This window comes from Hyperoodon ampullatus, assembly GCF_949752795.1.
Source record: "Hyperoodon ampullatus genome assembly, chromosome: 4".
Lineage (NCBI taxonomy): Eukaryota > Metazoa > Chordata > Mammalia > Artiodactyla > Ziphiidae > Hyperoodon > Hyperoodon ampullatus.
This window is the reverse complement of record NC_136917.1, coordinates 25,339,561-25,405,682: the sequence shown is the minus strand read 5'-3', so window position 1 is coordinate 25,405,682 and position 66,122 is coordinate 25,339,561. Positions and strand designations below refer to the sequence as shown.

General features: G+C 64.9%; 6 protein-coding genes across 16 annotated transcripts; 1 reads left to right on the top strand and 5 right to left on the bottom strand.

Annotated features, from left to right (window-relative positions):
* Positions 1-979: 979 nt before the first annotated feature.
* Positions 980-3,630, bottom strand: FAM174C (family with sequence similarity 174 member C; the record flags this gene model as incomplete). Of its 2 annotated transcripts, XM_079702838.1 has the most annotated exons (3): positions 980-1,353; positions 2,128-2,244; positions 3,347-3,630. In XM_079702838.1, coding segments are annotated over 3 exons (402 nt in total). The 2 variants fall into 2 exon arrangements, with proteins under 2 accessions (XP_079558964.1, XP_079558963.1); XM_079702837.1 differs by lacking the exon at positions 980-1,353 and having other exon boundaries at positions 2,124-2,244.
* Positions 3,631-4,558: 928 nt separating this feature from the next.
* CIRBP (cold inducible RNA binding protein) lies at positions 4,559-11,402 on the bottom strand. 6 transcript variants are annotated; one of them, XR_013810880.1, is made up of 9 exons: positions 11,332-11,402; positions 8,092-8,200; positions 7,901-8,007; positions 7,669-7,807; positions 7,507-7,588; positions 7,320-7,390; positions 5,591-5,706; positions 4,863-4,996; positions 4,559-4,702 (listed from the first exon to the last, which is right to left on the bottom strand). XR_013810880.1 is itself a non-coding variant. In XM_079704054.1 (8 exons), the coding sequence occupies exons 1-7, from the start codon at positions 11,389-11,391 to the stop codon at positions 5,597-5,599; spliced, it is 678 nt and encodes a 225-aa protein (XP_079560180.1). In that variant the 5' UTR covers positions 11,392-11,402; the 3' UTR covers positions 4,709-4,996; positions 5,591-5,596. The 6 variants fall into 6 exon arrangements, 2 of the variants coding, with proteins under 2 accessions (XP_079560180.1, XP_079560181.1); XR_013810881.1 differs by having other exon boundaries at positions 4,559-4,699; XR_013810883.1 differs by lacking the exon at positions 11,332-11,402 and adding an exon at positions 9,257-9,309 and having other exon boundaries at positions 4,559-4,699.
* Positions 11,403-20,305: 8,903 nt separating this feature from the next.
* On the bottom strand, positions 20,306-26,303 carry MIDN (midnolin; the record flags this gene model as incomplete). 4 transcript variants are annotated; one of them, XM_079702814.1, is made up of 8 exons in its annotated part: positions 20,306-20,683; positions 21,418-21,663; positions 21,886-22,033; positions 22,187-22,492; positions 22,576-22,704; positions 24,687-24,749; positions 24,934-25,021; positions 26,071-26,303. In XM_079702814.1, 8 exons carry the CDS (start codon positions 26,301-26,303, stop codon positions 20,406-20,408), a joined length of 1,491 nt encoding a protein of 496 aa, XP_079558940.1. In that variant the 3' UTR covers positions 20,306-20,405. The 4 variants fall into 4 exon arrangements, with proteins under 4 accessions (XP_079558940.1, XP_079558939.1, XP_079558942.1 ...); XM_079702813.1 differs by having other exon boundaries at positions 21,886-22,030; XM_079702816.1 differs by lacking the exon at positions 22,576-22,704.
* Positions 26,304-31,182: 4,879 nt separating this feature from the next.
* On the bottom strand, positions 31,183-33,526 carry ATP5F1D (ATP synthase F1 subunit delta). The gene is made up of 4 exons (XM_079703836.1): positions 33,120-33,526; positions 32,466-32,619; positions 31,885-31,973; positions 31,183-31,765 (listed from the first exon to the last, which is right to left on the bottom strand). The coding sequence occupies exons 1-4, from the start codon at positions 33,258-33,260 to the stop codon at positions 31,643-31,645; spliced, it is 507 nt and encodes a 168-aa protein (XP_079559962.1). The 5' UTR covers positions 33,261-33,526; the 3' UTR covers positions 31,183-31,642.
* A 4,350-nt stretch (positions 33,527-37,876) lies between these two features.
* On the top strand, positions 37,877-43,960 carry CBARP (CACN subunit beta associated regulatory protein; the record flags this gene model as incomplete). Its single annotated transcript, XM_079702266.1, has 9 exons — positions 37,877-37,969; positions 38,064-38,203; positions 38,489-38,553; positions 38,929-39,073; positions 39,270-39,441; positions 39,658-39,795; positions 40,212-40,422; positions 41,718-41,910; positions 42,910-43,960. 9 exons carry the CDS (start codon positions 37,877-37,879, stop codon positions 43,958-43,960), a joined length of 2,208 nt encoding a protein of 735 aa, XP_079558392.1.
* A 1,712-nt stretch (positions 43,961-45,672) lies between these two features.
* Positions 45,673-62,760, bottom strand: STK11 (serine/threonine kinase 11; the record flags this gene model as incomplete). Of its 2 annotated transcripts, XM_079703459.1 has the most annotated exons (10): positions 45,673-45,811; positions 46,633-46,851; positions 48,816-49,009; positions 49,232-49,289; positions 51,448-51,575; positions 52,328-52,464; positions 52,552-52,684; positions 53,350-53,441; positions 54,246-54,327; positions 62,471-62,760. In XM_079703459.1, 9 exons carry the CDS (start codon positions 62,758-62,760, stop codon positions 46,649-46,651), a joined length of 1,317 nt encoding a protein of 438 aa, XP_079559585.1. In that variant the 3' UTR covers positions 45,673-45,811; positions 46,633-46,648. The 2 variants fall into 2 exon arrangements, with proteins under 2 accessions (XP_079559585.1, XP_079559586.1); XM_079703460.1 differs by lacking the exons at positions 45,673-45,811; positions 46,633-46,851 and adding an exon at positions 48,525-48,705.
* Positions 62,761-66,122: the final 3,362 nt, after the last annotated feature.

Sequence of the window (66,122 nt, the reverse complement as noted above, 5' to 3'; positions counted from 1 at the left end):
CCACGGGCCAGCCCCACCTCTCCCACTCTCCAGGACCACAATGACAGGGTGCGGGCGGGGGGCGGGGGGAACAGGCCAGAGCTGGACTCCGCCTAGAAACAAGGCCCACAGAGGAACTCATCAAGCCCCTCACCAGGGATGGGGACTGAGGTACCCCGATGGGACTCAGGTGCCCAGTATGGAACTCAGATGGCCAGTATGAGGACTGAGGCACCCCAATGGGGTGCAGGTGCCCAGGATGGGACTCAGGTGGGAAAGGGGTTAGGTGCCCAGGGTGGGGGTCGATTGCCCCAAGGGGATTATGGTGCCTGAAAGGGGTTCACATTCCGGGGATAGGGCTGAGGTGATCAGGATGGGGGCTGAGGTAACCCCCATGGGACTGGGGTGCCTGGGATGAGGGTCAGGTGCCCCAGTGGGACTCAGGTACCCACGATGGATCTCAGGTGGCCAGAACGGAGGCCTGAGTGCCAGAATAGGTTTCCTGGGATGGGGGATCAGGTTCATCAGTGATTCCACAAGAGGCTGATGGGGGAGAGGCAGGGTGAGCACAGCGAGCCTCAGGCTGCAGAAAGCTCCAGACCCATACACTACAGCCTGGGGTTCCTTAGGAAACACCCCCGAAATAGTGGTGTGAGTGTGGTGAGGCAGAGAGCATGAACTTTAGGGGCCCCAGGCTGAAGGCATTATGGACAGGGGAGCCCTGAGCAGGAGCTTTGCTGGATGAATAGGAGTTCTCCCAGGGCTCAACAACAATGACTGGCAGGGTCTTTTTCCAGGCAAGTGGGAGTAGTTCTCCCCCATCTCTTTGTCTCCTTTGTGGGATTCCTCACGGGACCCTCTGGACACCTGAGGATGGGACCAAATGGTCACAGGTGTGAGAACTAAGGCCCACATGGAGCCCAGGTCTGCTGCCCACCCCCCACCTGTGAGCCAGAGCGCTGGGTCTGGCCCACTGTGGAGCTGGGTACCAGCTACAGAACCACTGATTGCCTTTATTGTCCTCAGCCCAGGGATACGGTGCTCCCAGACAGGCCCCCTAGCCCACCCGCCTACCAGGCCTCAGCTTGGGGCTGCCGCATCCCCACCAGGAAGGGTGATCGGCACAAGTCACAACGTGGCCAGGGGACCTCAGAGTTCTGCGTGCTGCTGCCGGGGACCCTCTGGCTTCCAGCCGGTATCCTGGGCGGTCTTGTCCGGGGGCAGGGCTGGGGCGGCTTCTGGCAGGCCGGGCAGGCTCCACACAAGCTCTTTGGTGGCAGGAAAATCAGCAGGGCATTCCAAGCACTGGGAGGGGCCCTGTCTCTTGTCTTTCCCACAGGGCCGCTGGAAATGCTGCCTTCCCGACCTGTACATCTGGAAACGAGGGGTAGGAGGTGAAAAGTGTTGGGTGGGGAGCCCACCCTGCCCCCGCCCCACCCCCGCCCCACTGTGCCTGTGCCTCTAACCTGCCCAGCCCCCACCCCCAGCCTGCAGGCCCTGCCAACTCCCTACCTGGGGGAAAGGGGTGCCCCAGCCAGAAGACACCTGAGACCAGAGGGATTCCCAGGCCATACCCACACCTCCCTCGGGGGCTTGGAAAGTCAGAATCGTCCTGTGGTCTCTCAGCTACTGTGCCTGAGCCCCAGACAAGCTGGGGTTAAACAGGCCATCCCTCCCCGCTCAGGCCCTGTCGCTGGCCCTGCGCCCAGTGGCCACTGGGTCACTGCCGTTGTCATCCCTCTTTCTTTGTCTCTACCATTGCCTCTGCCTGGGATGCTCTACCCCTGGCTGGGGCTGTGGAGAGACCGTCTCTGACCCACCCCCCCCACAGCTTTGCTAGCACCTCGCAGTTCATTCTCCATCTCTGACACTGAGATCTTGGCCTTCAGAGTCAGGCCCAGAGCAAGTGCCCACTGACTCAAGCACTGCAGCCCGTTCCCATCTTAAAGAAATGAGAAACTGAGGCTGGGAGATGGACGTACCTGGGACGAGGCCACACAGCCTGCGACGGCAAAGCCAGGCCCAGCCACTGTTGCGTGCTGACTGCACTGAGGACCTTACTGGCCAACAGTCTTCCTAACTCTCTGGCCTGCTGACCCCACCCCCCAACCCAAGGAGCCCCTGAAGGTGTGTGGAGGGCTGCCCTACCATCTCAGGTTCCTTGTTTCAAAGACCGTCTCCTCGTCGCTGTCCAGCGATGCCATCTCGGTGGGGTCCTCGGTGTTGGCCAGGAGCCCGTACCTCCTCCGCTGCGGCTTTTTCAATCTGGAAGCAGACCCAGGCTTGCTCAGAGGCCCTCTCATAGCCCTTCGGTGGAGCTGCTGACACCCTGCCCTGCTTCCCACCTTCTCCGATAATGCTCGTCTGCTCGACTCCCAGAGTCTTGCTGTGAACTTTCCGGTTCCAACTGCGTTTCTTCTCATAATGGTCACAATCATCATCAGTTGCTGTGGACATCTCCCTTGGCAGGCCCCCAGGGCGTAAGCCCTTGGGCGAGGACCCCTGGGAGGGGGGCGCTGTAATTCCATTTTACTAATGAGACGACTGAGCCTTAGAGAAAGTTTGCCAAAGACATCAAGTAGAAGGCTGTCACGGGCAGAAGCCCCGGCTCCTGACCACCACCAGGGAAAGCACGGGACCCTCTGTGGTGGATGTGACACGTATTCAGATGGGAGACGAACATTGTGTACCCACAGCAGTGTCAATGCAAGACAGAAAAGGCCCCTTCAGAACATCTTGATATGATCAGCTCTGCGTGACAAAAGCCCTCTGGAGATCAGCCCCAGAGAGGAGGCCAAACGGGGAGGACAGGAGCCTGAGGAGGGGGTCACGGGCCTGCAGGAGGCAGGGCATATGCCGCGGGGAAGACAAGGGGGTCCTCAACTCTTGGGGAGAGCGTGTGCAGAACCTAAACACTGATGATCACGGCCAACTCTGGGCTGAAGCAACAGGAGGAGCAAGGTGCGGGGGCAGGCTCCCGCCAGGCCCTGGTCACGCTGTGGGCGTTAACTACAGGGAAGGTTGCGGCCAGGCCTGCGAGGCAGATGCAAGTTGGGTTACTGAGCGCTGCGCTCGTCGTCACCGGGCTGGGGGAGCCGCAGAGGGTCCCGGGAATTCCCGGTGCCCTCATCACCCCGCAACCTCTAGTCTCGGTGGCTGCGTCTAGAAAACCGACCCCAACATCCCGAAGGAGCGGCGCGTCACGTGATTGCCTGACCCCACCCACTCATCCCCACGTCCCCACCCACGTGACGATGGCGCACCGCGCCGGAGAGGCGGGGCTCTCGCGCCGCAACACTTGGGGCGCAAGGCGCGCGCCGATTGGCCGCGCCAGGGCGGCGGCGGCGGCGGCGTGCGCCTGACGCACCTGAATGCCCGGATAAGGAAGTATAGCACGGCCAGGACGATGAGGCCCGTGACCACGTAGAGGGAACGCAGAAGCGGCGAGTCCGGCGAGCCCAGCGGCCAACGGTGTGTACTGTTGTGCGGAGCGCCCGGCTGGCTCCCGTTCGTCACGGCGGGCTGCGGCAAGAGCGTGGCCTGCGTGCGGCGCAGCGACGGGGGCGCGGCGTCCTCGGCACCGCACAGCCGCGCCGGCAGCAGCAGCGCCGACAGCAGCAGGAGCCGCGGCGGCAGCACACTCAGCCCCATAGCCCAGCGGAAGCGGTAGCCGCGCCCCGCCCCCGCGAGGAGCAGTCACTCACTGGCGCGGGGGCGGGGCCAGCCAATGGCCCGCGGGGGCGGGGCCTGGCTCTCGGAAACGCCCGGCGCGCCACCACCCCCGGCCGCTCACCTCGCTTCACCCGAAGTGGGGAGGAACCCCGCGCCCCGCCGGCTCCGCGCGCACCCCGCCCCCGAAGGCTCGGAGCCGCAGTTCTGTATCCCCTGCCCAGAGCGTGAGCACCGCGGCCGCCCCGCAGGGGGGCTACGATGAGGGGACAGGCGCGACCGTGCCCTGCGGGCCTCCCTCCCACCTGGGCCCTGTAACTCTCGCGTCCCCGCCCCCAGTCGCCCTGGGCTTCGGTGACACCAGCAAGGTGGCCCCCGGTGTCCCTGGCCCTCCCGTCTGTGGCGGGGGCCAGGAGGGACCAGACACACCCCGTGGGAAAAGGGGGGTACCGGTGACCTGGACCTCACCCGGCCGCACCCTGCTGAGACTTGAGGTAATCCGCCTAGAGCCCAAGGCAGCTGGAACCGGGGCTCAGCCCCAACGTTCTGCACCCCCAGACCAGGCCTGGAGACAAACTGCCTGGCAAGGCAGGCCGGCTCGGGGGGCGGACAAGCTGAAGGTGCCCGGGGTTACTCTGACAAGGCCTCTGCCTGGCGCTGGGGGACGCGCCGCCAAGGGACCACCTCCTCCTTGGCTCCCTCGGCCTGAGAGAACTGCCCCAGGGGGAGCGCAATGAACTGCCGCCTGGCCTTCCGGGTCCGGATCCAGCTCGTGGCCAGAACGAAGGCCCCAAGAGAAGGCTATCTCTAGTGGACTCCCCGCCACAGCCCCTCTGGCCAGGCCTCAGGCTGAAGCTCAGTGTCCGCCCTCCACGACGCACCCCACACCAGACTCAGATTTGTGGGTGGACACACCATCCCTTTATTCAAATGCACCTTCCACATTTGTCTTGTCACATCACGAGTGAGGACTGGCCGCCGTGCCAGCGCCACACGCCCATCCTCCTGGAGCACCTTGAAGCCCCGCACCCCAACCTCGCCAGTGAAGCACCTGCTGGGAAGACGGGAGAGGTGAGAGGGGGGACACGAGGGCTGCTCGAGCAGGAGATGAAGACGCTGCCCCCGACAGGGGTCACACAGCCAGGACGGGGAAGAACCCACCGCGAGGGCCAGGGCCACAGGGCTACATGTCTCCCCCGCCGAGAAGCACTTACAGGTGACGGGCTGCAAGGGCAGGCAGCTGTGCCGCTGGCTCTTGCTCCCAGGTGAAGTTCCTCCTGGGGCAGTGACCCCCAGGTCATTGTTGCTCTCGGGTCACCCTTCCGGGTCGCACTGGCTTCCATTCAACCTGCCAAAGCAAAGGAGTGTTAACCCTGACACCCTGGCTGAGCTCACAGCCGCCCCTCCCCGACTCCCCCGAAACCATCCACAGCTCCTAGGAGGGTCTCAAGCTAGTCATCGGGGCCAACCCAAGAGGCCCCGCCACGGGCCAGCATGCCCAGGGCGGGCCTGCGCCTTTCAGATGGGCCAGGCCACTTTGTACTCTTAAGCAGAGCCAGCTACCCACTTGGGATGGAGCTGCTTAGAAATCGGCGCGGGCTCTGAGAAAAAACTCATGGCAGCAACAGACATCAGAGAGAGCTAGTTAGGACTGTGACTCAAAGAGGTCTGGAAAAGACAGTCAATTGATGAACAAAAAATTCCAAAAGGCGGGGCGTTTGGTTGTCTCCAATCCTGCTCAACTGCCCGGGCCGCTCGCCTGGCTGCAGGCGGGGAAGGGCAAACGGCCGGGGTCTGCCTTTAGTTCTAGCTTGATTTTTTTTTTTAAAAAAAAGAAAAATCGAAAAGCGAAAAAGTCAAAGGAACATTCCCCGGGTACACGACTTTACTTTCAAATGAGCTCTCAACAAGAGGAGGGATGCGGACGAGCAAAAGGAGTTACCTCGAATTACAGGACTATCTCCACATATGAGCTAGCCCAGGGAGCAGCTTGCGTCTCAGAGGTTTCTGTTGGGCGCACAACACTTCTGTCCTCCGAGGGGCTGCAGCTTCCATAGGCTAGCAGAGAACGCTCAGAACTTGTAAAGCAACAGCAGAGCTAGCTAATGAGCCGGTCAGTCTGTGGTCACCCGGGGACCCTGCCTGTGTCTGCTCTCTGGCCTGCTACTAGACTAAGGGGTTCAAGGTCAGCGTCGGGCGCCCGCGTGTCCACCGTCCCTGCTAGGCTGCCCGCCCCATCGAGCCTTCCAGCTGCAACGGCCAGAAGCGCTCCGGGGCTGCCCTGCGGTCCGAGAGCCCGCTCCCGTCACCCACCTGCTTGCCTAACTGGGGCCGGTGGCTGTCGGCTGTCACAGGGGCCCAGCCAGCGTCACTGACCCTGCCTTTCTCCTCTAGCTGTGGCAGCCTCGGGAGGGACTGCAAACCTAGTCCTCTAGCTGCCCTCTCTGCTCAAGTCTGCCTGCCTCGAGCCCCTGCAGGGCGCGTGTGGTGCAATCAAAGGGAGATGGTCAGAGCGAGGTTCATTCAGATGGTCTTTTAATCGGCTTCGTGAAGCCAAAGAAAACTGCGTACAAGAACTCCTTCACCACTTCAGATACAACATTGACGGGATATGCGTACGTCTTCCGGCAAAAAAGGACAATATAAATACACATTTTCAAGAACCTCTCGGGGATGTCTGCAAGTCTACTGTGGGTCCCACAGGACAGGTGGGGGCCCGGGCCGGGCCAGGGCAGCCCGGGTGCTCTGCTGCCGCCCGCACGGTTCTACCACGCTACACTCAGAAACGTGACACCGAGTTGGAAAAAAGCTACAACTTGCTCAGCTTCCGACAAAGAGCAGATTCAGAGTCTGTTCAATCTCAAAGAGAAGTGACTCGGGGCACCCAACTTCATGGGGCCGACCCCACTGAAATGAAAAAGAAAAAAAGCAACACAACCGAAAACAAAAAAACAAAACTCTCACAACCCCTGGTGATTTTCTAAAAAAAAAAAACTCTTGGCTCACGGTAAAAAGGTAAAAGTAAAACTGGAAGTGCTCTTCAAAACGTTTTTAAGAGTCTTAAAAACTGACAGCGCTTCCTTAAAAAGCAAAGTGTAATAACGAGGCCATCTGGGGGCCAGAAGCAGTCAGGCTGTGTTTGACAAGATCAGAACCAATAAGACTACAAAAAAGTGGGTACAAGGAGGTGTGATCACTACACATTAACGATTCAGCGGAGCTCCCAAAATCTTTAAATATACGGCCATTGGAAGGACGATCTCGAGCAGGAAGGATTTTTACTCGTTGTGTGTAGCTGAGAACAAGAAGCAGGCACAGTGTAAAGGCGCTGAAGCACGCGACGAGAGGCAGCATTCCACTCCCGGCCCAAACCTGGGGGCTCAGCCCTGGGGGCTCGGGAGCGACCAACCCCCCCCATGGCCGAGGGTGGCGGGCACGGCCCACATGCACGGATGCGGCCTGCTCTGGTCGGTGGGCCCTCGCTCTCCCTTTCCTCCTTGGTCAGCCTGGTTTTGCCTTTACGTTCTGTGGCAGAAGTGGCTGCTGGCACCGAAACCCAAGAGGACAGTCTCGTCCCTTACGGGGCAAACATAGTGACCGGGTCTGAGCACTGCCCAGAGGGCACCGAGGCTCATTGAGCTCCCACCACAGGCCCTTGGAGCGCCGCTTACCGTAACTGTCATAGCTGTCTCTGTAGGACCCGCCTGAGCTCCGGTCACCGCAGCTGCCACTCTGACTCCGGCTGCAGGAAGGACACAGTTGAGCGCCGGGGGCCACCTCGGGGGACTCTCACCAGTCCCCGTGCCAGCGTCCCCACAGAGCCTCCCAGGCCCCCCTGCGCAGGACCGCCGCCCGTACCTGCTGTAGTAGTCTCTGGAGCCTCCATAGCCCCCACTCCTGGAATCGAACCGGCTCCCCCCGTAGCCGCGGTCCCCTCCTCCTACAGACGGGACGGAAAGGAGAAGTGAGTGTCAGCTCCTGCAGCAGTGCCCCCACCTTGTCCCTGCAAGTGGCACTCACCTCTGGAGAACCCACGGCCCCGGCCTCGGCCCCCGCGGAAGAAGCCCCGGCCCCCGGCAGAGCCACCTCGGTACCCGCGGGATCGGTTATCAGACGATTTGCCAGCCTGGTCGACCCGGATCTGCCGCCCATCCACAGACTGGAGAACAGAAGTGGACACGGTTAGCCTCTGCACTTCCCGCCCTCGGTTTGCAGCCCGGACCCACTGAACCCCAGAGCAGCCGGCCCTCACCTTCCCGTTCATGGCCATCATGGCGTCCTTGGCATCGTCGATGTTCTCAAAGGTGACAAACCCAAAGCCCCTCGATCGCTGGGTCTCCCTGTCCTTCACGACCACCACTGTGCAGGGGAGAGGTCCGTGGTCAGCACCCAGCCCTCCCCGTGAGCAACCTCACTCAGCCAGCAGTCTGGCACCAGCCTCACCTTCTGAGATCTGTCCATATTTTGAGAAGACCTGCTCCAGTGACTGCTCGTTGGTGTCAAAACTCAGCCCTCCGACGAAAAGCTTGCCTTCATCTGATGCCATGGCGGCCTGTGACAAACATCAGCAAAAGCCTCAGAGGTCCTGCAGGGGCTTTGAGACTCAACGCCCCCCCCCCACTTTACTTTATACAAATAACACGTTTCGGGGGGAAACGTTAGGAAACTATTTTTCTGCCCTTTAACCATCCCAAGCCCACACCCAGGACTTAATTCAAACAAATCCTTAATTCCTGTATCACTTTGGGTCCCTGGCCGCTTTTCTGTGTTTGGGCCAACTCCGCTCCCCAGACTGGGGGGGGTCCCTGAAAGTTGGGGCCACACCGCGGTTCTGCAGTACTCCTCAGTGCTGCCTGGCTGTGGGGCCCCAAAACTCCAGCCACGGGACGCCCTCGTGGGACGTTTAGGGCTGCACCCTGAAGGCAGGTATCGACCACCATCGTCACGGGCTGAGTGCACCTTGGTTTCTGCCCGTTGCAAACAGCGGGGGGCTAACTCCTAACCCGACCGTCGCGGGGCGGGCGGAGTGGCAACGTGCTTGGTCCACTGCTGGGCGCTGTGCAAGCGGGGCGGGGACTCTGCGCCGGGATATCAAAGCGAGGCGGTGCTTATACCGACCCTTTACAGGCTGGTAGCCTCCGCTGAATGGCCCCGAAACACAGGCCAGAAGGCGCCCTGCAGCCACGCAACTGGGACGCAAACTTAGGGCGTTGGGGGTGGCACCGGGGTTGTGTCGCCCTCGCACTACTCCAACGGGAAATCGGGGAGGAGCCCCAGCCTGGCCCCACCCACGCGCGCATGCGCCCCGCGCCACTCCATCCGGGCACTAGGCGCTCCCGCCATTTCGCAGGGCGCAGCTTCGCGCTCGCGGCCGCCATTTTGCGGCGGTGTCCCGCTCGCGAATACCCTGACCCACGGGGGATGCCCTCCGACCGCGGTTCGGCCCGGTCTCCGCTGCCCCTCGCCGCCGGCGGGGCGGACTACACCCCGGGCCCGCCCCGGCACCGCCCCCGCCCAGGGGCGTGCCGCCGCCGCCCCGCCTCCTCCGGCCGGCCGCAGGCCGCCCGCCGCCCCGGGCCCGTGGAGCCGGTGCCGCCAGGGCCCTCACCACTGAGTCGGGCAGGTCCCTGGCGCAGGCGGGAACACGGCACAGCACAACGACCCGAGCTTCCTAACGCACGAAGTGACGGGGGGGCCGCCCTGCGCCCGCCTTATGTACTTCTTCGCTAGGCCCCGCCCCCGAGCCCGCCCCTCCGCCCCGCGCCGGCCAATTCGAAGCCCTGGAGGCCGTGGCTGTGCCTCATATTCATGAGCTGGGGGCCGGGTCTGTACAGGCCCCGCCCCCTCCCGCGAGCGGGCGCGGGGCACAGTGTACGGCGGGGGCGCGCATGGTCCGCAGTCCCCCGCCCGCGCGCGGGAGGCGGGGCCAGTGCTCAGCGGGGCGGAGCTGACCCACTTCCGCGCGCCCGCCCCCCCCCCCCCCCCGGCCTGTGGCGGAGAACAAAGGGGTTCGGGCGGCTTCTGCCAGTGGCCCAAGCCTCCTGGGAACCTTCTGGGAGTCGCTGGAACCCAGACCTTTGCGGTGCTCCCGCAGTCGGCGACTTACCGACCTCACCCAGGTCCCCACACCCACCCGAGATCCAGTTCTCGGACACTCCAACTTCATGTGAACCCCGATATCAGTCATTATGTACTTGCCAACATAACCGACACCCCAGAACTCTCAGAACCCCAACGCTCCACTTCGTGTGATCCGCCCCAAGGCCCGCCCAAACCCTAACACTGAGGCAACTCCATTTATGTGGACCCCAATATTCTCCACGATCCCAATTCTTCCTGCTTCCCAACCTTGGGTCACCGCAACTTCACCCAACCCAGTTTGCCTACGAATCCCAACCCGCAACCACACCTAACTCCCACCCCAGTCCAGACTTCACCCAGTTTGGTGCAGCACCCACACCCCACAGTCACCTGGCCAGACACTTTTTGCATCCCAGCTCTAAACCTCAGGCTGACCTCGACTTGGACTCTCAAACCCATCATTGTGCCCAACTCTCGAGTCTCCACTGCACCCCAAAATTCAGCTCAGCCCCCCATCTCCCTTTCACTGCTGTGCTCCAGCCGCCCACCAGCACACCCAGAACCCACTTGGTTCCTCCCCCTGCACCTTTTTTCTGTCTGGGGGTCCTTGAGACCTCTGCTATCGGAAGAACCAGCTTTGCAGAGATCTTCACCCCCAAGGCTGTTCCTGGGAGCCCCTCTTGTGGTCACCCCTTTCCCCCTGCCCAGGCTTGGCTTACGTTACCTTCTGTGGCCCTGGACCCTTCCATGGGTGGAAGAAGCTAGTGCAGACCCCTGCCTGCCCAGACCAGAGGCCCAAGCTATACCCCTGCCCCAGAAAGTCTTCAAAGGGCATACCTTCTGCATAAAAGTTAGGGGGAATTTGAGGGACTTCCCTGTCTATACAGTGGTTAAGACTCCGAGCTTCCAATACAGGGGGCGTGGGTTCCATCCCTGGTTGGGGAACTAGGCCACCGCATGCCGCACGGCGCGGCCAAAAAAGTTAGGACGATTTGAGAACAGAGACCCCTGTTTTGCTGCCTACCCCAGGAAAGTTCCAGCCCCACTCCAGGCCCCAGACTCGGTGGGTCTAGCTGACGCAGTAGGAAAGAGAGCATGGACACTGTCTCCTGTGAAAAGGCCGCTGGGACCCCTCCTCGGGCTCAGGACCCCTTCCCCCAGGCAGCAGCTCATGACTCATGGCAGCCGTGTCCGCACCTCGTCCCCCCACGCCACAGCCCCCCCATACAACTCCCCATCAGCCGCAGCCCGCTGCTGCGTCAGCCACTCACGCTGGGCGGTTACTAAAAGGAGCAGAGAGAATCAGCATTCAGCTCTCGCCCTCCCGCCGGGGCCCATGCAGGGGGCCTGGGGCCAGGCATGCCCAGCCCTGGAGTAATCCCCTCCCTTCTGATCTGCTCCCCCAGCAAAGTCAGGTCGGCGGCTCCTGTCCCCAGACCAGGCGAAGGGGTCCTTGCAGTCACCGGGGCCCCTCATCACTCTTTGTCCGCCCCCCGTCCCCGCCCTCACTGTTCTGTGGTTCCTAGTCTGCCTTCTCCTGGTTTTGTGAAGTTCTCTGGTTCATTCATTCATTCCACCAGCAGTTATCAAGCGTGTACTTACTACGAGCCTGTTGCTGGGTACGGGGCTCCATGCGTACCCACGACTGTCCTGGGTTCCCATCACGGTGTGGACCTTTACCTATGGATACGTATGGATACCATACCTTTACCTATGGATATCTGTCTCCAGGTGCGCCTGCACCGGACATTGTGTGGGAACTGTGTGCTTGCGTCTCAGATGTGTTACCTGTCTGCGCACCTGTGTTTCTGCGGCTACCGACGTCGGCGTGTCCCTGTGACTCGGTGTGTACCTAGGACCTTGTGAACCCGTGAGGGGCGAGATGGGTGGCTGGTCTCAGGGGGCTGGCACCACCTTCCTCCCTAGAAGGTGGTGCCAGCTCCCTCGGCCGCGACTCCACGCTCTTCCCGCGGACACAAGGGGGAGCTACGGCCTCGCTGTCAGCCTGGCCGGGGGCTCCCGGTCCCGCCCCGCCATCCAGCCGACGGCCGCGAGCACCAGCGTGGGAGGGGGTTCCCGTCCCGCCCTCAGGCCCGCCCTCGCGTCTCCGCCCGGGCGCTGGGGGTGGTCGGCGAGGAGGGGACTTAAAATAGCCGCGGGCGGGGGCGAGGCTGCTATTCACGGCCGGGACACGCGGGCTCACCGCCTGCCCGGCGGGACGGGGCTTAGGCCGGAGATCCCTGTCTGCACACTCACAAGACTCCCCTCCCCGGGCGCCCGCCGAAGACCACCCCCGGGGCTGCGCCGGCGTTGCCACGGAGACGGGGGCGGGGCTTCCTTGCTCCCGCACCGCCCCCTCTGTCCTTCCCGCGGGGTCGGGCCCGCCGGACGCCGGGTCCTCCCCAGACCCCGGCTAATGACCGGGCGGGAGGCGGTAATGAGCGTCTGGGCTCGGGTCGGGCGTGGACGGGATGAAAGGCGCGTGGTGGGGGGGAACCCCGGGGCTGCGTAATTACCGGCCCCTCCCGGCCGGCCAGGAGGGGGCAGGGACAGTGCACCTGGAGGCCGCCCGGCGCGGGCGCGGAAGGGGACCGCCCTGGCAGAGACTCCAGCCCGCCCGCCTGGCCCAGATCCCCGGGGCTCAGAGCTAGGGAGGGGGGAAGCGGGGACTGGATGTGTGTGTACGTTGCCAGGTGTGGTGCACATGTGTGCCCGTGGGCAGGGGACTCGTGGGTACAGAGATGGAGAAACAAGGTTTCTGGGGACCATGCCTGTGTGAACATGAAAATGGGGCCGTGTGCCTGTGCACATGGCTGTGGAAGTGTGTGCATAGAGCTCACACGTGTGTGTGTGTGTGCAAACTGGCATGGAGGTGTGTGTGTGCGTGTGCACACATGGAAACATGTTTGCATGGTCATGCCTTATGTGCAAGAACACAAGGGGTTGTGCGTGGACCCCAAATTATGTGCATAACCAGGATGTGGGATCAGCCGGGGACAGCGCTGCTGCGTGTGCATGACGCGGGGGAACCGGGACTCACAGATCATATGTGCCCATGGCTGGTGGCGTGACTCATGCCCCTGGGGTGGGAACATGCCCCGCGCTGTCAGCAGCCGCCGGGGTCTCTAGGGCAGAGGAGAGCTACAGGAGGCCAGAAGCCAGGAGGAGGAGTTTAACTTTAACTACCCCCCCCACCCCGTTTCCCACCTGCATGAGTAGGTGGGGACATCTGAGATCCCTAGGTGGCTGCCAACTGTGAATCGGCAGGAGATTCAGCTGCCTGCGCCCTGGCCTCAGTTTACCTCCTGTTACTAGGAGGGGTCTTCCTGGTGGAGGGGGACGTGGGAGGGGGCACCTGGGTGGAGCTCCCTGTGACTCATGGCCCAGGAATGTGGAAGCTGCCACTCTTCTGCTCCTGCCCCAGCCCCCATCCCAGAAGTGCAAAGGCCAGGCAGCGCGTGGGCCGTGCTGGTGACTGCAGTCCCCACCAACGGCAGGCACACGGGCTGTGGAATGGGACCCGGGGGACATCCGGAGGCCCACACCAATAACATGCATTCATGCAGAGGACATACGTCAGGTGTGTGTGAAACGCCAGGGCCTGTGCATGCGCAGGGACCCCTGTGTGCTTGTGGAAACCCCAAGGCTTGCCTCGGTGGGGGCTGGGGATGCAACCCCCTGGGTTTCCGAGACAGGGGGAGGGCTGAGGTCCACAGCCCCGCCCCAGGGGCGGGAGGAGCTGACCCCCACTGATGCCCTGTCCTCTCCCTTGACCTTGGCCCCATGTACAGGCTCCCTGCAGGCACACAGAGGGGCCGAAGCACCCCTGACTGGGGCTGTGGCATCTCCATGGCAACACTGGAGTGGCAGTCATGGAGAGCACACCCCCCTGGGGCAGCTGCCAGGGGCTCAGGGAAGACACCTGTGTGTGTCCAGGTGGCCGCACACAGCAGTCCCACGTCCTGGCCTCCACACCCAAGCAGGCGGACACAGGTGCCCATGGACCTCGTCCAGCCTTCGATCACCATCCCACCCTGGAGGGTCAGCGACGGCCCGGTGTGCAGGGAGGCGGTGTCCGGGCTCCTGTCTGAGCCTAGGGTGCATCATCTGAGAAGTGGGCACAGCAGCAGCATCTCCTGGGGTCAGCGGGGGTGATGGAAGGGCAGCCGGTGACAGAAACACACCACGGAGGGGCTCCCAGTTCTCTGCTGTTCTCTTCTTTCCCCGTGTCTCAGGACACTCAGGGAATCGCTGGCCATGCCGGAGGAAGCCCCACTTCTTCTGAGGGCGCACACAGGCCCCTGCACCTGCCCCAGCCCAGTGGCCGGCTCTGCTCGGCTGGGCCTGCAGGCGCGCACGGTGCGTGGGTAGTGTTTGTGGCTGGAGCGTCCGCGAGTTTGGGTGCCGCCTCGGCTGAGCTGCGTCTCTGAGGGTCTGAGTTTGGGCTGCCTGGTGTGACCTTCAATTTTGCGGGTTTTGTCAGGGAGGTCTTGGCCCAGGGTGAGAGTGGGTTTTGAGGGTCACACAGTTGATTGAGGTTGTGGCCCTCAAAGTGTAGCTTGGGGCGGGTTTGGGGGTGTGGGGGCGGTGTGCATTGGGGTCCCTGTGCTGCAGAGCCGGAGCCTGTCACTCAGGTGGGATCGGTATGTACCCGTTGACTGCGGAGGGTGTGCAGCGCGTGTGTGGGACGGGGAGACGGGTTGGTCTGGGTCTGGTGGCGGTAAGAGGCCCTGCGTGGGCGTCTGGGCTTGTGTTGATTTTCCGCGAGGCCTATGGATAGCGTCTGGGGTGTGGGCCGTGTGCAGGGCAGATGTAGCCAGCTGTCTCGGGCCACCGGCTCCGCCTGCCGGCGGGCGACCTCCTCCCCCAGACCCCGTGGGGCCGGCCCCGCCCACATTCCAGAAGAGTTAGGGGGTGCCCTCCCCAGCCCCCGCCCGCTCCAGACCTCTGACCCCGGCTCAAGCCCACTCCCAGCATCCCGGGCACCGAACGCCGCAGCAGCTGGCCCCAGGGAGGGGCGGCGAGGCGGGGGTGGAGGCTGGAATGTGTGCGGGGGGTGAGGGAGGGTGCCCCCGAGAGGGGGCGGAAGCAGGGGAGCGGCCGGGAGGAGGAGCCGGTGAGACCGAGAAGGGAGGAAGGTAGAGAAGAGACCTCCAGGGAGAGATGGAGACCCGGACAGAAATACAGACAGGCCCAGAGATCGAGGAAGGCGGAAAGAGGAAAACAGAAAGACACAGGAAAAGAGAACTCAGAGGGAGCAGGGGGAGGGGCACACGTGGGTGGGGGGAACAGAGGCAGCAGGCCTAGGACAGAGTCCCCTCCGAAGGGCAGTCTCCAGTCGTGGAAGGGCCCCAGGTGACAGCGGCCCCGCCCGCGCCTGCGGGCTGGACGATCGCCCATCCCGAGTGACACCGGCGGCTGCCTGTCCTCTGCCCTCCCAGGTCTGGGCGGCCGTGGGTGGGGCCCCAGCACCCTCGGCCGTAGCTCGGCGACTCCCGTTCCCAAGGTGCCTGGAGAGGAGGGCGTTCCCGCCAGGCGCGGTAGGGGTGGCTGTGCTGGGGCAGCCGCCGGGTGCTGGGGGTGCCGGAGCTGGCCCCAGCGGGGCACCACTCCCTCTCATCTTCCTAGAGGCCTGGCTCCTCCCTGCCTTCTTCCCAAGCCACCCCTCACCGCGTCCTTTGGCACTTCAAAACCGTGCAGCTTGCCCGAATTACCCATTTGGCCGCCCCCAGGGGACTCTGGCCTCCAGCAGAAAGCCGTGACCCCAGTGACCTTCTGTTGCCCGCCCACAGCTGCCTCATCACCCCAGAAGCCAGCACCTGGATCCAGGCCTCCGTCCGGACTCCACACTTTGGTAGCCACACCTGTCCACACCGCCAGCCCCAACCTCCATCAGTCTCAGGGCTCTCTGCCCGCCCGGCTAGCCCCAGGGGCTAACCTCGGACCAAAGGTTTGCTCACATCCTCGCCACCCGGCAAAGGCGACCCTGTTTACGACGACCGCAGCCTGCTGCCTTTTCAGAGTGGACTCCTGGCCACAGCAAAACTGCGCCTCAGCCAGGCAGTGACGAGGACTTCCTGCCGCCATAAGCCCCCACGGGCCCCCAACTGTCCCGGCTCCTGGCTTGTAAGCTTCCAGGTGCACAGGGGCGTCTCCAACTGCTCCCCTTCCTCCAATCTCCGAGCTCCCTGCAGCCCCCTTGCCAACCACCACACTGTGACCCAGAGGCCACGTTCAGACAATGCCCCATCGGTCCCTTCCCAGGCTTCTTTAAAGCCCAAGCAGAGCGTCCAGAAGGCTCCTGGGATGTTCTGGCCTTTGCCCTCTCCACCCGCCCCTGCTCCTTGGGGTTCCCATCTCATCACCCCCAAGCCAGACTTGAGGAATCACCCCTTTCGAGTCCTTGCCTTCGCCTTTCGGTTTAGGCCCCCCCAAATTGACTTCCCAGTTGTTCCCCAAATGCACCCGCTTTCACGTCTTCAGACATTTGCACACGCCATGCCCCCCACCTGGGGCACCAGTTCCCTCTTCCTATCCTTGGCAAAGTCCTATTCCTTTGGCAGGGCCTCAATCCAAGTGCCCTCCTCCCGCTCCTCGCCCTGCGCTCCCCCCAGCCCGGGGCTCGCGCACGCGGGATCGTGGGGAGGGGGCAACAGGCAATGGCCCGGCTTAGAAGGGGGGGAGCACGTGCAGCGCCCCGGGTACGCCCCCTCTTCCGTCCCGGAGCTGTCGCAGGCGTCAGACCCCTTGGCGCGCATCCCGCCTCCAAACTGAGGACGTGCGGCCGCCGGGGCCGCACGCCTCCGCGCCGCGCCGCGCCTGCGCACTCAGATGGGCCACGCCGCAGTCCCACCTCCGGGCGGCAACCCCGCGCAGCTATTGGTGAGTGCGGAAGAGGGAACGACGTGGCCACCAATGAGGCGTCCCAGGGGTGGGCGGGGCCTCGGCCGCCCGACGCGAGGGTGGGGGCGGGCGTGGCGCCCTCCCCACGGTGACGTCAGGCCCGGTTCGCGGCGCGTTGCCATGGAAGCCGCGTTTCCATCCCTGCGGGCTTCCGGGGGCCGCCCCCTCCCATTCAACTTTTTCCTCAATGGGGGGAGGGGGGATGCAGGGCCGTCCCCGCCCCCTGTGATTCCGCGGCCCCTGCCTACTCCGGGCCTCGGTTTACCTTTCCGTGCTGCCCACGCCCACGTGGCCTGGCCTGCTGCCTCTCCGGTCGCTGCACCCCCTTGGCTGGGCACCTCTCCCCTCTCAGCCCCCGCCTCAGGTGTGTGCGTTTGAGGCCTGCGCAGTGGGAAGGGGCCAATGGCCGCAGCACCCAACCGGGGTGGGGTTCTTCTAGGACTCCCGGGCAGGGCTGTGACCCTCGGACCCCAGGGCTGGGCTCCAGGCAGCGCCCTGAGGAGTGAGTTCTCCGGCAGTAGACCAAGTGTCCCCTGCTCTGCAGCGTGCAGACACAGCCCCCGTGATTCAGCGGGTGCCACCATCTACTCCCTCCTTCCGCATCTCCCACCCAGCCCTGTAGCGGCCACCTGGGTCACAGCCCTGACCTCCGGGGACCCGGTGCGTGGGCAGGGGGTTCGACCTGAGCTGTCCCACCCACACTTCGACCCTGCGGTCCTCCGGGCCCGCGGGGACGTTTGCGCCTTTGACCTGAAGGTCTGAAGGGATCAGTCTGACCTGGGCATCCTACCTTCCTGGCGTGGGCGTGCGATGACTTGGGGGTGACTGGGTGGCAAGAGGGACAGAAAGGCCTTAGCAAGCTGCTCCCAGGACACTCCTGGGACTGCACCTGTTTCCCTTACCCATGGGCGGGACTCCTAGAACTGAGGCTTGGGAGGGCAGGGTCTTGGGGTATAAGAAATCAGCCGGGGGATGGTGGTCACTAATGTAACAATCACCCCAGTGCTCTGGAGCAAACGGTATTTCTCTTCGGGCCTCGGTTTTCTCATCTACCAAATGGGAGGGTAATTAGTTCTCTTAGGTGGCTGCGTTAAGTGAGGAAATACATGTGAAATGACCTTCAGTGTTGTTATGATTGTGTGTCTTTGCCCAGCCCCAAAGTGGATGAAGGTGGGACTCGCCACCTGGCCCGGCCCTCAGAGAGCTCCAGGTGGGCAGGGGTGGGAGATTCAGACCGGGGACGTTCCAAGGCAAAGCAGGGGCGCTGGCTAGGGGTGTTCCTGGGTAGGGCACGGCCCGCAGGCTCAATCACGATGGTCAGGGATGGGGAGCGCTGGAATGCAAGGCCGGGCAGGCCGAAGGGAGTCCACGCAGGGCTGGGTGGAGCCAAACCAGGAGGCCTCGAGCGCCAGCCCCAGGCCCTGGCTTGACTCTGGGAGGGAGAGGGGGTGCTCTGGAGGCCTGGCGCCATACCCCAGGGGTGGGGCTCGGGTCAGGGGTCCTCAGGCTGGGCCCCCACGCGTGGGCGGACGGATGGAGCTGCTTCCCCCTTTCTGGGGCTGGGGAAACCGTGGCGCAGAGCCTGCGGCCAAGTCTCCCTGGAGACTGAGTCCCTGGGCTCGCCTGCAGCCCACTTTAGAGCCTAGAACCGAGAGGCCCCACCCAGGGCACACAGGCGGGCAGCCCCGTGCCCACACCCTGCAGGACTTCCGGCCTTGGGTACCGGGAAGTAGCCGGCCCCTCCCTTCCCCGCCAGGCAGCTTCCTGCCCACCCTCACCCCAAGACGGGGAGGGGGCGTGGGAACTGTTCCGGGACGCGCCCCTACCCCCGCTGGGCGCCCTGGGAGCACGTTCCGCCTCCCACTCCCTGGGGTGGCGGGCTACCCCAGCATCTAACCCGACCCTCCTGAGACAGATCACCCCCTACCGTACTCAGCCCACTCTGTGACAACCAAGACCACCCCACCCCCCGAGATGAGCAGGCCGGAGGTTCACTTGTGTTTCATTTTCTGTTTATTCCTTGAAATCACGGTGTTTGTGTAGGCTTTTTTCTTGTCCAATTTCACGTTTTCATACAGGAAACTCCCGCAAGGTGCTGGGACACCCCACAGCCCGACCCCCCGAGGGTGGGTAATGCTTTCTTGGGGGGGGCCCTGGCGAGGGCAGAGAGGGGTGGGCGGTTCCTGCCTGGGGCCTCCACCCTCAGACCAGCGGAGGCACAGACGTTATTTAAAAATCGTTAAAAAAAAAAACCCATCAGAACACACATTAAATAGATATCCAAGACAGCGCTTCAAAAACAAACCCGCCCCTTTTTTTTCTTTTTTCTTTTTTTGGAAAAACGAAAACAAAAACAAAGATCCTTGACCCCTACCCTCTGACCCCTCCCTGCCCACCCCCCCCCCCACAAAAAATTTACAGAGCTACAGTTAACACAAGATGTTCACATCTGAAACCATTAACTTTAAACACATAATCGGGGGCAGGGTGAGGACCTGGGGTTCATCTAGGAGGGAGGGGCGGGCAGAGGGCGAGGGGTGTTGCGCAGCACAGAGGGGCGGGGCCAGGACGAGACTGACAGGTGGGGGGCAGGGCCCAAACATCTCCATTATCAGTAAAAAATAAAAGTGAATGAAAAAAACCCTCCACCCCCACTGAAATGGCCCCAGTAAGGGGGGGAGGTCTGCCCTGGGGGATGCCCCTGGGGCATGGGCATGAGTGGGGAGGGTCCAAATTAGACCAGCAGCGAACCCCCCCCAAGGGGGTTAATGCTACACAGCGTTGCCCCTCCTGGGGTTTCACAGCTCAGCACCCCCTCCCCTCCCCTCCCAGCTGCCGGAGGGCCCCCAGACACAGTCCACAGGCCCAGATCCCTCAGGTTGGGTGGGGAAGGAGGGCTGGGGGCGTCAAGCCCGCCCCCCCAGCCACTGCTCTCCGTATTTTTCAAGAGATTCCCAACCACTATTGGCTCAGTCAGAAAATTAATAGTCTATAAATACCCCAAGCTCAGAAAAACGGGGTGGGGCGGTGGGGTAGCACTGAAGGAAGTCGCACAGTGCGTGGACGGGGTGCAGGCTGGCGGCGGGCACCTCCCCTCCCTCCCTCTCCTTTCCTGGCAGGAAAAGGTCCCCCACCCCCCACGCACCCCAGCGCACACCGCAAGGCAGGCTCTGGCCAGCCTCTCCCCTGAAACGGCTTTTCTTTCCCAGGAAAAAGGAAGATGGAAAAGGAGAGACCAGGAAGAGAAGAGTATGGATGTGGAAGAGAAACAGTTCCTGGCGGTCAAGGTCGCACCTGCCGAGTTGTTTTAGGGCCAGCGTTTGTGGTGGGGGCCTCTCCTCTCCGCGGCCCCCTTCCCTGTCTGTAAAGTGCATAATGAGGCATCTACATTTTTGACTTCAACCTGAAAAGGGTGGGGAGGGCGGCAGAACGGAAGGGGGGGGCGGCTTCCTTGTCTCCGCTCTCAACCATCTGGAAAGACTGCTACATATTTGGAGCTTGGGAAGGTGGGCGGGAGGGACCCGGCCAGGTCGGGGATGAGGATGGGAGATGGAGGGAGGGGCGGGGAGTGTGAGCCAAACCGAGGAGGCAGGAACCCAAGTCCATGGAGAGTTCGGAAAACCACGGTAGGAAGTGAAATTTCAAAAAAAAAAAAAAAAAAAAGGCCGCGTAACCGGGAGGAGGAAGCACCCCACTGCACCGGCCAGCCGCTGGCCCTCCTGCGTGGGGCCACGCTCACAGGCCACCTTGGGCTGGGGCGATGGACAGGGTTCCTAGGCCACCACGAACTCTGACTTGATGTCGGGGTTCACTTCTGGCTTCCAGACGGCATCCTCGAAGTCGAGGCCCAAGCCAGCTGCCTCACTGGGGCCGCCGCCTCCCCCGCCGCCAGTGCTGTCGCTGCGGCCGGCCTTGCGGCTGGGCGGCCAGTGGTAGGGGCCCCGGGCGTCACGCCGGGCCTTTCTGCGGAGCCGTTTCTGCTGGAGCAGCAGCTGCAGGCGCTCCACCTTACAGCGGGTGGCTCGGTTTTCCGTCTGCCGCAGCCGGTCCCCTGCAGAGGAAGCAGTGACCATGACCCTGAGGGCCCCTTGGAGGCCAGACCCCCAACCAAACGCGAGGACCCGCAGCAGATGGGCATCAGGCCCGGTCCAGCCCTCGTGGACGCTCCCTCCAGCGAGTGAGGAGGTCAAGAGGGTCTGCTGAACTTTTAGGTCGTTAATTCCACATCTGCTGACCAGCGGGCTGTGAGCTCCATGAGGGCAGGGGCTGGCCTGAGCCAGGCACTGGGGACGTGGCTAGCATAAAAATGAGCTGGAGCTTGAATCCTTTAGGCTATTTCTGTGACCCAGGGTAGGACTCAGGCTGTGCCTTGGTTTCCCCTTTGAGACCGGGCCTGGGGTCCCACATCACGGTTCTACAGGACTCCGGAGGCGTCCGGAATAACCAGATCTCTGTGGTGGCGGGGCGGCACAGGCCGCCCTTGAGCGGGAGGGGAAACTAACCCCCTCCTCGGCCTGACTGGCCCATTCACAGAGGCCCCACGCACCATCTGGAGAAGGTGCCTGAGGGGGGCGAGGAGGAAGTGAGGATGGACCCCCCCCCGGGAGGGCACAAAGATGCTGTGTGCCTCCAGCACACACACTCCCTTCTCTACACGCGCCTGCGGAGCAGGGCGAGTGGCAGCTGGCAGCCCCCTCCCCGCCACCAGCGGCTCAGCTGCTCTGAGAAGCGCACAGAGGGGCCTTGAGAGACCCAGAACGGGGTGGGGTGGGGGCGGACACTCACCCGTGGGCTTGCACAGGCGGGCCTGGCTCAGGGAGGCCGGGGCCGCGGCCGCCAGCTTCTCGCAGGAGGTAGTTTTGGGGGCGAGGTCCGGGGCACACTGGGCGTGGCACCTCAGCTGGGTCAGCGATGGGGGCATGCCCTGGTAGTGCCGCGTGGCACTCAGGAGGTCGTTGAGGATCTGCAGGATGGTGCCGATGTCCCGCCTCGGCCGCCCGCTGCTGTCCTGGCAGTTGGGGTGCAGCGTACCTGCGGTGTGGATGAGGACCCCAGTGGTGGACGTGAGGCCTCAGCAGTGCCCGGGTCCCATGTGTGCAGGCGGAACCCCTGGGTGACACGGGCACTCGCACCCACCCATGAGGACACGTGGCCTGCTGTATGGCCAGGCACATGCATGGAGATCCCGGGGAGCGTGTCCCATCCCTGGCGTGGGTCCATGTGACTGCTCGCGGGGCACGCCACGACACCTACCAGAGAAGGTCCCTGAGAAGACCCCCGGGGCATGGTTCACGAAGCTCTCGATGACTGCGCCAGGTTTGCGGGAGCGGGACGTGGGGCTGCCCCCGGCGGGGGACGTAGGGCTGGCACCGGCGCTGGCAGGGGGAGAACAGTCCATCTGCTGATGGGGGAGGGAGGCACATGAGCTTTGGGGTTCAGGGTCAGGGGATCACCCACCAGACCAGCACCAGCTCAGGGTCTGGGGACGGCCCTTGATACAAAAGACATATCCGGGGCTCTGACGTTCTCCCGCCACGTCCTCCCCCAGACTCACCTCGGGGCAGGTTGCAGAGGCCGAGTGGGAGCGGAAGGAGCCGGCTGTGACAGGGGAGGACGCAGGCGCAGGGCCGGTGGGCACTGGGGGGACGCGGGCGGCACTGGACACTGGCCGGCAGGGAGAGGACACAGGGGTGGTGGTCATGCTGGGGTCTCCACGGGCAGCAGCGGCGGCGGCAGCCAGTACGTGGCGGTGCTGCAGTGGGGCGTGCTGGGCTGCGAGCTGCAGCTGGACGAACATCATATGGTCACCCACGCGCAGCGCCAGGGTCAGCGGCGAGCGGCCCGACAAGAAGTCACTGACCTGCAGAGAGTGGCCCGTCAGCCCAGGGCTCCAGCCTGCGGTGCCCCCAGCCCGGCCCGGCCCGGCCCCCCGCGCTGCGTGACCTGGGGCCTCTCGCCGCCCCTCTCTGGGCTCTGGGGTCCCTGTCGGTGCCACGGATGCTTAAATAAAATGAATCGGTATTTCCGGAAGCTGCCTCCGCCAGCCCGGCCCGGGCTGGGCGCCGCTGGGGGCTGTGGGGGGACAGAGGCGGGTGAGACGGGGGCCTGGCCCGCCCTGGCCAGCTTGGTTCTTTCAAGGGGAAACCGAGGCCAGAGGGGGCGGGGCCCAGCCAGCAATTACTGCCCTCAAAGAACCCTCATCTCACACCTCTTCCCCACCCTCTCTCACCCGTGAACACTGCAGGGGCCTAGCTCAGGCCCCCTCCCAGCTAAGCCACTGGAGCAGAGAGTGGGTGGAATTCCTGGACAAATTCTTGTCCTAACCTTTGCTTTCTCAAGATAAATATTTATCTGTTCTGGGCGGGGCCAGAGGCTGAGGGGGAGGCGTTGCCTCTGCGGGCGCTGGGGGGGCCCTGACCGGTTCCCTGGGGCCCGAGTCTCCCAGGGCCTCAACACAGCCCATTCAAACGTGAACCTCCAGTCTGGCAGCCCCTTCGCAGCGGGCGAGGGGTGCATACGACCCCCATCTGCACTGGACCCCTCCTCTGGGGCCTGGCCAGTGCCATGCTCTCCCTGGGCCAGGATGGGGCGGAGGTTTCTGAGAAGTGACACAGGCCGCGATGACTCAGAACCACCCCCTCCCTGCTGGCAGCGACTGGCGTAACCTTCCCTGCTTGGGGGCCGTGGGGAGAAGGCAAAGGAGGCGGGCCGAGCGCAGCCCCCACCCCGCAGTCCCTGTGCACACGCCCTCCCCAGCCCCAGAGATGCCCTTTGCAGGAAGGGCCTGGGGTGGCTTCCCAAGAGCAGCTGGAGTGTCCCCCCCACACTCCACCCTGCAACTTCCTCCCAGGGGAGGGTGAACGGGCAGGCATGACTCGGTGCCAGGAGGAGAAGCAGCTCTGGGAGCCCAGTCACTCCGCCCAGAGCCTCCCATCTCCCTCCTGACGTAGACACCCCGCAGCGGATGTGAACCAAACACGCCCAGGGGCCCCCTGCCAACCACAGCCCCCCCAGGAGCAGGGAGCTCAGTTCACATCTGCCCCAGGAAAGCACACGCCAGCCCCACCCGGCTCCAGGGACCCTGGCTCTCCCCCCACCCCACTGCTCCTACTGTCGGCAGACCACCCAGCTCCTGGGCCCCCCCCACCAACTCCTCCGCGCCAGCCGGTTGGTGAGGGCAGGATGCTACACGCCGGGAGGGGGCAAGGGCCTCAGGGCAGGAGGAAGGGAAGCCGCTGAGCAGGTTCCTGAGGCCGGGAGCCAGCCCAGCCCAGCCGGGGAGGCCGGGGACCTGCCACCCCCACCCTGGCAGCGGGCGGATAGCTGAGGCCTGTGTCACCCTCCTGGGAGGAGGGCCCCGCTGCCAGAAAAATGAGGAAAGGAGGGGGAAAGAAAAAAGAAAAAAGCTGCAACAAAACCGGGAACCCAGTGTGGGCCAGCCCCAGCCTTCTTCCTCATCGCCCTCCCGGGCGCTTACTAAATATTTTCCTAACATCCTGTCTGGTCTGTGCTGGCCCCAGGGGCTGGGCGCCCCCGCCCCCTCCCCCTTTTGGGGCAGAGAACAAAGGGCAGAGGGAGAAGGGGGAGGGGTGACTCCCCACCCCTCGCAATGGGGTCACGGAAGGCGGAAAGAGTATCACCCAGTCCTATCCCTCCCCCATCAGAAATGTTAAAAAGGTCGCTTGGGGAAACCGCAGTGGGGCGGGGGGAGAGCGCCTCAGCAAAGCTGGTGGGGCTGGGGACGCAGGCCTGGTGGTGTGGGAGCATGGGCCAAGGTCACCCCGCAGGCAGGCTTGTGAAAGCTAGGCCCCCTCCCCCATGGCGGCCACCGTGGGAGAGAAGGCTCTCAAGGTCAGGTGGTGAGTGCTGGGGGGGCGGGGAGGAGGAATAGGAAGCTGGGTGACCAGGCCAAGCTGGCACGAAGGCGGAGCGGCGCGTCCCCTCCCCTCCTCACAGGCCTGCTGGGAGCACAAACAACCCCCAGGCTCTCCAGAGTGGCCGGGCACTGGGCCTGCTGCCCCCAAGGGCCAGGAGGGGGCCGGCGCGGGTCTTACCTGGGTCTCAGTCAAGCTCTCGAGGGCCTGCATCACAGACTGTTCTGGCCTGGAGGCCTGAGACTAGAGAGAGGAAGAAGAGACCCTGAGGGCGCACCCGAGCCCCGGGGTTGGGAGGGCCCCGCTTGACGGGTGGGGTGGGCGGCCCTGAGGGGAAGGGGTCCAGTGCATGACGGGGACTGTGCTCGAAGGGGAGGGAACTGCCTGTCAGTGTGGGGCCTCGGGGCGCACTGCCCCAGACATTTACCATGAGGCCCGCCTCCACGGTGGGCACGAGCGTCAGCTTGCTGCCATCCCCCACGCCGAACTCCTGCAGCTTCCCCGAACTGAGCCGGCTGAGTGGGGAGGAAGGAAGAGGGTGAGGCTACACCAAGACAAGGCAGGGGCTCGGAAGCGGAGTCCGCGGGGGAGGGCTGGGCTCGTGGGGTAGAGACAGGAGTCCATCACCCCCACCCCTTGTGGCCTCCAGATCCAGAGACCTGAGTGTGTGCGTGCCTGAGGTCAGACCCTGGGAGCCCCTGCTGACGGTGCAGACCCCTTCTTCCAAGGAACCCCAACTCTGGACTGGGGGCACTCCCTCTGCGCCTCAGCGAGGCACGTTTTTCACCATCTAGGCCTAGCGAGCCCCTTGGCACCTTCCCCCCACCCTGGGGCCGCCCCCCTGTAATTCAACCACCGGGGCCTGGGCTGTCCCTGCGGGACAAGCGCTTAGCCTTTCCGGGCTTTGCCGGGCGGGCCTCCCCTCCTCCCTCCCTCCCTCCCTGGCGCAGGCCGCCGCCGCGGCCGCCGCTCAGACAAAGGAGACCCTCCCCCTCCCGCCCCTCCCCCACCGGGGCCCCTCCGCTGGGGATGGACACTGCGTGTCCCCGGAGGCCCGCGGAGGGAGGGCTCCCCGGCCTGGAGGCGATTTAAATGGCGGGGGGGGGGGGGGGAGGGGGAGACTGCGGGAAGCGCTTGGTGGCGAGAACAAAGGGGGGCAGAGAGACGCAAGTGGGGGGAGAGGCAGCCAGACGCAGAGGGGGCCGCCGAGCAGATGCGGAAGCCGGCGGGTCGCAGGCAGAGGAGGCAGCCGCCGCGCCCCCCACCCCCGTAGCTGGGACCCCCGCGCCACCCGGGACTCCTGCCTTCCGGTGGGGGACGCCGCCTAAGCCCGACCCGAGGCGCCCTCGCAGCCGCCTTTGTGCAGCGACCCCGGGCGGGGGAGGGGGCCAAGACTGGCAGGGCCGAGCAGAGGGCGCCCGAGAGCGCGCGGCGCGCCCCCGCCCCCCGTCTGGCCGCCCCCTTCCTTCCCCGAGCGGCGCGCTCTTTGTTCCCGCCCCGGGGCCGGGGCCAGAGGGGGCGGCGGGCCCGGGGGGCGCGGGGGCTGGGGGCGCGCGGTACCTACGTGTCTTTGTGGAGCAGCGCCAGGCGCTCCTTGGGCACTTTGAGGCGTTGGGACAGCCGCTTGCGCAGCCCCTCCACCGTCTCGTCGGGGGGCACCGACAGCTCGTAGCGGGTGCCCGTCGTGCTGTGGATGGCCAGGCTCATGGGCGCCGTCTCGGCCGCCGGGCCCAGCTCGCAGGCACCGCCGGGGGCACCGCGCCGGCAGCTCCGGGCGCCGCCGGGCTGCGGCTCCATCCCCGGCCCGCGCTGGGGGGCTGGAGTCCGCGGGGCGCCGCCAATTCTTGCCGCGCCTCCGAGCAGGGCGGGGGTCTCCCCAAACAGGGGTCCTCGGGGCCCCTGAGGGCGGGGGGCAGCGCGCTTTCCCTTCGAGAAGGTCCCAGGAGCGGAAGGCGAATCAAGAATCAAAAATCCGAGTGGCGCTCCGGAGTCGCGTCGGCTCGTCAGGGCACCTTCCTGGGTGGGGACTACACTCTCAGCTCCTTTCAAGGGGTGCGGGCGCGGGAAAGGGTCCCGGAGGAGAGGGCGCCGCTCAGCCGGCCGCGTTCAGGGCCGTCTGCCGCTCGGGACGAGCTTCTCCGCGCGTCCCCTCCCTTAGCAACAGCCGCCGCCGCCGCCGCCGCCGCCGCCGGAGGATCTGGGGGTGAAAGTAACAAGAAAAAAAAGTTATAATGTATCAACGTCCCGAGGGGCGGGGGCCTCCGCCCCCTCCCATTCACTACTTACTCCGCCGGCCCGCGCCGGCCAATCAGCGCGCGCCGAACTCCCAGTAGGCCACACGGGCCGGCCAATGGGAGCCCCCGCGGCACCGCCCCACGTGGCCGCGTGGACCCGCCCCTCGCTCCGCCCCTGTCTCGGCGGCCAAGGGGAGCGCGGAGGGGGCGGGGCCAGCTCCGCTCTGGCCCGCCTCCACGCCCCCGCCCCGCCGCGGCCATTCATAAGGCCCGGGCCCGCAACAAAGGGCGGGCGGCCCGGCCCGGGGGGCGCGGTACCCAGGCTTGGGGCGGTGCGTCGTGGGGGAGGGCAGTGGCTCCGCGCCGAAGGAGCAGGAAGCCGGGGCCTTCCCCCAGCGCCGATCCGGGAAGCCGCCGCGAGCGGAAGCTGGACGCGGTCCCCGCGCCTCGTGGCCGAGCCCAAGCTGGGGGGCTCGCGGGAGGGTCGGTCCGGGGCGCCCCCACCCGTGAGGCGTGAAGCCCCGGCAAGGGGTGGAGCTGCGGGCGGGGCCTGCACCCCCGTGGCCGGTGCCGTGGTGACGTGGCCGGTGCCGGAGAGGCCCTCCCGCGCCGGTGCCACCTCGCGTCCCACCCCAGTCCCGCGGGCCGGGCCCGCTTCCCGACTCGCGCCCGCCCGAGCCGTGACGTGACGCGGCGTCCCCGGCTGCGCCCGCGCGCGCCGCTCGGGGCTGCGGTGAGTCAGCAGCGCCGGCGCGCCCTCTGCCGGCCCCACCTGGGAGCGCTGCCCGGAGACCCGGGGAGGGGTCGCCGAAGCCTCCAGGGACAGGGGGCAGTCCGACGGGACTGCGGGCGTTGTGGGAGCCTCGCTAGGGGCATGAAGCCTCCAAGTCAGGAGACTGGGGCGTCACAGTCGGGGAAACTGAGGCCGGAAAGGCAACTAGCTCAAGGTCACTCTCGGGGAGGGGGAGTGCCCGGGGGGCGGGGCGGGGGCAGAGGTCCCTCCCGGGCTGTGCTGGCTGCACCGAGTGCCTCCCACTCCACGTCCCGGGGGGCTTCCCAGGGCTGGAGACACCTTTGAACACTGCCTGCTCAAAGAACAAAGAAAAGTGGGGCACCCTCAAGAGCCTAGAGTGGGAACCCCCTTCCTCGGCCCGCGAGGTCCCGCCCCCCACTCACCGGGAGAGGCAAGTCCGAAGTCCCAACTGTCCTGAGTGTACCCACGTCCGGGGCGAGTGCGCGGTGGCGGAGCCGGTCTGGGGCCGAGCGGGCGGCCCCCGAGCCTTTATCCGCGCCGCCTTCCCTCGGGGTGGAGTTTGGGCGGCCAGGGGGCGGGGGGCCGGGCAGGCGGTGACGCAGGCCGGCCCCCGCCCCTGCCTGCCGGCCAGGGCCCTGGGGCGCCGTCGGGCCTGGGCCACTCGCCCCCTAAATCTCGCATTTTAAACGGGGAGGGGGTGGCGCTCCTTGAATGCTACGAACCCGGGGTCACAGTCGGCCGCGTTGACCACTCGGGCGCACCCGCACTCCGGCCCGTGCTAAGGGGTTTCGGGGTGCACAGCTGGATTCCCTGCCCCGCCCCCTTTCTGGCCGAGTGCTTCCGCCGGGGGGCGCCCGCGTGGGGGAGCGAGAAGGGGGGCCTGAGTCAGCGGCCTCGGTCCAGGAAAACAGGCTGGGGTCACCTGCCTGCAGTGGGGGGGCCCCTGCCAGCTGCCCTGGCGGCCCGGCCAACTGCATCCCTTAACGGTGACCTCAGAGGGCATTTATGGAGCGATTCACCAGCGCCAGGCCTGCCTTGTGCATCCAGTCACCACCCACTGGGCTTTGTGACCCCATAGGGTACTGACCTTTGTGAGCCTCAGTTTCTGCAGGGTGGCAGTAGAATGAAGTGAGAGAACACAGCAGACATCACTCTGGAGCCTGGGAATGTGGGGCCCTCACCTAGGCCTGACAATATTGCCATCATCCCATCAGGCATGCTCACCTGCTGGTGTCCTGCCTTTGTGGTGGGCGTAATCACCCTACCCATTTTACAGGTGAGGAAACTGAGGCCACGCAGCCATTAACAGGCAGAAGCCTGGCATGTCCTCAGGTGTGTCCCTACAGGTCGCCCTGTGTCAGGGGGCTTTCTAAGGATGACCCTGGCTGAGGGTAGGGCCCTCTTGGTCGTCCCTCCCTCTCTGTCCAGAGGAGGGGGACCCCAGGCCACTTGTCCACTTATCTGGTGTCTCCCTTTATCTGACCTGACCACCTCCGCCCCCAGCCTTGCCCTGGGGGCCCCTCCCAGGGCTGTGCTCCTTTCCAGGTCTGCCTCCTGCTCCTACCCAAGGCTCCTGCAGCCTCTGGCCCCCCACCCTCTCACAGGCACACCCAGACACTCCCAGCCCCACAGGGTCAGGGCTGGGCTTGAGGGAGGGGATCAGGAGGCTGGGGTTGAGGCACGGATAGGAGTTTGCCAGACAAACAGAACACTGCTCGGGTGAGAAGCAAGTCAGCGCAAAGCACCAGAGGCTCTCATGAGTGCCCCGAGACCCGGTGATGGGGCCGGGCTGAGGGTCTGTGGGCCTGGCCTGCTCTGCCTGCAGGGAGAGCAGGAAGGCAGCACAGGGAACCATGCGCTCTGAAGCCGGAGCATCTGAACGCTGGAGGGCTCACGGAGGGACAGGCCAGGTGGGACCCTCATGTGGGCAGGTGGCGCCGGGTGGGGTGCGGCTGAGACCTCCAGCGGGTCTGTGATCTCACCGGGCCTGGTTCGTCTGCCTGCAGGGAAGTGGGCTGTCTCCTGGTATGGGGCCCCTGAGGGTCACACACACAGGGGAGGGGACCAGTGGCCCCTGCCTGGCTTTGCAAGTCCACGTTGATAAACGTGCCAGATCAGCCTAAGGCCTGTTCTCTCCCACTCATAGCATCCCTGTGCTATGGGGGGCAGTCCCAGGCCATGAGCGCACTCAAGGCACGAGGGGACCCCTTCCTGGGAGGGAGATGAACCCTTGGGCACTGCCTGGCCCCACAAGGCCCAAGGCCTGCACTCTCAGAAGGGGTCGTGACCCCTGGTTCCTGGCCCTGTGGCCCATCCCACCCTGGGTGCCTCCCACCCCAGGATGCAGCCTGGCCAGCACAGGCTGTTCCTGAAGCCGTTCGGGCACAGGTGTCCCCAGGCCGGGCTCTGAGGCGTGCATGTCCCCCAGAGGGCCTGCACCGTGCTGGGGGTCCTAGCTGTGTGGCTATGTCCCATAGCCCCGGGCTGTGGCCTCAGGGGGTGATGGTGCAGGCAGGTTCCCTGGTGTGAGGACCACTGGTCCAGGGTCTCCTCCCACAAGCCCCCACCAGCCCCCAGCTGTGTCCTTGCTCTTATTTATAGAACAGATGAGAAGCCAGTCCAGGAACTCAAAGACCTGGGCTCTAAGCCGGGAGACAAGGAGGGGAGGAGTGGGGCTGCATCTGTGACCCCATGGCTGTCCCAGCTTTAGCTGAGCTGGGGTTTCCTGAGGAAGTGGGGGCCAGCTGCTTGGACCTCACCTGCACAGAAGGAGCAAGCCCCAGACGGACACCGCCCAGAGCTGCAAGCTTGCCTGGAGGCTCCCCGGACATCGAGCCTCAGAGGCAGCTACGGGACAGTCATTCGCATAGGACCGTGACACAAGACCACACAGCCCACCCGTGCCAATGACAAGCCCGGGAGTGGCTTCTCCGTCACCTTCTGGCTGCCGGTGACACACCGAGAGGCCCAAGCTTTCCCACACACTCACCACCCTGAAATGCCCCACCAGCTCTGCTCTGACCCAGGGCCAGGGAGGGGGGCAAGGAGGTGGCCAGTGCCTGGGCCACCCCCATGGTTGCAAAAGTGAGTTACTGGCTGAAAGAAATGGGACAGCGCTGAAGCTTCAAGGTGCCAGGACCGCCCCCGCCCGGCCACCCCACCCATCTGGGGCCAGTCCAGGGGCCTGGGTGCCATGGAGGTGCCAACACTACCAGGGATCGGGCACCTGGCCAGCTGGGGCCACCCACAGGCCAGGCAGGCACAGGGCAGGGCCTCCGTGGGAGCAGGCAGGACCCACCCCTCCTAGTGCAGCTGGGGCGGGGCCGGGGAGCCCACGGGACAGACGTCACAGTCTGGAACCTGGCAGAGCCTCATGTCTGTCCAGCAGCCCAGGCCCAGCCCAGAAGTGGCAGCCACGCTGCTGCCTGCCGTCTCCAGCCCTGGCTGGTGACCTTTGCCTGTGCCCACCCTCCCAGCGTGACAGCCAACAGCCTTCCCACAACCCAGCCTGGTTTTGCGAGCTGAGCCCCCACCGCCAACACCCCAGGCGGTCCAGACTACAGCCTGCTGAGCTGGGAAGGCTGAGGCTGGCTGCCCCACCTTGCTGCGCACACACAGGAAACTGGGGGAGAGGCCGCGCTGGGTCTCGAGCCCACCACCAAGCAGGATAAAGTCAGCGTATGCAAACTGGATTCCAGGTGTTTAATGAGGGTTCGGGCAGGGGGCAGGCTGTCCGTTGCCGGTGGCTGGGAGCAGAGGTCTCTGCGGCAGATGCGGCAGAGGAGTGGAGGCCAGCACGTCAGGTTGGGGAGATCTTAGAAGGTGGGAGAAGAGCCCTCTGGGGTGAGAGTAATCCCCAAGGGTAGGGCAAGTGCCCGACCTTGACTCCAGCCCCCAGGCCTGCCAGAGCTGGCTTGTTTCCCTGGCTTATTCACCACAGAGAGGCAGAGCCCTGAAAGGCGCTCTGGGAGGACGCCGGCACTGTGCTGCCCCCTGGTGGCTTCCCTAGCGAGGATGGCTCCCCCAGGCTCACTCCCCCAGCCTCCCAGCCAGCCTGCACCCACAGGAGCTGGGTCCTCACGCCAGGCCATCCCCTGCCCAGCTCTGGCCCAGTCTCCCTGCCGGAGCCAGCGTGGGGCACGCACCGCCTACTCCAGGGCCTTCACCAAGGCCTCGTTGGCCTCGATGCGGATTTGGATCTCGGCCCTCATGGCCTCGTCCGTGGCCCCCAACAGCTCCGACTGCGCCTTCTCCAGGTTCGCCTTGGCCACCTGCAGGGGGTGGGTGGCGGGTGAGGGCGAAGCAAGGAGCCCAGCCCGGTACCTGTTCCCTCCCTGCAGTTGGGGACTTCTTGGCCGCTTGGAGCACCAGCTTCCCCTGGGACACTCACCCCCAGATCCAGCATGTCCAGTGTGACGGCTTCCTCGGCCAGTAACTGCACCGAAGAGTCAGCGTTTACTGTGACCGAGCCACTGCTCACTGCAGGAGGAGGGGGAGTGAGAGGTCCATGTATGGGCGTGGGGACACAGTCAGCCCCAGAGCCCCTGCAGGGCCAGGAGGGTGACCACACAGCGTGGCTCCAGAATCCAAAGGCCCCAGCACACAAGTGAACGGGGGCCACCAAGTGCATCTACCGCAGACTGGACATGGGGACAGAGCCCCCTCCTTTTGCCCAGCAGCCCAGGAGTTGAGCTAGGGTTAGGAGTGAGCCGGAGCTGGGTTCCAGTCTGGGTTGTACCGCTGGGGCCACGCTCTGGAAAACCTCCTCCGAATTGAGGATCCTTTCTCCTCCGATGGGCCCCCGCCAGGCCCACTGCTGACCACTTACATCCCTAACTACACCCAGCCCAGTGCCGGGGAGTTCTATATCCTTGGTGCCCTTCCTGACGCTGCCAACTGAAACGAGAACTAGCTCGTTGAGACAAGCATCTCCCACCCAGCCCCTTCCCTCTGCCCTCCCAATCAACTCACCAAAGTATTTGGAGATGGTGCCGTCCTCAGCGTGGACCACAACCAGCCCTGGTCGGAGGACCTGCAGTGTGGGTACGTGGGCTGCCAAGATGCCAAACGCTCCGGTCTGCGTGGGCACGTCCACCTGTCGAACGTTGGCGCCATTGAAAAACACCTAGACAAAACACATAAAGAAAGGGTCACTTCAGGGTAGTCCCTCTGGGAACAGCAGTCAGTCTCCCCCACAGTTAAACAACCAAGGCAGGACTGAAAGCTGACGGGGGACACGGAGGCAGCCGATGCTTCGGTGGGGTCCTCGTGCAGGACTGCAGCGCCTTCATCTACTTGACGATGGAATCCAGGCACCCTAGCCCTAGGGTAAGGAGACGCGGTCAAGGCAAAACCAGCGAGCCGCCTGCGGAGGAGCGTACAAGAAAGGTGCCCAGGGACTCAGGTTCTGAACCCGTGAGGAAGGGCGCACATCGAAATGGGGGGCTGGCTGAAGGGCGACCTGAAAGTTGGGCGGTCTGATCCCGGACCACACGGGGGAGGGGCGCGGGTCCGGAATGGGGGTCGCCGACCTGAGGGTTGGGGGCTCGGATCCTGGGTCACACGGGGGAAGGGGCGCGGACGCGGGGTCCAGAATGGGGTCTCGAGACCGGCGGACCTCCGAACCTGCGTGGGTGAGGCGAAGGTGAAAGACATCTGCCCCAGGCCCGCGGCGGGGGCCGGGGCGGCGGCGGCCTCGGCGTAGGCGCGGGCGTGGCGCACGAGGCGGCCCAGGCCCGGGCGGCGGAGAAACGCGGCGGGCAGCATGATGGCGGGCGGACGGCGGACAGCGGAGCAGGGGCGGTCGGACTCCGGCTGGATGCCAGCGGCCTGGAGGTCGAGGAGAACGACGCTCGAGGACTTCTGGGAGAAGAATTCCGACGAGGGCGCAGGCGCGAACTACGACTCCCGGCGCGCTGTGCGCGATGTTGAAGATGGCGAACAGCCTGGACGTGCGGCATGCTGGGAGTTGTAGTTTCCTTCCTGCAAGATCTCCCAGCCCGGTCGGTGGTCAGGTGCGGGGGTCGGTTACAGAGCTCTGCACGGGGAGGACCAGAAGCCCGCGCGGAGAAAGAGACACTTAATTCAAGATTTTTGGGGCGCTCATTGGACGTCAGGCCCTGGGGAGACATCAGGGAAATATTAAGATTCCTGCTCTAGTTTGGGGTGGTGGAGGCGTTTAACAGGCACTCAACGTAATAAATTGTACAGTATTTTAGGAGGTGACAAATACTTAAAAATGAAAAAGCAGAGTATGGGGGCCGGATGGGGCAGGCTGTGACTGTAGGAGGTGCAGGCGTCCCGGGAACGCTATCCCAGGCGGAGTGTCCAGCTCCCGTAAGCGTCCAGCGGTGTAGGAATCTCTTGACTGCAACTCCAAGGGCGCCGGCAGAGGGCGCGCCGCGCCCGAAGATGCGCCCCCCGCAGCCCCTCCCGGCCACCGCCTCCGCGCGCTGCTGACGCAGGGGCGCGTGCGCGGGCGGCTCCGGGCTCCGCGGACGTCACCGCGGCCAGCGCAGCCTCGCTCGCGGCGCTGACGTCACCGCTCCGCCCCCGCGCGCGGGCAGGTCGGCACCCCGGGTTGGGCCCCAGCCCCCACCTTGGGCTCCGGGAAAACGTGGAGTCCGGCTAGACCGGGCTGGGGTCCACATCCGGAAGGGCCTTGGGTGAGGAGCGGACGGATGCAGGGAGCGGGGGGCAGGTGGGGGGGTGTCACACCTGGGCTCGTGGCTGGGTAGGTGCTGTGGCCGAAAGAGTCTCCCACACCAGGGAGGCCCGGGGCCTGGCGCCCAGGCCCCCGCCCCCTCTCTAGGCCAGCGCTGTGAGGGGTACTCGTGGAATCAGTCTTTATGCGCTGGGCATCCTGGCCCTAGTCGGGTGTGTGCAGAGGGAAGCTCTGCTCCCATTTCTTAGGGGTGCGTCCTGTGCACGGGTTGGATCCTACTGGAATGGAGGCCTATTCTCATATGCTTCTCAGACCCATTTATTGGACTTGTCTCTAATCCCCACTCCAGAGTAGCCAAGGGGTCGGGGCATCACCTGTTACTCAGGTCCCCAACCCGGGTTTATCCTGGAATTCTCTGGTGTACCCATCGACAAGCCACCCAGCTTGGCCCCTGCAGCTACCTTTACTGGCTTGGATGGCCCCAGGCTCCTCCCCTAGCTTCACCACGGCGCCTTCTCCACAAACAGCCAGAGGGACCACATCATTCCCCTGCTGGGAACACAAGCTGCCTCCCCCGGTCCTCCAACACATTCACCTTCAGCCCACACACTTGAGGACCTCAGGGACTTTGCCCATGCAGTTCCCACACGCCTGGAGCCAGCCTTCCCGGGTAATTGTCCACTTGACTGCCCCTTGCCCTCCTTGGGCAGTGTCACCCTTTCATCCACTGGACACACACCTTCTCTCCAGGGTGCCACCCCTGTGCTATGCTCTGCTCGCGGACCCAGCTGTAAATGAACTGCTTTTGGAGGTCACCGCAGTGGGGGCAGGGTTGAGGAGGGACACAACGCAGAGGAACAAGTAACAGGCAACGACGTGCAGGGCCTCGGAGAGAAGCAAAGCGCAGCAGAGGTCCGGAATGTGGGGTGGGAGTTGCTTTGTTAGCAAAGGGAGTCAAGAGGAGATGAAGAATTTGTCGTTGGGAAAGAGGTGAAGGAAGCTCCGGAGGGGACAAGCTGTCCAGGCCTGGCACCTGCACGTGCAAAGGCCCTGGGGTTGGACTGGGCCTTCCTCTTTCACTGGAGGAGAAAGGGGTGCCATTGTGCTGTGCTGAACACACGGCCAGGCAGGCTGGGATGGGACCCTGACCAGGCTGGTGGCAGATTGGTGGCCTGAGCATCTTGAAGGATGAGGCACAACTATCTGAGAAAGAGCAGCTTTGGGGTTGACCAGGCATGGGGTTTCTGTAGGGGTAGTCCTGTTGTCACCTCACCCAGGGCAAGCCCTGGTGGCACTCAGAATGCGTTGTGTTCCATTATCTTTGCTGCTCATCCTAACAAAACAACCCTGACAGTGCTGCCCACATAGGGGAGGAAAAGTGGGACATGTGCCCCGGAGCCCCTAGGCTGTGCACCCCGGAGACTCCCAAACCGGGGAAGCGATGGATAGGGAGTCTGGGCACCCCCGGACTCCAGGCTGCGGGGAGTCGTGCGCCCTGGGACCAACACCCCTTTGGTCCCCCGTCCCCGGGGATCCAGGGGAGGTCGGGGAATCGTGCCGCAGGGGCCGGGGGCGGAGATTCAGCTGTCTCGGGAGAGGGCGGCTCCGTGTGGGGAGGGGGCGCCCAGGAGCACAGGCTCCGCCCCCCGCCCCCGCCGGAAGGGACGGGGAGGCGGTGGCCGCCGCGGAGCAAGCGAGAAGCGGCGGCGAGCGCGGTGGGGGCGGCCGGCCGGGGACCCGGCAGCACCGGGCGGCACCGAGCGGGTCGGAGCGGGCCGGCCGCCAGCGCGGTCACGTGTGTGACCCCTCCTCTCGCGCCTGCCTCCCCCGCGCGCCGAGCTCTCCATTCATAAATTCTCCGCCTGCTCCGCGGCTACCGGGCGCCGGAGCCCGCCGGGAGCGCCGTGCAGCAGCCCGCCCGCCGCCCATGGGCCGCGCGCCCCGGCGCTGAGGTAGGCGCGCGGGCCTGGGGCTGCACCGGGGCGGGCGGGGGACAGGCCGAGGCCGCACGGCCCGCCCTGGCTAGAGACCACCGGCCCTCTCCCGCGAGGCGGCGAGGCCGGAGGCAGGGAGCGGAGAGGCCAGGGCTGGCGTGGGGGCCGACATGCCAGGCTCTGCACCCCTCTTCGGCGGCCCGGAGAGGGACCCTCGCCCACGCCCTCCCTCAGCCTCAGTTTCCCCCTGAGAGATTCGGCGAGAGCCGTGGCGTTTCCGCCCCCGGGCTTAGCCCGGGATTGAGATGTGCCCGAGGTCGGCTCTCTGCATCTCATTGCTCGCCATCCCGGTCCCCGGGGCCGGTTGGGGACGCGGGGGTGGGCGCGGTGGCGAGCTCGATCGGGAGCCGCGGCCCGGCGGGATTTTAGGGTGGCCCGTGGGCAACCTCCGCCCTGGTCTCCCGTCCTCACCTGCTCCCTAGGAGCCCACTTCCCTTCCCCTTCGGCCTCCTGCCGTCTTTCCTGGTCTCCTGTCATCGTCCCTGTGCCTGTGCCCCCTCCCCCTCTAACCTGAACTCATTTCCCGGCCTACATAGAGGCGTCCCCTCCCCCGAGAATGCAGGGGAGCCGCGGCCAGCCTCTGACCCGAAGTGCCGAGGACACCTGGCTTTTCCAGGACCCTCCCCTGCTATGGGCCTCAGTTTCCCCCGCTGTCGAGTAGGTTGAAAGTCCCAAAGGGTTGGGGGCGCTGGAACCTGTGCACAGGCTTTCCCTTTCCTGTGGGGAAGGGCCGCGCGCCGTGCCCACTCAGGGCTGCTGGTCATCCCGGCCCCGGATTCGGTTTCCTGAGATTCCAGAATGCGGCCACCGGTCCTTCCCGCCGGGAAGAGCCGCGTGTTGGGGAGGGCGGTCAGGTGCAAAGTCCAGGCAGTCCCTCTCACGAGAGCTGAGACCCTCTCTGCCTCCGTGCCCCCGGCGTCAGGCAGACGTGGAGCCCGGCCGGCTCGGCCGGGGACGGGTGCGGCGGGGGCACGCCGCCGACCGGGCACCGGCGGGCGGCGGCGGCAGCAGCCATCTTGCCGCCCGGGGCTGGCTCCAGCCGCCCCTGCAGGAGGCCTCCCTCCCCCGCGCCCCTCCCCTCCCTAGTGCTCCCTGGCAACCCGCCCCCCCCCCCAGCTTGGCCTGCTCGCTCAGTCGCCATGGGAACCAGATTCTTGAGGGTTGGGAACAGATGCGCCTCCTCTGGCCTTTTCACTCCCACCGGCACTGGGCGGAGGGGGAACCTGTACCTCCAGGAGTCGTAACCTGGAGTCCCGGCGCTCAGCCCCTCCGCCCCCTCCCCGGGCTGGCCAGCCCCAGGGATGACCCGAGTCCCCGCTATTCTGGAACCAGTCTCCTGGGGCCGAGGCGGCCCCTCCCGCTCCCTGATGGTGCAGGCAGGGCCCCTGGGGTCTGGCGGTAGTGAGTTGACGGCCTCAGTTTGCCTATTTATCGTAGAGGCGCTTCTCCTTTCCTGGGCAGGGCTCCCGCCCCATGCCACCTTGCCGGGCCGGCCCCACCGGCTGGGGAAGCTGTTGATACGCACGCGCCTCCCCTTTTCAAAGATGGGGACATGGATGTCTGATCTGACCCGGGTGGGGGCTGCCTTGGGGCTCCCCCCACCTCTTCGTGAGTCACCGCCCTGTGTGGTCCCCTGCTCGAGCTCCCGGGAAAGCGGGAGGAGGGACAGAGGAGCTGGAGCTGAGCAGGCCCTGCCCCCCCAGGCGCCTCCTCCTAGCCTCAGAATGCAGCCCACGGCCACCATGGCCACGGCCGCCACCACCTCCACCACGGTCGCCCTGACCACGACGTGGGACAACGCCACGGGCCGCCCCACCGTGAGTGAGGGGGGTGGGGGGGGCGGGGAGGACGGGGGGCGGGGCCGCCAGAGTCCACGCCCACCGTCCCTGACCCTTGACGCTGGCCCCGCAGGGGGAGCCCGACCCTGTCCTGGACAACTACATGCTGCTGGTGGTGGTGATGGCGCTCTTCGTTGGGGGCACCCTCGTGGTGCTGTCGGGCGCGCTGCTGCTCTGCAGGCGCTGCTGGGAAGTCCACAGGCGCGTCCACAGGTGCGTGGGGCCCCCAGCCCCACCCCCCGCCCCGCCCCGCAGGGGAGCTGGGACAGGTCAGCCTGAGAGCCCCCGCCGCAGGGGCGCTGGGCCTGCTTCTGAGTGACGGTGCCCACGTGTCTGCGCCCACGTGTCTGCGCGGGAGCCTGGGAGAATGGGGTGGGTCCGAGGGAGTGGGCTCCCGTGAGCTCAGGATGCCCCGGTAGCCATGAGCCCTGCGGGGGACCCCGTGGGCAGCGCCCTGTGTCCTCTGGCCCACTTTGCTCTCCTGCCGCCCCTCCCCAGAGCCACAGAGGAAGCAGAGAAGACCACCACCAGCTACCTGGACAACGGTGCCCGCCCTGCCCAAGGTGAGGAGCCCTCCCAGGCCCGTCACCGTCCGTCTGCCCCCCTCCCCCCCTCTCCCCCTCTCCCCCTCTCCCCCTCTCCCCCCCCACCCCGGGCCGCCTGACCATCTGTGTCTGTCTGTCTCCCCCACCAGACTGGGCGCAGCTCGAGTCCGACTCATCTCTGTTTCCTTAAGCCCACGCGTAGGTGCTCACAGGCGCGTGCTGCGTGAGTGAGTGTGTGAGCGGATGAGCGAGTGCCCTCCACCCACCCACCCCGCCCCCGGTGGTCAGTCGGGCCCTCGGCGCTCCCTTCCCGACCCGGCCCCCCAGCCCAGCTGCCCGCCGGCGCCCGGCGCGGCCCACCCGGGACCCACCCTCTCTTGACTCTCCTCGCAGACCCCGAGTTCAGGGGGGAGGAGCCCGAGGGCCAGGACGCCGAGCCCGAGCGCTTCCTGTCCACCAGCTCCACCGGCCGCCGGGTGTCCTTCAACGAGGCGGCCTTGTTTGAGCAGAGCCGGAAGGCGCAGGACAAGGGCCGCCGGTAAGGAGGGCCCGGTGCCGGGGCTCACCTGGGAGGTCACCTTGCCGCCCTGCGCTGGGCTTGAGCTGGCCCCCGCCGGTGCCTGGCTGTCCCCCACTCCCAGTGGGCAGGGTGACAGTGGGGCCAGGGAGGACGCTGGGGCGTGGGCAGAGGGACCCAGCTCGCCCAAGGTGACGGGCAGGCGCGCTGGGCGCAGGTACACCCTGACCGAGGGGGACTTCCACCACCTGAAGAACGCCCGCCTCACCCACCTGCACCTGCCGCCCCTCAAGATCGTCACCATCCACGAGTGTGACTCAGGCGAGGCCAGTGCAACCGCCACACCCCACCCCACGGCTGCCCCCAAGGCCAGCCTTGCCATATTCCAGGTGAGTTGGGGGTGGCAGCTGGCCTGGAGCTTGGGGGCAGCCCACCCTCCCCGAGCAGGCACCACTTTTCCCACCCTCTGGCTGCGCCCTTCACCTCTGGGTGGGGAGTGGGGCCTGGCCGGGTCCAGCGGGTGGCGGGTCCAGCACGCACCCCCCCCCCGACCCGTGCTCTTTGACCTGTCACTGCTTCCTCCCCACCCCGGCTCTGTCCCACAGCCCCCGGGGAAGGCCCTCACCGGCCGCTCTGTGGGCCCCAGCTCCGCCCTGCCAGGTGACCCCTACAACTCGGCCGTGGGCCCTGCCGACTTCGAGATCAGCCCCTCGGCTTCCAGTGACTCCGGGGAAGGCACCTCGGTGAGGCCCCCGCGCATGCATCCCCTGTCCCACTCCAGGACGGGGCAGCCTGTGGCCCCCTGCCTGGTCCCCGAGCTTGGGGGGAAGAGGGGCAGGTGGCACACAGGGCACATGCACGGCTGGCTCACCCGCATACAGGGCAGTCCAACAGCTGCAGAGGGTGTGGTCGGGGACCTATCCCAGCCCAGGGGACAGGACCCCCTCTGTCCAGGGCTGGGGGAACAGAGGTGGCCAGCGCCTGGCCGAGCCCTGGGGAGCCTCTCAGGCAGGGTCTCGGGGGGAGGAGGCCCCAGCCCACCCCCAGCCCCCTGTTCTTCCTCTGCCTTCTGTGTGAGTGCCGGGTGGCCAGGGCTGGGCTGGCACTAGGGCAGCAGGGAGGGGCTGGGGGGTCTGAGAGCATCCCTCTTCCCTCACAGTTGGACGCGGGGGCCAGGAGTGCCAAGCCTGGTGGGCCGGGGGCCGCAGCAGGGCCTGGGGAGGCGGGCCCAGCCTCTGGGGCAGGCCCCGTCTTGCAGTTCTTCACCCGCCTGAGGCGCCACGCCAGCCTGGACGGGGCCAGTCCCTACTTTAAGGTCAAGAAATGGAAGCTGGAGCCCAGCCAGCGGGCGTCCAGTCTGGACACAAGAGGTGAGCTGTGGTCCCTGGTGGGGAGCGAGGCCCAGGGGCGGCCCCAGGAGAATGTGGAGCAGGCAGCTCTGCACCCTGGGAGGGGTCCCCAGCGCCCACCCCATGCTGGCCGGCATCGCCCGCTTACCAGCGGGCATCTTGCCCAAGGTCAGAGCTGGTCAGGAGGAAGAGCCAGCGCTGCACGCTGAGCCCCGGAAAAAACAGGGGTTGTCAGGCTAGAGTGGGCATCAGTGAGCGTCACCTACGAGGCACTGCATGGTGTTTCTGGCTCTGCGGTCAGTGTTTCTGCTGCGGTGGCATGAAAGCAGCCCTAGATGGCGTGTAAAAGAGTACGGCTTTGGCCAATAAAACTTTATTTACAACTACAGGTGGTGGGCCTTCGATCCTGCAGACCCCTGGTCACGGGGCCCTGGATACAGGGCTTCCAAATCTCAACCCAAGGACCATGCATGTGTGTCTTGAGGGGGAGGTGGCACCAACAGCTACAACCATCCCTGCTCATGGGAGCTCAGCGGGGCCAGGCCGCTGGGGTGCCTGCTGCCCTGTGGCGGAGGTGGCGGGTCCCACTGCCAGGAAAGGCGGGGCGAGGGGACGAGCAGTGTTGGAGGCCAGGGAAGGTGCGTGGCCAGTGACAGTGCCAGTCCCCTTGTTGGGGCCCGGCTCCAGCTGCTGTGGGGTGGGGGGAGGGGTGAGTTCTGGCTGAAGTGCTGCTGGCCGGGGAGGGGAGGGGAGGGGAGGGGAGGGTTCGTCCCACTGCGCCATTGGGAGCCCAGACAGAGCCTGTGATTCGGGAGGTGTTTATAGGCAAATGCAGGCACAGAAGCGCCCAGAACCTGTTTGCTGGGTGACCGTCATCCCCACCCCTGAGGCTTTCCCACTGAGGCCTCCGTTGTGGGAGGGTCCTGGCCCTGGGCCCGCAGGGCTGGAGCTGGCAGGAGAGGGCGTCACCTCTCCCCCCGTCACCTGTCCCTCACTCTCCCCCACCTTCAGCCTTCTTCGGCACTCTAGCCGGGCTGTGTCTGTTACCTGGTGTCCAGGACAAGGCTGTGCTCTGGCCACACCTGCCTGCCAGGGCCACTTGGGCCAGTGCTGCCGCCTTGGCACCTCCAGTCCCGCCCGCCCCGGCTGCCGGGCTTTCGGTCCTGGCCTTTCTGCCCTGGGTGCCTTGGTTTCCCCACCTGCACGGCCAGGTACATGCTCACCTGGTCCAGGCTGGCTCTGTTGGCTCAGGGATCAGGGGGCGGGGCCCGGGGTGGGAGGGGCCCAGGCAGCCTGCTGTACCTTCCTCTGCACAGGCTCCCCCAAGCGACACCACTTCCAGCGGCAGCGGGCAGCCAGCGAGAGCATGGAGCACGAGGAGGGGGACGCCCCCCACGTGGACTTCATCCAGTACATCGCCAGCGCTGGCGACACTGTGGCCTTCCCGAGCCCCCGCCCCTTTCTGGCCAGCCCCACCAGCCCCGCCAGCCCGCCCCCCACTCTCGGCAGGTATTTTTCAGTAGATAGAGGTGCTAGGGGTGGGCCCCTGCCCCACCCCGTCCCCCATAGGTGGCCCAGGGAGCTCTCTCCCAGCCCTTCGGACAGGCGGTCGTGTTCCTCTGGCTCCACCGTCCTTCCCGGAGGCTGCCTCGCTGGGGCCACCTCTCCAGCACGGACCAGAGGAGGGAAGCAGGGGGAGACTGGGTAAGGGTAGAGGGGCGGGCGGGGCCTCCAAGACAGAATGCCTGCTCAAGTAGGGCCGATGTGGGTATGTGCCCGCGTGGGTATCGCTGCTTCCTGGTGGAGCCTGAAGGGTTCCGATGTGGCCCCAGGGTCCCTCTCTCCTGTCCATGCTCCTGAGGGCTGGATGGCTGCTACTCAGAAACTGTTGTGACCACTTCTGCCAGCGGTACCCCCTCCCCCAGCCCAAGGACAACTCTGCTGAAGCTCTGGGCCCACATCAGTGGGATGGGGAACTAGATCCTGGAAGCAGGGTTCCCGACTCTTGGGCATTTCCTGGTCTGGGTAGTTAACACTTGCTTTGTGTGTATCTTCCTCCTGGCTACTTGTCAGTCTATGGTGGGGGGCTGAGGCGACACACTCAGAGTCACCCAGGCGTACGGGCTGAGCTGGACCCTGCTTGGCCCAGTCCATCCCCAGCCACCCCTTGGTACACAAAGCTCCTAGTCGAAGAAGGCCATCTCCCGAGAAGAGCCTTCACTCTTTCTGGGCGAGGGGCCAACCTCCTGCAGTGGCAGCAGATGCTCTGGTCACATTCTGTAAGAGGCCCTGGTTGAACGGCAGGCGCCAGGACGACTCCGGGTTTACCCGAAAAGCATCCAGTGCAGAGTGAACAGGCAGCATACAAATACATCATCTTCCACAGGGCCTGGCCAACCCTAGAGGGTTCCCACCCGTGCCCACCCTCCCGGACCCAGAGGCAGGGTGGCCGGGGAGGGGGTGCGGGGGGCCTGGGCTGCCTCCTGACGGCTGCGGCCTGGTTTGCAGCCTAGAGGCAGCCGAGGAGGTGGGCGCCGCAGGAGGAGCGAGCCCCGAGTTCCCCCCGGAGTGCGGCGTCAGCGCGGGGCCTGAGCAGCAGCAAGACTCAGATGGTGAGCGAGACGTGGGGCCAGAGCAGGCCCAGACCATCTACCGCGACATCTGGAGCCTGCGCGCCTCGCTCGAGCTGCACGCGGCCACCGCCTCAGACCACAGCAGCAGCGGCAACGACCGCGACTCGGTGCGCAGCGGCGACAGCTCGGGCTCCGGGGGCGCCGCACCCGCCTTCCCGCCACCCTCGCCGCCGCCCACACCACGGACGGCGGACGGCGAGGCGGGCGGGCCGCGCAAGCTGCTGCAGATGGACAGCGGCTATGCCAGCATCGAGGGCCGCGGCGTGGGCGACGACGGGCCCCCCAGCGCGCCCGAGAAGCAATCCTCCTTCACGAGCTCGGGCCGCGAGGCCACAGTGGGCTGCAGCTTCGAGAGTCCCGTGCCTGAAGCACCCGCCCGGCCTGGCAGCCCGCGCGCCTGGCCTCGCCGTGCCCCGCGCCGCGACTACAGCATCGATGAGAAGACAGACGCGCTGTTCCACGAGTTCCTGCGCCACGACCCGCACTTCGACGACGCCCCGCCCGCCGCAGCGCGCCACCGAGCGCGCGCGCACCCGCACCCCCACGCGCGCAAGCAGTGGCAGCAGCGCGGCCGGCAGCACAGCGACCCAGGCGCGCGTGCCGCACCCTCCGCCCCACCTGCAGCCCAGCCCGGCGCCCCCCGCCCCGCGCGCGCGCCCCTGCGCCGCGGAGACAGCGTCGACTGCCCACCCGACGGCCGCGCGGGCGACGACCCGGCCGCGCCTCCCATCCCCGTCATCGAGGAGGAGCCCGGCGGCGGCTGCCCTGGCTCCGGCCTGTGCGCCGGGCCCCCGGGCGCGCTGCTGGACAAGCTGGCGGCCAGCCTCGACGACAGGCTCTTCCCGCCGCGCCTGGCCCAGCCCATCGCCGCGGCCCCTGCGCTGGCCGCGGCCGCACCCACGTCCCCCGACCACAGCCCGGTCTAAGCCTGCGCCCCGCGCCCACCTCGTCAGCTTATTCGGCACCGGCGGGGCCTCGGCGCCGGACACACCTGGGGCGCGACGCCCTGGCGCGCCCGCGCTGGGACCGCGGGCCTCGAGCACGCGCGCAGTGCCACTGGCACCCTGCACCGGCCCAAAGTGCGCACGCACACAGTCCCCTCCGGGCACTTCACTGGGTCGACTAAAGGGAGTGTGGCGGATTCTCATCTTCGGGGTTCCGAGGGCCACATTCAACTTCCCTTGGCCCCAGACAGCGGCCTCGGGCTAGTGACCGTGGGCGCCGCGCCGTGCCGTGCCTCCGGCACGACGCAACGGGAAGCGCATGCGTAGGGCTTGCATCCTGGAGGGGCGATGCGCGCCGACTGCGCGAGACGCATGCGCAGAGCGCCCCTCCCAACACCAATCGAGCCTAGAGACGCGTCCGGTTCGCACGCGTCCGGTTCGCACGCGCAGGGACCAAGGGGCGCCGAGGCTCCGCGAAGAGAGGGCGCGCGGGCCCGGGCTGTGAGGTGAGCTCGAGGCCGTGGCCTCCAAGCCCCCGAAGCCGTTTACCTCACCGCAGCGAGTGCTCGCGGCAGTCCGCGCCCCCTCCGAGCAATAACCGTACCTGCCGCCGCCGCCCCCAGCCCTGTACACGCCCCCCGGTCCCCTCCCTCCCAGTGTCTGCACCCTGAACCCGCCCTCCGCATGTTGAACGGGCCGCACTTCCCGTAACCACACCGTCCAAAGAGCAGCCAGGACTCACCAGTGTTTGAGACACAAAACCCAAACGGTCCAAGTTTCAAGTTTCCCAAGCTTTATTTATTGCCAAAAGATGGGGCAGCCCTCGCCAGCGGCTGAGTCGCCCTGCCCCGCCCCTCGAAGCTTCGTGCTGTCTACCATCCAGTGATGGAGTTTGTGTTGTTTTCTGATTGATTATATTTACTGCATACTCTTACTTGCTCTGGGTTTTCTCTGGGGACCCAAGAGTACAGAGGCCTTGGGGGGAAGGGGATCAGCCCCCCCTGGCCATTGCACTGTGGAGCTGTGGCCCCTGGGCTGAGCAGAGGGGCCTGTGGAGCTCTGGGGAGACCAGGTCACCAGAGAGCACAGAGATCCAGCATGGCCAGAGGCAGACACGCGTGGGAGGCCCACGTCTCCACCCGGCACCACCAGCAAGACCTGCAGACCCGGGCCAGCCCGTCCACTGTGGGGTCCACAAAGGGCCCCAGGCTCAGGCTCAGACTCAGACCCCCCCCACCTGACAGCACGTCCTGCCACCCACAGTTCCCAAATATCCCTCACAACCACAGCTCAAATCCACCTGTTTTATTTTTTTCTTAAAAAAGGAGAAGAAAAAAGAACCAACCAAACAATGAAAACAAGGCAGCCGCCGGGCTCCCCTGGGCACTGGGCATGCATCTCAGTCGACAGGCCTGCTTGTCCTGCCCGTCCCGCTGCGGCTGTGGTTGGTGGGAACACATCACCAGGTGTGGGAGGCGCTAACGAGCGGCAGAGTAAAAAGAGGGGTCGGGGCGGGCGAGAACCAGTAGTCTCAACGTAAAGTGCATGGCGAGGGCTGGCATGGGGCCGCGCTGGGCCCACTCCCTCCTCCCCCGGCCGGAGGAAGGGGCTCAGCACAGGATTGCAGTCAGCAGGAGGTCGTGTCCACCGGCCACCAGGGGAGGGCGGACCCCAGTCCCTGCTGTCCCCCAACCACAGCCCTCCAGGACCCTCCGGCTTCCGGAGGGGTGGTCAGCACGAAGGGTGCAGCGGCGGCCTTCCTGGGCAGTGGGCGGCAGGCCAGCAGTCCGCGGGAAGACTGAGCAGGACCTGGCCGGGGCTCCTGGAGACAGGCTGAGACCAGAACAGAAGGTGGGTCACTTTTGGGTCAACGCAAGGCCCTGCATCCCAGGAAGCAGGCCCCCCCCGGGGCCGCCCAGAGGGTGGGGAAACTGAGGCCTGGTCATGCCTCAGTGCTGTCAGACGCCTCAGGAGGCCAGGGAGGGCTGCGCTGCCTCAAGGGGCCACCCCGGGCATCGCTGGCCACCTGGCGGGATTACGCACGGCCCTTCTGCCATGGAACCGGGCCTCCCTCCAAAGAGTTCCTACCCCACCTGGCTGGTTCTGATGCTGGCAGACAAATTCCTTGGGGGGCGTTTCAGGGGCAGCTCCCTGGGAGAGAGGACATGGCTGGACAGGGGCTGTAGCCTCAGGCCCCTACCCCACTGCTCACATCCTGAGCAGGCGATGGGGTCTCCAGTGCCTCTGGGGCCCAATCGCCCTTTGTGGACTGGGCAGTCAGGGCTGGGAGGAGGAAGCAGGGAGAGGAGATGACGGCCTCAGTCAGAGCCCAGCCCCTCCTGGCCTGCTCACCCTCCCACCCCCCCACCCCCCAGCCTCTGACGCCAGCATTGCCCTGTCACAGAAGCAGCCTGGCGGGGTGGGGGTGAGCCCCGCAGGTCTGCAAGACAGGCTGCCGGCTTAGGGGCCCTGCTCCTGCACACGCCGCCCCCCGACCCCAGTGCGTGGCCAACGCCCTGATGAAAGTGACCTCCTGAACCTCCAACCCAGACCCCGGGGGTGACAGGCACAGGCCGTGACGGTGACACCAGCCAAGCAGGGCAGTGCCCACAGCGCGCCCCCAACCCATTCCTCCGGTCCCGGCCACGTCCCACCTGCAGGCGGCCACTCTCACTGCTGCTTGCAGGCTGACAGCCGGCGGATCTTGCTGCTGGCGGAGCAGGCCTTGCGGGCGGGGTTGGAGGCGGCGCTGGCCCGGCGCTCCACCCTCGACCTGGCGCTCAGCTGGGCTGACTCGGTGCCATTCACACACACAGCTTTGGGCGGGCCCCGGCTCTGTGCGCTCCGCCCAGCCTCCTCCTCCGGGACCTGTCCTAGGAGGGAGAAGGCAAACGTGTGCTGACTGGGGGTCCCCGACCAACACGCCCCCAGTGCCCCACCTGCCCAGGCCCAGGGCACCTCCACCACCTGTCCCACCTGGTCCTGCAAATGGGGCCCTCATCCAGGGAGCAGCGGGGCTGGCCTTTGAGCCAGCCACGGTGGGGCCCAGCCTACGCTCACTTGCCTGTTCAGGTGTGAGTGGAGCCCTGCACTCAGGTGGGTGGGAACACGGTGGACACCAGGGACCTGGGGCCCGAGCCTCGGCTCTCTCACCTGTGCGATGGCCAGACCTCGCTGGGCCCCGTGGGACTCGGAGGGGCTGGGCTCGGGCCGGGTGTCTGGACTCGCCATCTCTCCCACAAGAGCCCGCCCCGGCTCTCCACGCCGGGCACAAAGGGAGAGGCTGTCACAGGTGCCTGCCATGCCCCGGCCCCGACCTTGTGGGCTGCCAGCCCTCACCGGGTCCCGGGGCCGCCCGCCCTGCTGTGTGCCCACTGAGGCATGGGGAGAGGGAAGGGTGCAGGGAGCCTGTGCTGCCCACGGTGCACCCCCCTCCCATGGATGTCGTCAGGAAACGACCCTCAGCTGCCTCAAGCCCATCTCCGCACACGGAGCCCCGTCTCCGCCAATGGCGTCCCGTGCCTGCCTCGGCCTCTGGACCTAGCCGGGAGGCACCGGCCCGTGACCGGGAAGCGTCTCAGGTCAGAACCCAGAGTGTGGGGGTGGGGGCAGTGTCGGCTGCCTGCTCTGATGGGGGAGGGGGGCTGCAGGGGCGCCGAGCACCGAAACTCTGCACAGGTCACCTGGGGCCCAGCCTCCGGCACAGTGACCATGGTCAGAGAGCGGCTGGAGGGCACAGGATCTGCCCCACATGCCCTCAAGGCACTGGGGCCACTGGCCCCGACCAACCAACACCCAGCCCAAGGCCCAGCACCAGCCCTCAGGGTGGACGGCAGGACCAGGGACAGACCAGGGACCCAGGGGAGAAGCTGAGAGCCTCTGACCGTGTCCACACGACAGGACCAGAACGGGAGGAGCCCCAACACGGCCCGCTGCCGGCCCACGGGCAGGTCAGCAAGAAGCGGCTGCCCGACCTCAGCACAGGACCGTCCATCCCCACGTCTCGTGTGGCGGACGTTCCCAGGCCAGGGATCTGGCTCGGGCCCAGAGAGCTGCTCTTGAACAAGCCCTCCCCCACCCAGGCAAAGCAGCCCCAAGCCTCTGGAACAGGCCTGAAGAGACGGTGTGTGGTGAGTGCCTCTACAGCCGGCCGACCAGCAAGGCTCATGCCCAGGCACCTGTCCTGGGGCCCCAGTGCCTCTGAGAGGCAGGACACCTTGCTTCTATCCTGTGGAAGGGATGGAGGCTCCAGGAGGCCTGACTCAGGACTGGACCGTGGCCAGGGTTCCCAGGGCGGGGGCGTCTCACCTGACCCCAGGACCCCAGGGGGAACGGCTGCAGCCAGCTGCACCAGAGGCCTGAGTGTGCCCCCAGAAGAGTGGGACACACGGACCCACCCTGGGGCTGCTCCCTGGAGGCCCCGCTGGCCACCCTGCACACGGGCTCTTTCTACAGTAAACACCTAAGCCTGGCCGGCGAGCCAGAAGGAAACAAGCATGACCCGCACACACTCAGCGCGGCAGACCTTTATACAGGAGCCTGCGGAACCAGCCCCGGGACAGCACAGCACCAAGGGGCGGCGGGTGGGGCAGAGCTACACTAGGGCCCGGGCTCTGCCCAGAGCTCCTCGACGGCCCTGGCCTCAGCTTCCTCTCCAGAAAGGTCTGAGCACTGGCTCTCCTGCGGGTCTCTCTCTCTAAGCCCTGCCTCAGACGCCTCCTCGCCACCTGAGGAAGAAGGCCACTCGTCAGCAGGGTGGCCACTGCGGGGAGGGCCACCGGACCCTCGGGACGGGGGTGGGGCCTCCCCACTTCTCCCGCGACCCCCGGGGACTCACCGGGCACCGTGAAGTCCTGAGTGTAGATGATGTCGTCCTCAATGTCGAAGAGCTCGTCATCTGCGGCGTCGGCGCAGCCGTGCAGGTCCTCCAGGTAGGGCACCACTGTCATGCCGCGCCACCGGTCCTTGCAGTCCGCGCTCGGCGGGATGGGCACCGGCTCCTCGGCCGGCGGGTGCTTCTTCCGGAACCAGCTGCGGAAGCCGGCGGGTCAGGGCAGCCGGGGGCTTGCCTGGCTCCCCACGTGGGCCCACCCCCAATTCCCGCTGAGAAGCACGCGGGGTGGGGGAGGGAGAAGGGGCCCAACGGGAGAGACTGAGCCAGCAAGACCCCCGCGGCCCTGACCTCCCCCTCCCCTGCCCCCACTCCCTCTCACCACATGGGGCCCCAAGTCGGGGAGCCCTGCGGGGACTCACCTGTGCTGCCGGATCTGCTGTATGGAAAACCGCTTGGCCGGCTCGTATTCCAGCATCCCTGCCAGGGAGACCAGCGGTGGGTGCAGGGGCCAGCACGGGCAGAGGGCCCTCCCCTGCCTGGGAGAGGTGGGGACGCCCGTGGGTGCCCGTACAGGGGAGGGGGTGGCGTGAGTGAGCGGAGCCCCCTCCCCTGCAGGCCTGGCCTCTACAGCTGGGCGCCCAGCACAGGGGCAAAGATGCTAAGCCTGTAGCTGAACGGAGGCGGATGCAGCCGGGGCTGTCTCCCTGTCTTGACACGAGGGGCTGCCTGGCAAACACTGCAAAGCGAGGGCGGGAGGACCAAGACCACAGAAGGCTGGGATGCAGGACGGACAGCCCACCCCAGTGACCCTGAACCTGTCCACACGCCCCAAGACGACAAAGCACATGGCTTGCCCCTGCTGGTGCCCGCCCGGCTCTGGCAAGCAAAGCCTGTGACTGGCCATTCTAGCCAGGACACCAAAGCCCCCCGAGGCAGCGGCAGGAGAACCGGAGGCCTCGAGGGTGACACACCGTACGTAGACACTGGTGTGAGGGCCTTTTGCCCAGCACCCGAACACTCAGAAGGGGCTGGGCTGGCCTGAGGCAGCAAAGGGCGGCACCACCACCCCCCGGGCTGCAGGGGGCCCAGGGCCCGAGGTCCCCAGGTCCCCAGCCCCCACCATGCTCAAGTGCCCACCCCCTTCCCCATGGGAGGACCGAGCGTGACGCAGAGAGGGGGATGGGGGCGGCAGGGCTCTGCACACCACCTCTTGGAGATGCCTTTGTTCTCAGGAAACGAGAGGCCATTTCAGAAGCTGGGGCTCAGAGAGCTGAGTGTCTGGGTGGTGTGGGAGAGGAGGAAAGGTCACGGTCACGGCCTCGCTGCAGGAGGGCAGGGCCAGGGCGGTGTTCCGGAGACTCACAGGGGAGGCGGCCCAACAGCCCAGCCGGGAGGAGCCTGCATGCAGAGTGCAGTGCAAAGGCCCCAAGGCAGGCCTGGGTGGAGGAAGCAAGGATGGGACACCCTGCCTGGATCTGGGGACAGTGACACGGGTGCCCTCTGACATCTCGTCGGCCCCTCTTGGGACTGTTTTGAGCGTTTATGAGAGTGAGGGTGGCAACAGATCATCATCTGTGTCACTGGAGCAGAGAAAGCTCCGTACAGAGGTAACTCTGACCCACCAGCTCCTGGCGAGGGAAGGAGAGTCTGAAACACCAGCTCACTGCCTGCAACGGCCCTCGGCCCTCAGTGGAGCTGGGGGAGGCCAGGCGGCACGTTCCAGGCACCCCCAAGGACAGGGCCCATGAGCTGCTAAGGAGCGCTCAGGTGGGGAAGGCCGGGACTAAGCCAGCCGGGCCGCCGCCTCCCGCTTGCTGGCTCCTCCCATGTTCCAAGACCCCAGGCGGGCGGTATGCCCAGCCCTCTGAGGGTCCTGGGGCAGCTGGCAATGCAGGCCTGGACTGCGGGGGGGGGGTGGTGGGCGCAGAGCACTGGGAACGCGGCTGCCGAGCTTCATTTCACCTTCACTAACAAGCCAAAGAACCGGCGAGACTCAGTCAGCAGAAAGCTCAGGGGCCACACAGGACTGTGAAGATCCTCTTGGCTGTGCATCACACGAAGGCAGGGCACTGACCCAGCGTCCAGCACAAGCCGAGGGGCAGGTCAGTTACACAGAGCCCGGGGACTGTGGGCAGGGAACCCAGGACGGTGCCGGTCGCACAGGGCGATACCCTGCATGTGCTGCGTCAACAAAACTAACTTCGAGCAAGCCCCAGGATGCTGGTGTGGCTCCCGCCCATCCACACCTGGACAGGCCCCTGCCATGCACAGACAGCGCCACCTGCTGTACAGCCCGGGAACTGCAGCAGGAAGAGGCCCCCACAGGAGACCCCCACTCAGCAGGCGGACTGGGGTCCCCGCTGCTACTTCACTGTAGGGATGGGGGATCAGAACAGGGTGGAACGAAGGCCCAGGGCAGGCAGTGGAGCCCAGAGGAGCCAGCGGCCCCGCGCAGGCGCCCCTGCACCCACTGCTCTCCACACCCAACTAGGCTCTGCACCACCCTGCCCCGCCCCGCCCCGCGTCAGGGAATTGCACAGAGAAGGGCCGGCCCACGGGAAACCCACGGGGGCCCCAGTTCCCGCCGCCAGCCCGCCCACCCCCACAGCCCAGCCTCCTGCCTCGAGGGCCTCACCTTTGAGCAGGTCTGAGAGTGGGGGGCCGCAATCCCCCGGGATGGTGTAGTCCCCCTTCCCGATGTTCTCAAACAGCTTGTAGATGTTGTCCCCCTCGAAAGGGTACAGGCCTGTCGTGATGTTGTAGCTGCGGCCCCGGGAAGGACAGACCAGTCAGGAGGGCCTGCCTCGCGCCCCAGCCTGAGGCCAGCCTGGTCCCGAGCCTTAACCACCCCCACCTGTGGGGACTTGGACTTGGTGAGGAGAATGTTCTGGAACACATGGTGGTGGCGGCTCACTAGGAAGATATGGAAAGCCACCGGATGGTACGCTCTGACACGGTGGGTCAAGGGTACACGAGTCAGCTCTCAGTAACATGAAACGGGACACCCACGACGGCGGCTGTGCGCACAGGGGGCTGCAGCGTGAACTCGCCTCGGGCAGGAGAGGCTTCCAGAGAACCCAGGCCCACTCAGTGCCGCCTGAGCTCACGGAGGAACAGGCGACCACGTGGCGGCGAATGGGTGGGGGGTACGCAGCGGTGGGCCAAGCATCGCCGGCAACTCGTGGTGTCTGAGAATTCTCAGCCCCAGGGGTCAGGACAGAAACACCCGCCCAACAGCGACTGTGGCTGGTGTGGGAAGCAGCGCAGGTGGAGACCAGCACAAGCCCGAGGTGGGCGGGGTCCAGGAGGACGGCCGGTCCCAGTGCCTGTCCCCCCACCCATGGGGACTCCTGACCCCAGCTCCGTGGCCTCCACAGACTCTGGGGGGCGGCAGCAGCTGGGGGACCTGCCAGGAGGGGCAGGTCATGGAAGCCTGAAGCCCAGAGGGGGTACCTGGGGTGGGGGGGTGATGGAGGACCCCTGGGGTGGAGGGACCCAGGCCCAGGGGCACTTACAGCGTGACCCCAGCTGACCAGATGTCCACCTTGAAGCCAGAGAAGGTGTCCAGGCCATTGGCGATCTCGGGCGGCTGGAACGCAGGGGAACCCTGGCTCGTCCGGCACGTGTCGTCCTCGGCAAACGGGTGCAGGGCCTGTAGCAGCACCAGACAGCCCTCAGGGAGCAGCCCTCGGGGGGGCCTGGACCCCACCCCGTGTCCCCACCCTGGGTCCGGTCCTACCTCGGCCACGCCCAGGTCAGAGATCTTGAGCGTGCCACCCGTGGTGAGCAGCAGGTTGCCGGGCTTGATGTCCTTGTGCACGATGCCCTGGCTGTGCAGGTACTCCAAGCCGTCCACCAGCTGGCAGAAGTACCTGCAGGGCACAGCCTCTGTGAGGCGCGGCCCCACCTGTCGGGAACCTCAGCTGCCTGGAACGGCTGCCTGCAGTGACCCAGTGGGACCAAGGATGGGAGGCCGAGGTTCAGGGGCCGTCGGCGCCGGGCGGCCCATCAGGGAACCAGAAGGCCAGTGGCCGGGCCGAGCCACTCCTGGGACCCCGCTGCAGTAGCTCCCACCATGGGCACCTGCCCCAGCTGCCCCCCCAGCCCAGGCAGCCCAGGGGCCCTGCTGCCCCCCCCGTTCCCCCTGGGGCCAGGGACCCAGGCCAACCCACTGACCCCTCACGCCACAGGCCAGCTGGTCCTACAGCAACTGGGTGTTAGGGGTTGACTGCCCAGGAGAACTAGCCAGCTGGGGCAGTACAGGCCGCTGTCAGGAGCTTCCCAAGCACAGGAGGCCCCAAAGCCTCGGTGGCGGCCATAGTGGGGCAGGGAGGTGCACAGAGAGGAGCTTGTGGGGCTGCCAGGGCGTCCACAGCAGGCGGGCTGCGGGACTGCAAACTGAGCCCCAAAGCCCTGAGTTCTGAAACATACTCGAGCTTTCATTTCACTGATGATCAGAATTAAGTTGTTCGAACGCTTGGACCCGTAAGTGACCGGGCGGGGGCGGAGGGGGCAGCAGTGGGGCCCGCACGCTCACCCGTGGGCCTGGCACACGGGGAAGCGCTTCTCGGGCACGCTGTCCAGCATCTCCTGCATGCCGCACACGCAGTACTCCATCACCATATACGTGCAGCAGCGGCAGTGCTAAGGAAAGCACGCTCAGCCAAGACCCCGCTCCAGACGGGCCATCCCCAGGGAACAGACAGATGCTAGGGGGTGAAGGCTGCGCTAGTGCAGTGAGCTGGAGACCCCAGAGGGATCACAGGTGCTGCAGGAAGCCCCCCGGTCGTTCCACAGCCCAAGGAGAAGCTCAAGCCCCAGCCCTGGCCCCCAAAGGAGCGAGGGAGGGGCGTGTAGGCCCTGCGGAGAGAAGGCCTGAGCAGGGGTGGGAGGCCAGGGAGAGACAAGGGCAGCACAGGGGTGAGGCTGCGGAGCAGGGATGGGGAGCCCGGGGCCAGGCTGAAGCCCCCCAGCCGCATCTACACCGTGGAGGGGCAGCCCTGCGACTAGGATGGAGAGGACCCCCATCACCCTGCATCCAGCGAGTCAGTGACAGGCCCCTCTGCAACACAAGCCCCTCAGCAGGCCCCCGGGCCCCTATACCCTGCTTCTCGGAGCTGCAGCCCAGGAGTAAAGGGCGAAGGCCGAGGACACTCCCAGTACACCGTTGCCGCAGTGACACACTCCCCATCCCATCCCCCATGCATCCGCCACAGGCCAGGGCCACAGCCTCCCAAACAGAAGCCAGGAAAGCACCCCGCTCCAGGGACCAGGCTGACAGCAGGGCCCCAGCCCCACAAGAGAACAGGAGGTCTAAGTGGAGAACCAGCCCGCATCCTGCAGTGCCCTCCGTGGGCACTCGCGGGAGAGGGGCCCCGGCCCCAAGGGTGGCGTCAGGGAACACGGGGCACCCCGAGCCCCAGAAGGATATATCTTCTGCTTCTCCTCGTTGTACAGCACGTCCACCAGCTGGATGACGTTTTTGTGCCGTAACCTCCTCAGCAGCTGGATTTCCCTGAAGACAGAAGACGGAGGCGTCAGCCAAGCCCCGCAGCCCGGCAGTGCCGCCGGCCCCCAGGAACCGTGCAGAGGGCAGCACCGGAGTGAGCAGCTCCGCACAGGGGCAGCTAGTCCTGGGCATGTCCCCGAGCCCAGCAACACGACTAGGCCCCGTCCCCGCATTTTAACTGAAGATGCACAGAGACCACAACGAAGGCCGCACGGGGACAGGAGAGCACGCGGGAGTTGGGGCTCCAGCCAGGTCCCCGCATCCCCCCACCCCCTCCTCCCTCTGGGACTGAAGCCCAGGCTCCCCGCTGCCGTCAGGGCAGCTCCACCAGGACTCCCTGCAGGAGCTGGGGGCGGGGGGGGGGCGGGCAGCTCTGCAGAAGGTTGAACAGTCACCAACTGACCCAGCACCTCCAATCAGTGCACGTGCCCAGGAGGACCGAGAGCACGGTGACCCGGTCACATGTGCTCATGGCGGCACCGTCCACGGGAGCCCAAGGGCGGATACAACTCCAGTGTCCCCCCCACACACGGGAACGTCACTCAGCCACGCAAAGGGGTGAAGCCCCGACACTCGCTACAACGTGGATGGACCCTGAGAACACGATGCTCAGTGAGAGAAGCCAGACACAGAAGGACCCACAGGGTGTGATTCCACTGATGGGAAACGTCCACAACAGGCCAGTCTACAGACAGAGAGTGGGTTCCTGGTTGTCAGGGACTGGGGATGGGATGGGGTAACTGCTGATGAGGACAGGACTTCCTTTTTGGGTAACGGAATGTTCTGGAACTAGACAAAGATGAGAGTTGATACGAAGATACTAAATGTCACCAAATTGCATGGTATGTGAATAATATGTCAATAAAGATTTTTTAAAGTCCTCACTGGGAAGCCCAAGCATGAAACATAAGACCAGCCGGGCAGGTGAGGGGTCCCCAACGTCATGAGACCCGAGTCGCACGCCTCCCACTGTCCACATTCCATGAAGAGGTCGCCTATTCCAGGAAGCTGTTCCTGACCACACCCCACCCTTGCACACCAGCTCGGATCCTGTGCCTTCAACACCACCCACCCTCCCCAGCGTAGGTCCTCCTCCCATGCAGATTTCCCCGGCCCGGCACTCACGCAGCCTCTGAAGGGAGGGTGCCCCGGAAACAGCATTTGTGTGTAGCGCCCACTCCCCAGACCCATAGCATAGGAGGCCACCAACTTGCTGGAGGAAACACAGCTTTGCGGCTGCTTCCCGTGAGCTCACTGCCTGCCTGCCCCCCACCCCACTCCCACCCTCACCAGAGGGTTGCGGGTCACAGCAGTAACTCTGCCCTCATTCCCCCCATCATTCCGCGCTTACCCCTAACCACCTGACCTCTGAGGTCTGGGATGCTGCACACATTTCAATCCACACCTGAGTGGGAGGGAGGGGAGGAGACTCACAGACGTTGGGGTCACCCTGGTTTATACCGCCTGACCTTTGGGATTTATCCTGGTGTACAGTGTGAGCAGGGATCACACTCAATTTTCCCCCAAATAAATGACACACAGTAGCTCCACCTCAGCACTGTGATGTCGGGGCATCCTGGGCTCTATGGGGTGTGGAGCAGGATCCCTGACCTCCACCCCTTTGATGCCAGGAGCCCCCCTCCCTCATCGTGACAACCACAGATGTCCCCAGGTATCGCCAGGTGTCCCTGGGGGCAAGACGGCCGAGGTGAGAGTCCTGCTATAAAGGATCAGGAACGTCCTGGGGTGTGGGGAGTAGACCCTGTACCGCCCCTTCTGGCCTGGGAGCCCCTCCTGACCTCTGGCAGGTGCTCCCTAAACCTTCCCACCTCGGGCCCCAGTGCTGGTCCCCCAGATCCCACTCACTCATTCAGTCCTGCAACGGACAGGCCTTACCAGGCCCCTGTGGGTCAGGCCCTGGGCAGGTGGGTGCCCTGTTCGTGGGGGCTTGGGTGCCCCTCTGATGCTCTGGGTCCACCACCACTTGTCAGGGAGCGGCCCTGTGCCCCCAGGCGTCCTTCCCGCTCTCGCCCAGATCACCCCACAGCTCTGACTCCCGGCCTTGCTTGCTGCCAGCTCTCCAGGGCCAGAGCTTGGCTCTGGTGACTCAATGACCCTCCCCCGCAGGCAAGTCCCCTCCATTTCTATCTGACAGTCGAGGGCTGGTGGCCGCCCCGGGCCGCACGGCACAGCAGCCTTTGTCGTGACAGTGGTGACCAGGCCTTTGGGGTCCCTGCCAGGACTGAGTAGAGAACTCCTCCTCGCAGGGGTCCCAGGGGCAGGGGTTCCAGGGGCAGGTGCAGAGCCGGCTCCCCTCAGAGGTCAGAGTGTTCAGCACCTGCCGTCCACCCAGCCAGCCAAGTACCCACTGAGCTACCTGGCCAGAGCCGCCATGGGGTCTGCGGCCCAGAGGGGAAGGGTGTCACATGGGGAGCAAGCTGTCACAAGCTGCAAGCTGGGGGTGCTGAGGGAGGGCCCAGAGCAGACTCTGACCCTGTGCCAGCCTCCCCGGGAAGCTGGCTCCGGGCACTCTCCCTCTCGTCTCCATCCAGAGGCGCTACAGGGGCTAACTAAACCGCACGTGTGGACACCAGGAGGCCCTTCGTACCTGGAGCCAACGCGTGGCCACCACCTGGAGCGCTTACAGCCAGGCTTCAAGCAGTGTCTGCCGACCCGAGAGTGGGAACCCGCCTGAACGCGGACACAGGCTGCCAACAACACGCGTGGCAGCTCCGGGAGGGGGGCCCGTGGCTAGTCACGGGGAGCTCACCCCAGGCCTTCCAAGGCGAGGACAAGCCCCACGGCTCTGCCTTCTGTGCCGTGAGATACCTGGGCCTGGAACCATCTTCCGGGCCGCACCTCCCCATCTGCCCACTGCCCTTGGGGCAAACTTCTGTGCCGGAGGAGGCGGATGGCAGCACCCCTCCCTCCACAATTAAACAGCTCACCCCCTACTCCGACGCCGACAGAGCCAGCCCTGAAGGGAGGTCCCCGCGCTGTGGGTGCGTCGAGCGCTCATGTGGTCAGTTAACTGTGATGGAAACCTCCTGGAGAAAAACATGTAAGTTCCATCATGGATACCAGGGAAGTGGCTACAGTGCCCAGCTCCTCCGAGAGAGGAGAACCACGCCCACAGGCGGCATGGAGATGCGAGCTCCGAGCGGGTAAGAGGGGCGTGCAGGAGGACCCCCGAGACATTCACTGCAGAGACCGGGCCAGGGAGGGGCCGCTACACCTTCTCTGAGTTCTCCGTCTCCTACAAGGCACACCACTGACCGGAAAAAAAGAAAAACAGTATTTAAAGAAAGAGGAAAAGACAGGCGCTCAGCCAGGATGCAGGAAGTAAAGTGACAGGAAGCCGAGCCTTCCGGCCCAGCCGCAGCTGCTCAGGGCGGGTGTCACAGGGACCTGCCTACAGTGCCGCCCGAGCAGAGCGGACTGCTGGGGACGGACTCGCTGACTACCCACGAGGGAGACGGAAGAGCCCCTGGAGCTCACAGAGGAATGGAAAGGAGCTGCCCCCGCGGTCGCCCATCCCAGAGCCACCAGGGGTGCACCCACCTCACTCCCTCCAGACGGGGATGGGGACAGGGATGGGGCCACAGAGAGCAGGGGAGGAGACGATGGCAGCTCTGGACAAGGGACGCTGAGGAAGACCCCCCTCACCCCTTGGCCTCTCTGCTGATGCTTCTAATCATATGGCAAGAGGCCATCGGGGATCCGGGAGGGAGACTAAAATGAGGAGAAATTTACTAAAAGTGAAGTTCAACACAAACACTCGCTCATGCAGCTTCCCAGAGCACAATTCCTAACGGGCACCAAGTGGGGACAACCCGAATGTCCACTGACGGGTGAATGGATACACCATGTCCCTCCACACCCGGGAACATCACCTGAAAAGGGGTGAAGCACTGACACTCGCTACCACGTGGATGGACCTTGAAAACACGATGCTCAGTGAGAGAAGCCAGACAGAAGGACACACGGTGTGCGATTCCACTGATGGGAAACGTCCAGAACAGGCAGATCCATAGAGACAGGGAGTGGGTTCCTGGTTGTCAGGGGCTGGGGGAGTGACTGCTGATGGGGGCGGGGTTCCTGTTGAGGGGATGGGATGTCCTGGAATTAGAGGTTATGGTTGCACACTCTGTGAAAATACTAAATGACACTGAGTTACCCACTAATAGTTGAATTTTATGTCATGTAAATTATGTCTCATTAAAGCCGTTAAAAGAACAAATCGCCATGCAGTGCAAGGTCAACATGGGATACAGGGCAGCTTTGCTGTGATTCCCAACACACTCCTGAGTGAGGAGCCAGTGTCCCCCCCGCCCCCTGCGCCCCGGCCTGGGGTGTACCCCAACGGCCCCCAAGCTCCCACTGCATCTCACAGTCACCCCCTTGACCAGGGAAGGGCCAGACAGGGAGGCCGCGAGGACGTTCAGTGCGGGGCGCCTCGGTGGACCAGTCGTGCCCTATCGCTGCCAGCCTGGCCTCACGGCAGAATCCTTCCCAATGGGGGGTGGGGGGGCAGGTGCCCCAGCAGATGCCAGGACCTGGCAGAGGCCACTCAGGACGGGAACAAAGGCCAGCAAAGTCCAGGCTCTGCTGCACGTGCTAAAATCCCAACCACTCACACCCCCAGGTTCAAGTACCTGCCAGTCACCGCTGGCCTGGCCGAGGGAGGCCCAGCCTAGAGATTGGCGTCGGCCTGCTGGGCCCCAGCCACACGGGCAGGGACGCCGATGAAGAAGGAGGCTGGCAGGGCCCTGAGCCACCCAGCGTCAGCCCCGCACGGCTCACCAAGCACCCACACCCCGCATACACTGGGTACAGACCCCAACCTGCCCGCACACAGACGGGCCGTGGGGCACACAGACTGCCCTGGCCGCTGTATGCTTCTAAACAGCTGATGAAAGTATCTTGGGACAGGTGAGAATCCCGTGAGCGGGACCCATCTATGCCACCCAACTTCCCCGGGGGGGTTGCGTCAGAGGGGCGTGTGCCCACCATCCGTATGGGCGCGAAACCCCATGGCTGCCCCCGGCCAGGGAGGCGCCAGCGCGGCTTCTGATGCCAACCGGGAAAGCAAGCAGGTACGACTTACTGTTGAAAATGATCCTTAGGGGAGTTTAATTTTTCATTAAAAAGTGCTTGAATAGGTAATGAAAACATGCTAAAGAAAGGCTCAAAGAGAGTGTGGCAGAGGCATTAGTATTAAAACGATGAGTAATTTTTGTCTTACTTCTTGGTGGTTTTCAGAACTTTCGTGTTCTACAATAAGAGCAAATTAGTCTTTGTGAGCAAGAGGGGGACAAGCACAGACCCACAGCAGCCCTCCTGGGAGGAGCCACAAGAGGGGAGGACCTCCTTTAACACAAAGTGCATTCTTTTTTTTTTTTTTTTTTGCTGTACGCGGGCCTCTCACTGCTGTGGCCTCTCCCGTTGCGGAGCACAGGCTCCGGACACACAGGCTCCGCGGCCATGGCTCGCGGGCCCAGCCGCTCCGCGGCATGTGGGATCTTCCGGGATCGGGGCACGAACCCGTGTCCCCTGCATCGGCAGGCGGACTCTCAACCACTGCGCCACCAGGGAAGCCCCAAAGTGCATTCTTTAAGGAAAAGCTTCCCATCCCAACTGGAGCTGGAGGACTCCTAAGGCTTGTCTGGAAAATTCTGGACGCTTCACTCCAAGAGAAGAGTCTGGAGTTGAGTTCATTAAGTCTCTCCAAGACAAAGGAGCCTTTTTTCCCTGCAGCCGCCTGGAGGCAAGGCTGACCCAGAAGCCTGGATCTCTGGGCCGGGGAGTGGACTCCCAGCCCTTGCTTGAGCCCAGGGCCTCACCTCCTCCGGCCTCCAACCCGGGGCGCTCTGTCAGGACTCAGAACAAGGGGACAGGGTGCCTCCGAGCAGGGCGCGCCCCCTCACAGCGCCCAAGGAAGGAGGCGCGGTGGGTTTTAACCCGCAGCCGCATACCCAGCAGGTCCTCACGCCACATGCTGCAGACGGCAGGCGGCCGCACGGGGCCAGCGCTGCGCTCCAAGGGGCCTCAGAGAGGTGAAGACCTGCGCTTCTAGGGCTAAGCTGGAGGAACCAGTCCAGGCCCTGCAGCTGTGACACCTCGTGTTGACTGCCAGGTCGGCTGTGGACCGCCAACCACTCTGCCTCCCAGGCCTCAGTTTCCCCTCCGGTTCTTCCGACGGACACTGTCTCCACAGCTCCTGGGACCGCGGCTGACTGCTCAGGAAACGAGGACTGGGAGCCAGCAGGCTGCGACCCTCCAATGGGGTGGCAGAGCGCAAGGGTACTCTTTGGGTGGTGAACAAACGTCCCCTAACTTGACCTTGGGCATGTGCATTTGCATGTGGGGAGGGCCTTTATCATGTGTACATCATGCTTTGGCAGAAGTGGGCCCTCGACACCTCCATCGTGTCTGCGGATGTGCTGGGACCCACTCAGCTCTGCTGCCCCCAGTCCACGCCCCTGGACGCGTGCACTCCCTGAAGCCCCAGGGATGGCCAGCAAGGTGGGCTTGGGTGACTCTAGCCAGACAGATCAGTTGGGGCTGGAAACCAGCCTGGCTCCTTGGGGACGGACTCTAGGAACCCCTCCTACCTCGGAGTGCTACTCCCAAGAGGTTGGGGCCTGGGGTGCCAAAGCAGCCCAGCATAAAGCACCAGCACCAGAACACCTCCACGGACCCAGGCCGACCTCAGATGGAGGGAGGGTGCATCCAGGCTGCAAGAGCACAGCACCCCGTTCCCTGGACAGATCCAGGGATGAGGCCTAAGAGGAGCCAGGAGGACGAGGACCAGCCCTGGAGAGCGGGGAGGGAGGTGCGGGGGGGTGCAGGGGGGCCCAACCCGGAGCAGCGGCCAACTGGCATCCCGAGGGCCACGTCTCCCCAACACGCTTCTGCCTTAATGAGAAAATGTGACTTAGAAGCAGGGAGTGGGGATCTGATCAGAGGCGTGGCCTCACTTGGCGCACAGGAGGGCACCCGCTGTCCCCTGGCCTGTCTCCCCAGGACACCAGTGGCCCCTGCCCCACCCCTACCCTGCAGGTAAGAGACGGGCATAGAGAACTGAACAACTGGCCCTGGGGCGCCTGGCCCCACCTTCGCCGTGGGTCCACAGCTGGGGCACTGACCACAGCCAATCAGGTCTCAGCACCCTGCTCCCCGACTTGACCACCCTAGGCATCCCAGAGTAGGCGAAAACAGCTGGGCAGCGCGCTGTCACACCGCGTGAGAGCAGGGGGGCCAGGAGGAGGGAATGAAAGTGGATCTGGGAGCAGCACTCCCAGTACTGGCCAAGGTCACCAGCCAGTCCCGCTGCCGCCTGGCCCGTGAGATAAACCCCTCGGCTTGGGCAGGGCAGGGTCCCCCCAGGCAGCAACGATAAGGAGGGGTGGCCCCTCCTGAAACCAGCAAGAGGGATGGAGGCAGGGCTCCCACCGTCCTGGCGGCAGGGGGGTGGGGGTGGGTCTGCACACAGACCCCACCATCTTTGGGATGTCAAGGGGCAGACGGGCGCCTGAAAAAATCCGTGTAAAAAGTTTGCGGGGTCACAAGTCGATCCCCTTCTCAGGAGTCACCGGGCCTGCGAGTCGCCAAAGTGTCCTGTGTCACATCCCAGGGAAGTGAGAAAGGGCGAAGTTCCCCCTTGCTGACTGATAAGCAGGTGCAAACAATTATTTTTGGCAACCGCACGGTCCCCCTCCAACAGGATAAACAAACCGCGTGTCCCCGGCCCTAGTAAGAGCCGCACGCTGAGCGGAAACCTGCCGGCGGCGGGCAGGCCCCTTTCCGAGCCCAACTGCTCGCAGCCAAACCAACGCCGGCCGCTTCCGCCGGGCACCTCAGCCCTCCGGACAGCTGGGAGGGCAGAGGGGGTGAGGGGCGCCCCCTTCCGAGGAGGGTTCCGCATCGGCCGAGACCACAGGACGCCCAACCGCAACAAGCTAGCCTGACTTCACCAAAGTACCATAGTGAGTTGCCCACGACCTTCCCCGGCTGGTCGGCTCGGGTGCTTAAGGAAAGAAAGGACGGAAGGAAGAAAGCGAGAAATGGAGGGAGAAGAAAGGGAGGAAAAGAGGAAGGAGGGGGCCGCCCAGCGGGCCGCGCCCCCACCCAGGAAGCCCGCACTTACTTCTTTACGTTGGCCTCCCCGTTGGGGATCCTCCGCAACTTCTTCTTCTTGAGAATTTTGACGGCTCTCCGGCACAGCGTCTCCGAGTCCAGCACCTCCTTCACCTTGCCGTACGACCCCTCCCCCAGCAGGTCCCCCATCAGGTACTTGCCGATGAGCTTGGCCCGCTTGCGGCGGGGCTGGTAGATGACCTCGGTGGAGTCGATGCGGTGGATGAACGTGTCCATCCCCACCGACATCAGCTCGCCCTCTGTAAACATGCCCAGCTGCTGCGGGTCCGCCACCTCCATCCTAGACCCCAGGTCTCCGACTCCCGCCGGCGGTCCCTTATCCCCTTTCTGAGCTTCGCGGTGGACGGTTCTTCCGTTTGTCACCCCCCCAAAAAAATTCCCTTCTCCAAAAATAAAAGTCAACAAAATCTCAAAAAAAGGAAAAAAAGAAAAAAAAAAAGGAAAACCCTTCTTGGAAAAGAAACGATTGTACTGAACGTGAGTTCAAGAGGCGCGCCTGGTCCAGAGCCCGGGCAACCGGGCGTGCGCAGCGTCCCAAGTTTGGGGGCCGCCCGGCCTCGCAGCTTCGAGGCGGGCCGGCGCGTCCACGGGGGCCCTCGAGAGGCCGGTGGGGCCGGGAAGTGCTAGGTCATTCTCCAGGGACTTTAGACCCTCGAACGAACACGGACGCGGCAGGATCGAGTCTTCTCCGCGCCGTCCATTACCAGCGGCCCATGGCGCGCGCCCGGGGCCCCGCACAGGCCGGCCCCGGGGCCCCCAGAGCTGGGCAGTTGAGCTTAGCCGGGGGCCGGGCGCGCCGCTCGGGGGCGTCTCCCGCCGGCCTCGCCGTCCGGTGAGCCCGAGACGCCGGCAGGTGCGTGTCCTGAGCGCGCGGGGCACCTCCGTCCGGCCCAGCCGGCTCCCGCCAGCGCCGGGGCTGCCCGGGGCCCGCCGGCCACAGGGAACAAGCCCCGTCCGAGCCGCCCACTGCCCGGGCGCCCGCACACCGGCCCGGGACCCCGAGCGGCCGCGCGGGCCCGGCGGGCGCCCCTTCCCAAACGGCAGCCCGCACTCGCTCTCCGCCCGAACGCCGTCGGCCGCGGGCCGCGGGGCGCGCGGGGCTCCGGGCGGCCGAGGCGGCGCAGGCCGCAGGCCCCGGGCCGGGGTTCCGGAGGCCGCCGGAGCCCGGGCGGCGCGTCCCCCGCCGCGGCCGCCGCGCGCGTGGAGCAGGCGGAGCGGCGCGGGGACCCAGCCCATGCAAGGCGGCCGCACTGCCGGCCGGCGCCCGTCGCCGCTGCCGCCGCGCCCCGCCTCACTCGCGAGGGCCCCGGGCCGCCTCCCCCTTCCGCGCCCGACACGCCGCCGCCATCTTGTTTACCTCCTCCCCCGCCCTGGGCCGCCGCGCCGCCGCACGCCCGCCGCGGGCCCGCCCCTCGCGGCACCGACGTGCACGCCCGTTGGCCGAGCCGGCCTGCCCCGCCCCCTCAGCGAGCCCCGCCGCCGCCGCCGCCCATTGGGCCGTTTGGACCCAGGCGGGCGACCTAGCGGGGATTGGCTCGAGCCAGGCCCCGCCTCAGGGTTGGATACTCCTTGCTCATTGCTCCGCGGGGGCGCCCGTCAATGGGAGGGGGCGGGAAACAGGCGCGGGGAGGCGAGGCCACGACGCCGACCTGGGAGGGGTTGGGGGCTGGGGTCGGAGGTCGCGAGCAACGGCGTCCTCGGAGCCGGCGGGGTTGGAGCGCAGCCCTTGCGGCCGGGACGCGGCTCGGGGACCCTGGTGGGTCCCTACCAGGGCCTCTCCCCCGAAACCCCGTTTGAGGCGAGGTCAAGGGTCAAAAAGTAGCCGAAAGTGGCCAATTCGAGGCAAAAAGCCTTAAGAATCTCTCGGCCCAGATGGGGAGAGAAGTGCGCTGGGCGGAGTCTGCCCAAAGAAACTCACGGGCTAAAACTCAGAACCCAGCTGGGATGGTGCCAGCAAAGTGCTTTTGGATGAAAAACAAACAGAGTTGGCAAAATACTTAATGAAACTGAAAATACCTCCAGGCCTGTGTTGGTTTTTTTTACCTTTCTGTTTTTTATCGCTAGATTCTTACTTTGCCGGAACAAACTGCTTGTCTTGAGTGGAAACATTGGGAGCTGACACCATCGGATTTGAGCTCCAGGTTGGGGGTTCTGAGCCTGACACCTGTGAACTACCTAAACCTATGTGCAAAATTGAGTGTGCCCATGTGCTTGTTTTTGGGGACATCCGTGAGTTTCATCGGATTCTCAAATGACCCACAGAAGAGGGGTTTCTGTGGCTTTGGGGGTGGGGGCCACAAGTCACACCAACATACCAGCAAGTCCTAATCAGAACATGTGGATTAGCCCGAGATTTCTAAATCATAAAGATCAGAGCAGAAACCACTGAAACAGAATAGAAAGAGAATAGCGAAAATTGATGAAGCCAAAAGATTGGTCTTTGAAAAGATCAGAACAATTGATAAAACTCTAGCCAGACTGACCAAGAAAAAAGGATGACCAGTATCAGGAATTAAAGAAGGGATATCACTACAGACCCTACAGATATTACAAGGATTAGATATAGGAACGACTCTATGCCCATAAAGTCAACACGAAATGGACCGGCACCTGAAAAGGCACTAAAATGAAAGCTTACTCAAGAAGAAATAGATAATTTACATCCTTTTTATATCTATTAGAGAAATTAAATCTGTAGAGAAAAACCTTTCTTTTTTTGGCTGCACGGCTTGCAGGATCTTAGTTCCCCCATCAGGGATCGGACCCAGGCCCATAGCAGTGAAAGCACAGAGTCCTAACCACTGGACTGCCAGGGAATTCCTGGGAAAAACCTTTCAACAAAGACAATTAAGGCCCAGATGGTTTCATTCATGAATGTCCATCAAACATTTTGGGAAGAAATAACATTGGTTTCAAACAATCTCTTCCAGAAAACTAAAGAAGAAGGAACATTGCCCAACTCAAATTCCTTTTGGTATTTTCTATGTTTTTGACTGCTGGCTTACGCCTAAATTTCTTGGAATCTGGGGTGTTTGATAATTTTGGCATCTGTAGGCCTCACTCTCCTTCACTCCACCCCTCTCCTGATGTTCAGGACACATGGAAGGGACTCGGGAAATGTTTGGTGACCATTGCAGAAAGAGTCCATGAAGGTGAATCTCAGCTCAGATGCCACCTTTTCTGAGAAGTCCTCCTGATCATTCCTTTGAATGTAACCCCTTTCCAGTTTGATATTCTCCTTAACACTTGTCACCAGCAGAAATTGTCTCATTTATACATTCCGTTACCCGTTTTTCTTCGGTGTCTGCAACTACACTGGGAGCTCTCTGAGGCAGAGGCTGGGTATGTCTTGGCCACTGCTGCATCCTCGGCAGTTTGAGCTGTGCTGTCCAGTACGGCAGCCACTGGCCACATGTGTCTGTTAAGCTCCTGTAATGTGGCTGCTGGAATTGAGATGTGCTGTGGGTGTAACCACACACTGGATTTTGAAGCCTTAACGTGAAAATATGTTAACATAGTATATGTGTATATACTTATATATATGTGTGTATATATGTATATCTTAATAATTGTAATATGAAAACACCCAATAACTTACATTGATTACATGTTGAAATGATAAATTTTGGATATGTTAGGTT

What these genes read in the sequence shown, in the direction of transcription:
- ATP5F1D (XM_079703836.1), bottom strand. Translation starts at nt 33,260, where the DNA reads ATGCTGCCCGCCGCGTTTCTCCGCCGCCCGGGCCTGGGCCGCCTCGTG. An exon ending in CCTTCGCCTCACCCACGCAG is followed by an intron (nt 32,620 to 33,119) that starts GTTCGGAGGTCC and finishes TGTTTTGTCTAG; the next exon opens with GTGTTTTTCAATGGCGCCAA. An exon ending in TGGACATGCTGGATCTGGGG is followed by an intron (nt 31,766 to 31,884) that starts GTGAGTGTCCCA and finishes CACCCCCTGCAG; the next exon opens with GTGGCCAAGGCGAACCTGGA.
- CIRBP (XM_079704054.1), bottom strand. Translation starts at nt 11,391, where the DNA reads ATGGGAACCCAGGACAGTCGTGGGTACGCATGGAGCCCCGTACCCAGC. An exon ending in TACCCAGCAACAGGCTCGTA is followed by an intron (nt 8,201 to 11,331) that starts GTAAGTACACGC and finishes TGTTTGTCACAG; the next exon opens with GCCGCCATGGCATCAGATGA. An exon ending in ATATGGACAGATCTCAGAAG is followed by an intron (nt 8,008 to 8,091) that starts GTGAGGCTGGTG and finishes TCCCCTGCACAG; the next exon opens with TGGTGGTCGTGAAGGACAGG.